We start from the raw sequence: 72,089 nt of genomic DNA on the forward strand, positions 1-72,089 counted from the left end.
GAGCCAATTAGCTCTTTTGGGGAAAAAATTCCTTCCCAACTCCCTAATGGCAATTAGACTATTCCCTGGATCAACCCCTAATAGTTCCTACCTGCCTGTATACCCGGATTAACAAATACCCTAAGATTTATATCCTGTAATATCCTTCCTCTCCAGAAAGACATCAAGTCCCCTTTTAAACTCCTCTATGGATTTTGCCATCACCACATCCTCAGGCAGAGAGTTCCACAGTCTAGCTGCTCTTACAGTAAAGAACCCCTTTCTATGTTGGTGATGAAACCTGCTTTCCTCTAAACGTAGCGGATGCCCTCTCGTTACCGTTGCAGTCCTGGGTATAAACAGATCTTGGGAGAGATCCTTGTATTGTCCCCTCATGTATTTATGTAATCATCTCCGATGCTCCAATCAGCATCCGATAGCATCTGCAGTGACACCATGCCGTGACATCGCGATGTTCTGTGATCTCGCGCATGCGCACTGTGTCCCCAGACCCTGAGATGCCAACCACTGCCAACCAGGAGTATGTCATCACCTGATGATGTGCAAGCGACCCGCTGTCATGGTAACAGTGCGCAGCAACAAGGGGACATATTTCCCAATACACGGTAGGGTTGCGAGAGCATCAGAACTATCAGAGCTATTAAAGCCCAGACTGGAGTTGATGTTACAAATCAATTATAGATGGTATACATTTATGAACATTCACATTCCTCACTACATTATTTTGTAATGTATATCGTATGATATGTTATATACAGTTTCTGTCAATCGACCATGATAATATCCTTTGGTAGAGATTAAGACTGATGTTATTCATCTAATTATTTACCCAATCTCTTATTTATTACCACATAGCTGTTATTTGGTTTCTTATTAATTTAATGATGGCTCAACATATACTCACTATTCTTATGAGATCCAATATTTACAATTGGTGGATAGAAATGTTATCTAAGTGGTGTTTCCTTAGATGTCACATAGGCACCACATCTCAGACCATATCAGATATCATCTCAAGATGTACAGTGTCAGATACTGTATATATCAGATATTATATAAAGAAACCTATTGAGTTAGGAATAAGTCAGGGCGAGGGGACTATGTTGGCAAAACCATTCAGCAACTGCGTAGACGGATATTGGCAACATTAGTCGAGGGGAACATACCAGCCTGGCCACACATGTGAGAGACAAACGTAATAACAACCTTGATGCTATAAAGTTTCAAGTTATAGAGGTGGTCAGAGACAATGGAAGGAGAACAGTAGCAGGTCTCGGCCTAGAATTGGACTTGCAATGTGCAAGCTGCCGCACATCACCTGTACCGCGTGTCCGTGCGCTGAGTGATGCGAATGGTGCCTGATAATGTCTGCTGTCACTTGCTTTTGGCCATGTAAATACGGCCTGAGGCCGCCTTCATACCAGCTAATGGGAATTTGTAAACGGATGAGCGCCGAGTACTTGTGGAATGAAAGTTGTTTTTTTGCATACGCATCAGGGTATATATTTTTGTTTTTTTCCGCACACAAGGCATTTATGCATCCCAAAAAATATGCACTTATGCTCCCGGCCTTCGGAATGGATAATTAGTCTAATGTATTCAAGATGTGTTCTTTTCCTGCACAATTATGCAGCGTATCACTCATTAGCTAATGTATTGCGCACACATTTGCGCATCACCATTGAGTTCTATGGGGAATTATGGTGCCCAAATACATGGGAAGATAGAACAGGTGTATTGTTTTGCGTGACAAACATGTGCAGGAATAAATATACACATGTAAATAGATCGATTGAAATCAATGGGTTCTACTCACTGTGTAATGTGCAGAAACTGTGCATGGACAAATACGCCCGTGTGAGGCCAACCTAGGGCAGGTCAAAAGTAGTCAGAAGTGCTCCAGTCAGATGGTATAAGACTCCACAATGGCTTCATGCCTACAAGCTATCTCCCCACTATAAATGCTGGAGATGTAACTCAGCTGAAGGCTCCTTGAAACATATCTGGTGGGACTGCTCAGTGGGAATACTGGATGTAGGAGATGTGTTCAGAATGCTTAAACCGGGTCTTTCCATCTCCGCTGAGATGGTACTTATATGGAAGCCTTCTGCAGATTTTCATCCACTTAAGGACATACTTCTGGTATCTCTCCTAGATGTGGAAAAGACCCTGAGACCGCTCATGTGGCTCCACAAATCACCACCAACTGTCTCTCAATGGAAAGCTAAAGTCAACCTAATTTTCAACCTTGAAGAGCTTTCTAGCTGGAATAGGGGCACACATGATGGATCTAATGTAATCCGGGGCCCCTGGAGACAAATTGCCCATTCCTCTTCCCTGGGGAAATAGGCCTAATTTCTCATGGTTAATTATGATTTATAGGATAGATTTTTTGAGAGTTCTCAACCTGTTCCTACAGGCAATTATTCAGCACACCTAGGTTCCTGTGCCAGTCACTCAGTGATGAGTACCTCAGACGTGAAAACGGACGTGAGTCAAACATGGACAATAATTTACATTTGGACAGTCCTCAAGAGAAACAATTCTTGATTCTCTTACCCCTCCCCCACCCCTCCCCCTATGCCTTCCCTTTCCCTTTCTTTCCCCTTTCCTTGCCCCCCAATTTCTTTCTTCCTCCCTTGCAGGTCACCTTTTGACTTGTGTGGGTGTTGGTTTCTAAGAGATGCTTGATTATGATATCTTGTTTATAAATGTTTATCCACTTTATCATCTATTGATGATCTCCATAAAGTTATTACTCTAGATATCATTCTCCCCGCTGGAGAATCTGTATGTTCAAAATGGAAAATCTCAATAAAAATTTGATTTGAAAAAAAAAAAGTGAACTTGTAAACCAGATTTCACCAATTATAGTCAACTTGCAATGAAGTCCATGCTCTGAAGAAAAAAAACAAAAAAAATGAGGCTCCAGAAAACTTATCAGTCATTCCTTTCACTAGTCATAAAAATACAAAATGCAGATGCATTTGCAGAATGACAAACCTCCCCAGGTGAGAGGCATGGGCCCTCTTTATGTGTTGCTCCAAATTTTCAGGTTTTTTTTATTTTATAGGTTTTTGTTGTTTTGCAGTTTTTAGACTGTTTACCTGCAGCAGATTGTCCGCAGGGGAAAATCCACTGCAGATTCTAGTGCCAAGTCACATAAAAATTTGCATGAAAAGTTTGATGCAGATTTCACCGCCTCATTTAACCCCTTAGTGACGGAGCTTTTTTGCTTTTTTTCATTTTTGTTTTTTCCTACTCCCTTTTAAAAAATCGTAGTTCCTTTATTTATCCATCGACGTCGCTGTATGAGGGCTTGTTTTTTGCAGGATGAGTTGTATTCTTCAATGGCACTATTAATTGTACCATATAATTTACTGAAAAACTTTTAAAAAATTCTAAGCGGAGAGAAATGGAAAAAAAAACGACATTCCACCATTTTTCGGTGCATGCTGTTTCTATGGAGCACAAACTGCAACAAAAACGACCTGATATTTTTATTCTATGGGGCAGTACGTTTACTATAATACCAAACTTATATAGTATTTTTTTTGCTTTTGTACTTGTATTTTTTTTTTTAAGATATTTAATTTTTTTCAATTATTTTCTGCGGTCATTTTGTGCGCGCAATAACTTATTTTTTTTTGTTGACGTAGTTGAGCAAGGGCTCATTTTTTTCGGGATGTCCTGTAGTTTCCGATAGTATCAATTTGGAATACATACGACTTTTTGATCGCTTTTTATTGCGTTTTTTTCTGGGAGACAGGGTAACTAAAAAAGTGTATTTGTGGCGTTCTTTATTTTTTTTACGGATGCGGCGATACCAAATACATATTTTTATTTTATGATTTAGATTTTTTAATAATAGATATGGCTAAAGGGGAGAGATTTAAACTTTTATAACTTTTTTTTACAATTAAAAAAACTTTATTGATTTTTTTTTTACTTTACTTTGAAGACCCCCTGGGGGACTTCAACATGCGATGCTTTGATCGCTCCTGCAGTATGACGTAATGCTATAGCATTACGTCATACTGCTTTTCACAGGCAGTCTATCAAGCCACCCCACGGGGATGGCTTGATAGGCAGTCTGCTAAGGCAGCCCTGGGGCCTTTCATTAGGCCCCCGGCTGCCATGACTCCTGCATGGCTCCCCAGATCTCACCGCGGGGGGGCCATGCGGGACCCCTGAACAGCTTTCGGGGGATTTAAATGCTGCTGTCAGAACTGACAGCGGCATTTAAAGGGGTTATTAACCGTGAGCAGCCGAGCGCGGCTATTACCTGCAGGTGTCAGCTGTAATAAACAGCTGCCGCCCGCGCTGTATGGAGGGAGATAGCGGCGCTACCTCCCTCCATACACGTCCTGCAACAGCAGGACGTAGTTTTACTATAGCGCCGTCACTAAGGGGTTAAAGAAGTCACCCCCCCACCACCACCACAACTGAAATTCCACAGCATAAATGGGCATGCTGAATATTTGAATTATGCGCTGCGTGTCTATTCTGCAAGGATTTCTTACTGCAGCATGTGAATGAGAAGATTGTTTCTGATCTCGTTCATGTGGCTCGGACTGTAGATGCTGTGGATTTTCTGTGAGGAGCCTAACCTATGGGCATGTTTAGTATCATTGTACGCCACAAAAATCATGTCACGTAATGATTAGAGATGAGCGAGCACACTTGTCCGAGTATCAGGGTGCTGGAGATGCTCGTTACTCGAATCGAACACCACGCGGTACTCGAGTCAATTCCATTTCCTTCCCCGCATGTTTAGCGCCATTTTCTAGCCAATAGACATGCAGGGAAGGCATTACAAATTCCTCCTGTGACGTGCCAGCCGTATCCCACCCCCCTGCAGTGAGTGGCTGGCAAGATCAAGTGGCCGCCGAGTATTTAAAGCGGTCCCGCCCGCGGGTCGCCTCAGACACACACTGGGAGAGATCAGGGAGCTGTTATAGGGAGAGTGTTAGTGTAGGATCCTGTGTACAAGAACCCCAACGGTCCTTCTTAGGGTTACCTCTGACCATGTGCATTTTACTGGGTGGCTGCTGGGAGTTGTAGTGCTTCCACTATACTACTGCGCAGCTAGGCCTGTTTGCAGTCTTCCGTTTTTTGTTTTTTTTTCTGGCTGGAGTTTGCGTTACAATACCGCTCTCAGCGTGAAAGTGCACGCAAATAATTCCATACTTATTTATACCGGTCTGTGTCTGCAGTGAATTAGACCAACAGCGTACTGCCGCAGCCACTTCTACAGGGAAAGTGATATACACTATACAGCCTCTATCCTCTGTGCCAAAAAAAAAACTAAAGCTCCTTTGTTGGGCTACATCTGACCATATGCATTTTACTGGGTGGCTGCTGGGAATTGTAGTGTTTCCATTACACTACTGCGCAGCTAGGCCTGTTTGCAGACTTCCATTATTTTTTTGTATCAGCATGGGGTCTAGCCTGGGCATTGGTGCCACTTCGAGAGCATGGCCGGGCCTGGGCATTGGTACCACTTCCAGCACAGGTCCTGATGTATGCTGGGGCGCTGACTCCAAATCACTATCATCAAAGACCAGGAAGGACCAGATTGGAGGTAGGACCCACTCAGGTAGCAGAGGGAGTGGAGGACATCCAACTAGATGCTCCACCAGGTGAGGAGGGAAGTAGGCAGATCGCAGACTTAAGGAGCTACTCTTGTACACAACAATCCATGGGGGCAATAACTGTCTTGATGGTGGGGCTATGCAGTGGAAGACATCATGGTGGGTTCCGTTTCCTTGGGTGGTTGGGCTGTGGCGGTGGCGGGGACAGCTCTAGGTCCAAATTTCCAGGAGGTACTCCTGGAGCTCTGATTTGAAAAAGCCACTGAGAGTTCACTGGTGGGTAGCCATTATGATGGTATCATAGAGTGGTGCAGCAGGTCCTCTACCCTCAGAGACTTCTTTACTGCTGCCCATTTCCTGTGGAGTTCTGACACCAAGTAACAAAATATCCACCCTTTGGTGGGGCTTGCCTTCTTGCACAGAGCTGTTTTTTGCAGGGGGTTGAAACCTCCCCTGTTTGACTGCAATGAAAGCAGGCTTCTCTACTACTTGCCCACTTCCTGTGCCGTTCTGATACCAAGTAACAAAGTATGCACCCCTGGATGGGGCTTCCCTTTCTGCACAGAGCTAATTTCTTCAAGGGGCTGACACTTCCCCTTTCTAACTATAGTGAAGGTGCAATAAAAATTTGTACATGTGCCAGCGCCATCTTGGGGATCTATGGCACAGTAAAAGTTAGCTAATCATCCTCTGTTGCACCAATAAGGCAGTAGCGTTCTACAAAAACAGCAAACGGTCTTTCAGAATTTCAGCAGGAATAATGTTGGTTCTTCTCTTCAAATAAGTCTTTATTTCCCTCTTCGCAGCGCTGCACACACTGAGCTCCGTCTCACCGGCGTTACAGCAGCGGGTACATAATCTGTAAAACAGAAGGTTCCAATTACAGTTCAGTTTTAATCTTCTCTGCCAGTAACTAAGGCCCATTTTACATGGGTGAGCGTGATATCGGGCTGCAAAACTCTGGCCTGGTATCTGCGTGCTAATGTGCGAATTTCCTGCAGATGTATTAAAAACTCATCATTTCACAGAAATAGCAATCATCCGGGGCGGCTCAGAAGAGGATCGAGAAGTGTTTTGCAACTTTTTCAATGGGCAACATCGCATCGCGTGCGCATCTCATGCTCTACAAGGTGTTTTCCAGCCCCATTGAAAACAATGGCCAAGGTATTCTGAGGGAACGGCAAAGACAGGAAGTGTTGTGATTTTTTTCCCGCACTGCGATGCCCTCAGGGCTTCTCACACAAGTGTCTTTAATGGATTCATTCTCACTTTCGTGTGCGTATTTTGCTCACACGAAGAAAAACTGCACAATAGGAGTCTATGGTGGGGTGCGCAAGCGATACCCACGCATTTAAACTGCACAATCTTCAGGGGAAAACAGCACACCAGGGACTAATAAGGCTGCACAGCCTTTAAAGGGATTGTCCCGCGCCGAAACGTTTTTTTTTTTTATTCAATAGGCCCCCCGTTCGGCGCGAGACAAACCCAATGCATGTGTTAAAAAAACAAACCGTTTAGTACTTATCCGAATCCCCGCGCTGCGGCGACTTCTTCCTTACCTTAGTAAGATGGCCGTCGGGATCTTCACCCACGATGCACCGCGGGTCTTCTCCCATGGTGCACCGTGGGCTCTGTGCGGTCCATTGCTGATTCCAGCCTCCTGATTGGCTGGAATCGGCACACGTGACGGGGCGGAGCTACGAGGACCAGCTCTCCGGCACGAGCGGCCCCATTCACCAGGGAGAAGACCGGACTGCGCAAGCGCGTCTAATCGGGCGATTAGATGCTGAAATTAGACGGCACCATGGAGACGAGGACGCCAGCAACGGAGCAGGTAAGTGAATAACTTCTGTATGGCTCATAATTAATGCACTATGTACATTACAAAGTGCATTAATATGGCCATACAGAAGTATATAACCCCACTTGCTTTCGCGGGACAACCCCTTTAAGTCACAGGATGTGATGTGAAGGGTCCCCAGCAGGGCAAATAGCACAGGAAAATGCACAGATGCACTTGTAATATAGCGACCTTCACTGTACAAAAATGTAAACTATCCCGTGCATTTTTGCTCTTATTCCCATGTGAGGGGCCCTCAGGGATGAGGCTGTATGTAGCTGCCTCTTAACCAACTGTATGCAGGTCTTGCTACACCTAGTCTGCTCTCTTCTCTCCACTTTTATTCACACTGAAGGTTCTGGAACTGAACAGAGATTTTTATAGACTTCTGAGCTCCTTTAGCAACATAAAGCAGAATAAACAGTTTAACACTAGAGATGAGCGAGCATACTCGTCCGAGCTTGATGCTCGTTCGAGTATTAGGGTGCTCGAGATGCTCGTTACTCGAGACAAGCACCACGCGATACTCGTCTCGATTAAACGAGCACTGACCATTGAATTCAATGGAGCCGGCAATACAGCCGACTCCATTGAAAGCAATGGGCTGCCTGCGTACCCGGGATGAATTGTCGGGAAGGACTTAAATATATAAGCCCTTCCCTGCAATTTATCTAGAAATGTGTAAAAATAAAAAATATATATATACTTACCTTGTCCTGGCAGAACGATGTTAGCCCATTGAATTCAATGGAGCCGCAATACAGCCGACTCCATTGAAAGCAATGGGCTGCCGGCGATCGCGGGATGAATTGTCGGGAAAGGGTTAAATATATAAGCCCTTCCCTGCAATTCATCCAGAAATGTGTAAAAATAAAAAAATATATATATACTCACCTGGTGCCGGCAGACGGAGTTCAGCGCCGCAGGCTGCAGTTCTCCTGAACTGCTCTGAACAGCTGTTAGTAGTATTCAGCAGCCGGGGATTTAAAATCCCCGCCTGCTGAATAAGATGCCTCTGATTGGTCACAGCCTGACCAATCAGAGGCCAGCCCTCACTCACACCCATTCATGAATTCATGAATGGCAGAGGAGAACGATCGTTATGCTGACAGTGGGGGGGGGGGGGGGGGTCTCACTCTTGCCGCTATTGTGGCTTAATAGTGGGACCTGGGAACTTGAGATACAGCCCAAAATGTAGCTCCTCGCCTGCCCTATTCGTTTCTGTGTCGTTTCCATCACTTTCTTGTGTTTTGCAGATTTTCCCAAATGAAAACCTTAGCGAGCATCGGCGATATACAAAAATGCTCGAGTCACCCATTGACTTCAATGGGGTTCGTTACTCGAAACGAACTCTCGAGCATCACTGAAAGTTCGACTCGAGTAACGAGCACCCGAGCATTTTGGTGCTCGCTCATCTCTATTTAACACGACTTTCTCAGAATTACATTAAGACTTTTGTAGTGACAAGTCTGGGTCCCCACAAGCTATAGCTGCTGCACCCAACAAATTCTACTCCATTTGATAAACTCCCATCTGCTGCATTCGACAAGCCGAGCCCTGATTAGTAAAATCTCTACCATTTGCATTCTTTGAGTTCATATAATCACCTGCAGTCATTTTGCATCTCCACTTGCTTTGCACATCATAATATCAGTTGTCAGCTCAGCAGTGGCCGGTGTAAGCTGTCATAAGAACGGGATACTAAGTCGGATTACTAATGGATGACCCTTTGACTCTATCCGTAGGATATCACATCCTCATCTTGGCAGTAGGACTTTCCTTTCTGGCCGGATTTCTCATCAATGTATTTATTGTAGCTGTGAACATCTCCGAGTGGAAGAAAGGAAGAATGATATCCACAGCTGACAAAGTTATGACCTCCCTCGGGATTTCCAGGATGGTCTTCCAGGTCACATGCCTGCTGAATGTTTTTTGTGACATTTACTTCTATAGAAGAAGTGTATTATTTTTTGCATCAGTTTTGTTTCTTGAGTTGTCTTCCGTCTACTCCAGCATCTGGTTGTCCACTCTGCTCTCTGTCATCTTCTTCTTGAAGATCTCAACCTTACACAACCCCTTCTTCTTACGACTGAAGATCCTTGTGTTGAATAGAGTCCTCCTTCTGATTGTGGCATCCATTGTGGTGTCCATCAGCTTTGCTTCCGTCCATGGTTGGATGGATACCTTCAAAATCCCTCATAACTCAACCCAGGAGACATATTTCAATGTCTACACTGGCTTGAACGTCCTAACTTTCATATTTGGGTGCAGCGGACCTCTTCTCACCTATTTCATTTCCTCAGTCCTGCTCATTATCTGTCTTTACCATCATGTGAGTCGAATGAGATCCGGAAGGAATAGAACAAGTCATCTGGATACTTACTACAAGACAATCAAGTTCACCGGATTCTCCCTTTTCAGCTCCACTGTCTATATCATCATTGATCTGACTTATACATACTGGTATGATGCATTTGGCTTATTGGGAGTTTACTTTATTTGGCAGATTTTTCCCACCCTCCATTCCATCTATCTGATCTATGTGACGACTAAGCTACGGATTCAGGTCTCCAACATGGTCCACATGCTGAGGAGACAATGTGGTGACCCAGAAGCTCCAGTGGAGACAGTCTTCCAGTAATAAGAAGGAAGTATAAACCTTTTATATCTATACTAAATGAAATTATCAAGGTTTGTAGTTCTGTTAGGTTTTTAGGAATACAAGGATTAGAATTGTATAGTAGTGCGGAGCTTCTTATTCTACGCTGAACACTCTTTACAACATTATTTACCTCCAGAACTCAGAAGAAGTTAGGCTGGATTCTTGTGAGCGCAGCGTTTTTGCAGAATGAGCTATGCTTTTTTGCGTGTGCTTTGGTGTATTGCGTGTGTACATTTTGCATACACAAATATACACGCAAATATGCTCATGTGAATCTGAACTTAGAAAGTCCATTATGTTCTCAGCCTTGCGGTAATTAGCATTAGAGCAGCTTCGGACAGATGTATTTGTGTGCGCTAAACATATGTGTAAAATAGAGAATAGAACCCATCGATATCAATGGGTTCATTCTCATTTCCTGACTTTGTGCGCGCATTTCTCACAGCTTAAAAAAATAAAACATGCTCTATCTTTCTGGATGCTTGAGCAGCAAAGGTCCCCATAGAAGTATATGTGAAGTGCGCAAATGCGCAAAACTCTGCGCAAATCTGTGAAAAAGAGAACATAGCTGGACCTCATAAGGCTAAATCATTTAAATTAGGGCTGTGGTGTGCCCAGCTAGTATGTACAAGTCTCGGAAAGCAGCTGTGGTACTACAGGATAGGCTCAGCAGAAGAAGCAGATAGGCAGTGCTCACTTAAGGCTCGGGGGCGGCAGTAACAGCCAGAGAACTTACCTGTAGTTGCAGTGGAGGAACAAGATGGTGGTTGTGATTGCGGTACTCTTCAGCAGGCCGCAAACATGTCCAGAGTGTGCAAAAGGGTCTTCCCAACACAGCTCAGGACCCTCCAATCTAGAAAAGGCTGTTAAGTGTTCTGACCTCGTGGGCCACATAAAAAAACATGGTGGGCCATGGATGTTGAGTTTGACACATGTAGTACAAAAGTAGAAGGAAAAACTGTGTACAGCTCCGGGACGTCTCATCAAAAATGAAACTTTATTAGAATATATTTGTGCGACCAGAGAAACACATTTTTTGGCAAAAAACTAAAACTTTAGGCTGCCTTCAAATGGGCGAGACAATCGTGTGAGTTTTGTGTGTTGCAAGACCCACATATCCTGCACAAATATGAACCCCATTCTTTTGAATAGGGTCATACACATGAGTGATGTTTTCCTGCTTGGCACTGTGATGTGATGTAGGAAACAAATCATGGCATGTTCTATCTTGTGCGTGCTCTCACATCGCTGTACCCTTTGTTTCCAATGGGGCCGGCGGCACCTCGTGCTGCGTGCATGCAATGCGATGTCTCCCATGAAAACATTGGGAGAAACTCTGCGTTCCATGATGAAAATGCCTTGCATGCTCAGGGGGGAGTGAGATATAGGGTAGGATTCACGGCCCCATATCTCGCTCGCCTCTGTTAAGTTAGCCTTAATCCTCCTTCACACCGGCATATTTTCCATCAGTATTTTGTAAGCCAAAACCAGGAGTTGGTCCAAAAGATGGAAGATAAAAATTAACTTTTATTATAAAAATAGTTTAAAAAATATATATGTGCGTGTATAGATGTGTATAAATACTCAAATGGGTGATCACTGTCACTCACGCTAATCATTTATTAAACATAGTAACATAGTATGTAAGGCTGAATGAAGACAATGTCCATCTAGTCCAGCCTGTCTATCCTCCTGTGTTGATCCAGAGGAAGGCAAAAAAAACCCAAGGGCAGAAGCCAATTAGCCCTTTTGGGGAAAAAATTCCTTCCCGACTCCCTAATGGCAATCAGACTGTTCCCTGGATCAACCCCTAATAGTTCCTACCTGCCTATATACCAGGATTGACACTTAACCTAATATTTTTATCCTGTAATATCCTTCTTCTCCAGAAAGACATCAAGTCCCCTTTTAAACTCCTCTATGGATTTTGCCATCACCACTTCCTCCGATAGAGAGTTCCACAGTCTAACTGCTCTTACAGTAAAGAATCCCCTTCTATGTTGGTGATGAAACCTACTTTCCTCTAATCGTAGCGGATGTCCTCTTGTTACCGTCATGGTCCTGGGTGTAAACAGATCGCGGGAGAGATCCTTGTATTGTCCCCTCATGTACTTATACATAGTTATTTGGTCGCCTCTTAACCTTCTTTTTTCAAGAGTAAATAGTCCCAATTTGAATAGCCTCTCTGGGTATTCCAGTCCAGTCATTCCATGTATTAGTTTAGTTGCCCTTCTTTGAACCCCCTCAAGCACTGTGACATCTTTCCTGAGCACCGGTGACCAGAATTGTACGCAGTATTCCATGTGAGGCCTGACAAGTGCCTTATATAATGGAAGGATAATGTTCTCGTCCTTCGCCCCTATACCTCTTTTAATGCATCCCAAAACGTTATTTGCCTTTGCAGCAGCTGACTGGCATTGGTTACTCCAGTTTAGTCTATTATCCACTAATACCCCCAGATCCTTTTCCATATCACTTTTCCCCAGCGGTACCCCATTAAGTGAATATTGGTGACATCCGTTTCTCCTGCCCATGTGCATAGTCTTACACTTTTCAACATTGAACTTCATTTGCCATTTTTCTGCCCAAGCCCCCAGCTTATCCAGGTCCGTTTGTAGCCGCACATTGTCCTCCGTTGCATTAATTATATTGTATAATTTTGTGTCATCTGCAAATATTGATATTTTGCTGTGCAGCCCCTCTATCAGGTCATTGATAAATATGTTGAACAGAGTGGGGCCTAATACTGAACCCTGTGGCACCCCGCTAGTGACTGTGGCCCAATCAGAGTACGAACCATTTATTACCACCCTCTGCTTTCTTTCGTTGAGCCAATTTTTTACCCACTTACACACGTTTTCGCCCAGTCCGAGCTGCCTCATTTTGTATATTAGCCTATTATGTGGCACGGTGTCAAAGGCTTTAGAGAAGTCCAGATATACGAGATCAATAGACTCTCCCTGGTCCAGCTTAGAGCTTACTTCATCGTAGAAACTGATCAGATTTGTCTGACATGAGCGACCCTTCATGAATCCATGCTGGTGAGGAGTTATTCCCTTAATTTCCTTGAGGTACTCATCGATGGCGTCTCTCAGAATCCCCTCGATGATTTTTCCCGTTACTGAAGTGAGATTTACTGGCCTGTAGTTTCCAGGCTCACTTTTGCTCCCTTTTTTGTAAATTGGAACCAGGTTGGCAATGCGCCAATCCAATGGTACTACACCGGTCTTGATAGTGTCTAGAAATATTAGGTATAGCGGCCTAGCTATCTCGTCGCTTAGTTCCCTTAGTATCCTTGGGTGTAATCCATCTGGGCCCGGCGATTTATCAATTTTAGTTTTCTTTAGACGCTTCCGCACTTCCTCCTGCGTTAGGTATGAGATATCTTGTGAGGGGTTCGTCCCGCGAAACAAAGTGGGGGTATACACTTCTGTATGGCCATATTAATGCATTTTGTAATGTACATTGTGCATTAATTATGAGCCATACAGAAGTTATTCACTTACCTGTTCCGTTGCTGGCGTCCCCGTCTCCATGGTGCCGTCTAATTTTCAGCGTCTAATCGCCTGATTAGACGCGCTTGCGCAGTCCGGTCTTCTCCCTTCTCTTGGGTCTCGGCAGCAGCAGAGTTCTGGCTCCGCCCCCTTCTACGTGTCATCGCGTAGCTCCGCCCCGTCACGTGTGCCGATTCCAGCCAATCAGGAGGCTGGAATCGGCAATGGAACGCACAGAAGACCTGCGGTCCACCGTGGGTGAAGATCCCGGCGGCCATCTTCGCAAGGTAAGTAAGAAGTCACCGGAGCGCGGGGATTCGGGTAAGTACTATCTGTTTGGTTTTTTTTATCTCTGCATCGGGTTTGTCTCGCGCCGAACGGGGGGGCTATTGAAAAAAAAAAACCCGTTTCGGCGCGGGACAACCCCTTTAAGTATGTCCAATATTTGAGACAATTTGAGCTGACCTTTACTCCTATATATATGGGTCTCAGTCAGTGTTAGAAGCTATGTTTGACATTACTCAAATTGTTTGCAATGCACATATTACTGGGAACCAATCTAGAGTTCTTCCCTTCCTTTCCCAGTTTGTCAACAATTCAGCAATATCCACTTTTATTCAGTATAATTGTTGGTATGTGGATAAGGATACAAGGATCACATATGATAATTAAATGTACGATCCTCTGACCTAAATAGTAGAGATGTCAGCATAAAGATCGTTCTCCTCTGCCACAGCTGTAACAGCTGTGGCAGAGAAGAACGATGTTAGCCCATTGAATTCAATGGCGCCAGCAATACAGCCGGCTCCATTGAAAGCAATGGGCTGCCGGCGAGCGCGGGATGAATTTTCGGGAAGGGCTTAAAAATATAAGCCCTTACCTGAAAATCATCCTAAAATGTGTAAAAATAAAAAAAAAATGTATACTCACCTTTCCGCTGAAGCCGGAGTTCAGCCGCGTCTGGCCGGCAGTTCTCCTGAACTGCTCTCTGTAGTATTCAGCAGCCAGGGATTTAAAATCCCCGCCTGCTGAATGAGCTGCCTCTGATTGGTCACAGCCTCACCAATCAGAGGCAGCTCTCACTGACAACTATTCATGAATTCATGAATGGGTGTGAGTGAGAGCTGCCCCTGATTGGTCCCTGCGCTGAGCCAATCAGAGGCAGCACTCACCCATTCATGAATTCATGAATGGGTGTGAGTGAGAGCTGTCTCTGATTCTTGAGGTTGTGACCAATCAGAGGCAGCTCATTCAGCAGGCGGGGATTTTAAATCCCCGGCTGCTGATAGATTAGCAGTTCAGCACCACAGTGCAGGGGACAGCAGGAGAAGACGCAGCTGTGCCCCGCAGCTGAAGGGAGGTGAGTATCTATTTTTTTTTTTTTTTTTTTACTATTTTAAAAGGCTTTTCAGGGAAGGGCTTATGAAGCCCTTCCCTGCAAAGCCATTAACAGCTGCGGGGCTCAGCGGGGACTTCTGCCGCTGTCCCCGGCTCTGTAGCGCTGCTGAGCTATCAGCAGCTGGGGATTTAAAATCCCCTCCTGCTGGTAGCTCTGATTGTGATTGGCTGAAGCAATTTAGCCAACCACAATCAAAGCTACCAGCAGGAGGGGATTTTAAATCCCCAGCTGCTGATAGCTCAGAACTACAGAGCCTGGGACAGCGCTAGAAGTCGCGGCTGAGCCCCGGCAGCTGAAGGGAGGTAAGAATTATTTTTTTTTATTTTTTGCACTATTTTAAATGGCTTTTCAGGGAAGGGCTTATGAAGCCCTTCCCTGAAAAGCCATTGACAGGATGCCGGCAGCAGGATTCTCTACCGCAGCCGTCATGTGTGACAGCTGCAGTTGAGAATTGAAGAATTCCTTTTGCTGCATCTGCCATAGATGTGGCAGATGTAGCAGCAGGGAATTCTTTTAACTAGCGGGGGTGAAGGATACATCTGCCACATGCGGCAGATGTGTTCTTCATGCCCGCGGGGGTCACAGAAGCGGCGGAGAGGTAAGTTTTTTTAAATTCTTTTTTTGTTTTGCACTAAAATGTTTCTTTTTCAGGGAAGGGCATATATGTAAAGCCCTTCCCTGGAATAGAATGCAGGGGACCGGCAGAGCATTGTTTTCAATGGAGCCGCCGGCAGCAGCCGCGGCTCCATTGACAACAAGCACGCAGTGCGAGGGGGGGGGGGTCTCACTCCCGTGCTCGCCGGCAGCCCATTGCTTTCAATGGAGCCGGCTGTATTGCCGGCTTCATTGAATTCAATGGGCTAACATCGTTCTTCTCTGCCACAGCTGTTACAGCTATGGCAGAGGTGAACGATCTTTATGCTGACATATTTTTATTTTTTTATATTTTTACACATTTTCGGATGATTTTCAGGGAAGGGCTTATATTTTTAAGCCCTTCCTGAAAATTCATCCTGAGATCGCCGGCAGCCCATTGCTTTCAATGGAGCCGGCTGTATTGCCGGTTCCATTGAATTTAATGGTCAGTGCTCGTTTAATCGAGACGAGTACCGCGTGGTGCTCGTCTCGAGTAACGAGCATCTCGAGCACCCTAATACTCGAACGAGCATCAAGCTCGGACGAGTATGCTCGCTCATCTCTACTAAATAGTATATAACATGTGTGGAATTAACCACAGTTATCATATATGCGCAAGGTTAGCTATGATAATCCCAAGCATATGTGGGATAAGCTCCCACTTCCCCCGATTGTCTCAATCAGGTCCAATAATATAAAAAACTTTATATTATAAATTAATTATAGCACTGCGGAATAAGTTGGCGCTATACAAATAAAGATTATTATTATTTATTATTAATCCAGCTCCTATTCAGCCAGATACCCTGATAAAGCGCTCCTATATTTTATTCTTTCATTGTCTCATCAAGCCAGCTAACCTGCAGATTGATTACTCTGCTACTGATAGCTGCGGCTAGATGTTCAGGGGGCTAAATTTTAAACTTATATGCGTTCCCTTCCCATCGACGCGTTTCGGTAGCTATGATAGTACGGCTACGTCATCAGGATGGATAGATAGATATTTGGTGTAGACAGATTAAACAGCCAGGCAGGCTGTGATCATTAGAGCATAGATGGTAGGTATTCAACCTTACAGGGCTTATATACCCTAATCATAGTAACATATATAGTTCGTAAGGCCGAATGAAGACAATGTCCATCTAGTCCAGCCTGTCTATCCTCCTGTGTTGATCCAGAGGAAGGCAGAAAACCCCAAGAGCAGAAGCCAATTAGCCCTTTTGGGGAAAAAATTCCTTCCCAACTCCCTAATGGCAATCAGACTATTCCCTGGATAAACCTCTAATAGTTCCTACCTGCCTGTATACCCGGATTAATAATTAACCTAAGATTTATAACCTGTAATATCCTTCCTCTCCAGAAAGACATCAAGTCCCCTTTTAAACTCCTCTATGGATTTTGCCATCACCACTTCCTCCGGCAGAGAGTTCCACAGTCTAACTGCTCTTACAGTAAAGAACCCCTTTCTATGTTGGTGATGTAACCTGCTTTCCTCTAAATGTAGCGGATGTCCTCTTGTTACTGTCACAGTCCTGGGTATAAACAGATCCTGGGAGAGATCCTTGTATTGTCCCCTCATGTATTTATGTAATCATCTCCGATGCTCCAATCAGCATCCGATAGCATCTGCGGTGATACCATGCCGTGACATTGCGATGTTCGGTGATCTCACGCATGCGCACTGTGTCCTCGGACCCCGAGATGCCAACTACTGCCAACCAAGAGTATGTCATCACCTGATGACGTGGAAGCGACCCGCTGTCATGGTAACGGTGCGCAGCAACAAGGGGGCATATTACCCAATACACGGTAGGGTTGCGAGAGCATCAGAACTATCAGAGCTATTAAAGCCCAGACTGGAGTTGATGTTACAAATCAATTATAGATGGTATACATTTATGAACATTCACATTCCCTCACTACATTATTTTGTAATGTATGTCGTATGATATGTTATATACAGTTTCTGTCAATCGACCATGATAATATCCTTTGGTAGAGATTAAGACTGATGTTATTCATCTAATTATTTACCCAATCTCTTATTTATTACCACATAGCTGTTATTTGGTTTCTTATTAATTTAATGATGGCTCAACATATACTCACTATTCTTATGAGATCCAATATTTAAAATTGGTGGATAGAAATGTTATCTAAGTGGTGTTTCCTTAGATGTCATATAGGCACCACATCTCAGACCATATCAGATATCATCTGAAGATATACAGTGTCAGATACTGTATATATCAGATATTATATAAATAAACCTATTGAGTTAGGAATAAGTCAGGGCGAGGGGACTATGTTGGCAAAACCATTCAGCAACTGCGTAGACGGGTATTGGCACATATTGGCAACATTAGTCGAGGGGAACATACCAGCCTGGCCACACATGTGAGAGACAAACATAATAATAACCTTGATGCTATAAAATTTCAAGGTATAGAGGTGGTCAGAGACAATGGAAGGAGAACAATAGCAGGTCTCGGCCTAGAATTGGACTTGCAATGTGCAAGCTGCCGCACATCACCTGCACCGCGTGTCCGTGCGCTGAGTGATGCGAATGGTGCCTGATAATGTCTGCTGTCACTTGCTTTTGGCCATGTAAATACGGCCTGAGGCCGGCTTCATACCAGCTAATGGGAATTTGTAAACGGATGAGCGCCGAGTACTTGTGGAATGAAAGTTGTTTTTTTGCATACGCATCAGGGTATATATTTTTGGTTTTTTCCGCACACAAGGCATTTATGCATCCCAAAAAATATGCACTTATGCTCCCGGCCTTCGGAATGGCTAACTAGTCTAATGTAGTCAAGATGTGTTCTTTTCCTGCGCAATTATGCAGCGTATCACTCATTAGCTAATGTATTGCGTACACATTTGCGCATCACCATTGAGTTCTATGGGGAATTATGGCGCCCAAATACATTGGAAGATAGAACAGGTGTATTGTTTTGTGTGACAAACATGTGCAGGAATAAATATGTGCATGTAAATAGATTGATTGAAACCAATGGGTTCTTCTCACTGTGTAATGTGCAGAAACTGTGCATGCACAAACACGGCCGTGTGAGGCCAACCTAGGGCAGGTCAAAAGTAGTCAGAAGAGCTCCAGTCAGATGGTATAAGACTCCACAATGGCTTCATGCCTACAAGCTATCTCCCCACTATAAATGCTGGAGATGTAACTCAGCTGAAGGCTCCTTTAAACATATATGGTGGGACTGCTCGGTCATAGCTGATTTCGGGAGGGATGTAGGGGACATGGTGAGAAAGCTTAAACCAGGTCTTTCCATCTCCGCTGAGATGGTACTTATATGGAAGCCTTCTGCAGATTTTCATCCACTTAAGGACAGACTTCTGGCATCTCTCCTAGATGTGGAAAAGACTCTGAGACCGCTCATGTGGCTCCACAAATCACCACCAACTGTCTCTCAATGGAAAGCTAAAGTCAACCTAATTTTCAACCTTGAAGAGCTTTCTAGCTGGAATAGGGGCACACATGATGGATTTATTGTAATCCAGGGCCCCTGGAGACAAATCGCCCATTCCTCTTTCCTGTGGAATTAGGCCTAAATTCTCAAGGTTCTCCACCTGTTCCTACAGGCAATTATTCAGCACACCTAGGTTCCTGTGCCAGTCACTCAGTGATGAGTACCTCGGACGTGAAAACGAACGGGAGTCAAAAATGGACAATCATTTACATTTGGACAATCCCCAAGAAAAACATTTCTTGATTCTCTTACCCCTCCCCCACCCCTCCCCCTATGGCTCCCCTTTCCCTTTCTTTCCCCTTTTCTTGCCCCCCAATTTCTTTCTTCCTCCCTCGCAGGTCACCTTTTGACTTGTGTGGGTGTTGGTTTCTAAGAGATGCTTGATTATTATATCTTGTTTATAAATGTTTATCCACTTTATCATCTACTGATGGTCTCCATAAAGTTATTACTCTAGATATCATTCTCCCCGCTGGAGAATCTGTATGTTCAAAATGGAAAATCTCAATAAAAATTTCATTTGAAAAAAAAAAAAAAAAGTGAACTTGTAAACTAGATTTCACCAATTATAGTCTACTTGCAATGAAGTCCATGCTCTGAAAAAAAAACAAACCGAGGTTCCAGAAAACTGTTGTCAGTCATTCCTTCCACTGGTCATCCAAATACAAAATGCAGATGCATTTGCAGAATGACAAACCTCCCCAGGTGAGAGGCATGGGCCCTCTTTATGTGTTGCTCCAAATTTTCATTTTTTTTTATTTTAGAGTTTTTTGTTGTTTTGCAGTTTTTAGACTGTTTACCTGCAGCAGATTGTCCGCAGGGAAAAATCCACTGCAGATTTTAGTGCCAAGTCGCATAAAAATTTGCATGAAAATTTTGATGCAGATTTCACTGCCTCATTTAACCCCTTAGTGACAGAGCTTTTTTGCTTTTTTCCATTTTGTTTTTTCCTACTCCCTTTTAAAAAATCGTAACTCCTTTATTTATCCATCTATGTCGCTGTATGGGGGCTTGTTTTTTGCAGGATGAGTTGTATTTTTCAATGGCGTTATTAATTGTAATATATAATTTACTGAAAAACTTTTAAAAAATTCTAACCGGAGAGAAATGGAAAAAAAAAGGACATTCCACCATTTTTCGGTGCGTCCTGTTTCTACAGAGCACAAACTGCAACAAAAGGGACCTGATATTTTTATTCTATGGGTCAGTACGATTACTACGATACAAAATTTATATAGTATTTTTTTTGCTGTAGTACTTGTATTTTTTTTTTTAAGATATTTAATTTTTTTCAATTATTTTCTGCGGTCATTTTGTGCGCACAATAACTCTTTTATTTTTTTGTTGACGTAGTTGAGCAAGGGCTCATTTTTTGCGGGATGTCTTGTAGTTTACGATAGTATTAATTTGGAATACATACGACTTTTTGATCGCTTTTTATTGCGTTTTTTCTGGGAGACAGGGTAACTAAAAAAGTGTATTTGTGGCGTTCTTTATTTTTTTTTTTGGACGACGTTCACCGTGCAAGAAAAATAATGCATTACTTTGATAGATTTTTTAATAATAGATATGGCTAAAGGGGGGTGATTTAAACTTGTATAACTTTTTTTTTTTTACAATTAAAAAAACTTTATTGATTTTTTTTAAACTTTACTTTGAAGTCCCCCTGGGGGGACTTTAACATGTGATCCTTTGATCGCTCCTGCAGTATGACGTAATGCTACATCATTACGTCATACTGCTTTTCACAGGCAGTCTATCAAGCCAGCCCACGGGGATGGCTTGATAGGCAGTCTGTTAATGCAGCCCTGGGGTCTTTCATTAGGCCCCCGGCTGCCATGACTCCTGCATGGCTCCCCAGATCTCACTGCGGGGGGGCCGTGCGGGACCCCCGAACAGCGTTTGGGGGATTTAAATGCCGTTGTCAGAATTGACAGCGGCATTTAAATGGGTTAATAACCGCGAGCGGCCGAGCGCGGCTATTGCCCACAGGTGTCCACTGTAATAAACAGCTAACACCCGCGCTGTATGGAGGGAGATAGCGGCGATACCTCCCTCCATACACGTCCTGCAACAGCAGGACGTAGTTTTAATATAGCGCCGTCATTAAGGGGTTAAAGAAGTCACCCCCCCACCACCACAACTGAAATTCCACAGCATAAATGGGCATGCTGAATATTTGAATTATGCGCTGTGTGTCAATTCAGCAAAGATTTCTTACTGCAGCATGTGAATGAGAAGATTGGTTCTGATCTCGTTCATGTGGCTCGGACTGTAGATGCTGTGGATTTTCTGTGAAGGGCCTAAACATATGGGCGTGTTTAGTCTCATTATACAACCACAAACATCATGTCACGTAATGAATAGAGATGAGCGAGCACACTTGTCCGAGAATTAGGGTAATCGAGATACTCGTTACTCGAGACGAGCACCACGCGGTACTCAAGTCAATTCCATTTCCTTCCCTGCATGTTTAGCGCCATTTTCTAGCCAATAGACATGCAGGGAAGGCATTACAACGTTCCAGCCCTATCCCACCCCCCTGCAGTGAGTGGCTGGCGAGATCAAGTGACCGCCGAGTATTTAAAGTGGGCCCGCCCGCAGCTCGCCACAGACACAGGCTGGCAGAGATCAGGGAGAGTGCTGCTGCTATAGGGAGAGTGTTAGTGTAGGTCCTGTCTACAAGAACCCCAATGGTCCTTATTAGGGCCACATCTGACCGTGTGCATTACTGTTGTGGCTGGCTGGGAGCAGTTTTGCACAATTCTGTTTTTTCCATCTCGGGCTGTGCAGGCTATTACAGCTATAGCATTCTCAGTCTGCAGTCTATTATACAGAGTATAGGGAAAGTGCTGCTGAGATAGGGAAAGTGTTAGTGTAGGATCCTGTCTACAAGAACCCCAACGGTCCTTCTTAGGGTTACCTCTGACCATGTGCATTTTACTGGGTGGCTGCTGGGAATTGTAGTGCTTCCATTATACTACTGCGCAGCTAGGCCTGTTTGCAGCCTTCCGTTTTTTTGGGTTTTTTTCTGGCAGCAGTTTGCGTTAAAATACCGCTCTCAGCGTGAAAGTGCACGCAAATAGTTCCATACTTATTTATACCGGTCTGTGTCTGCAGTGAATTAGACACACAGCGTCGGGCCAGAGCCACTTCTACAGGTGAAAGTGATATACACTATACAGCCTCTGTCCTCTGTCCAAAAAAAAACACTAAAGCTCCTTTGTTGGGCTACATCTGACCATGTGCATTTTACTGGGTGGCTGCTGGGAGTTGTAGTGTTTCCATTACACTACTGTGCAGCTAGGCCTGTTTGCAGACTTCCGTTATTTTTTTTTATCAGCATGGGGTCTAGCCTGGGCATTGGTGCCACTTCCAGAGCATGTCCTGGCCAGGGCATTGGTACCACTTCCAGCACAGGTCCTGATGTATGCTGGGGCGCTGACTCCAAATCACCATCATCAAAGACCAGGAAGGACCAGATTGGAGGTAGGACCCACTCAGGTAGCAGAGGGAGTGGTGGATATCCCACTAGATGCTCCACCAGGTGAGGAGCGAAGTAGGCAGATTGCAGACTTAAGGAGCTACTCTTGTACACCACAATCCATGGGGGCAATAACTGTCTTGATTGTGGGGCAATGCAGTGGAAGACATCATGGTGGGTTCAATTTCCTTGGGTGGTTGGGCTGTGGCGGTGGCGGGGACAGCCTCAGGTCCACATTTCCAGGAGGTACTCCTGGAGCTCTGATTTGAAAAAGCCACTGAGAGTTCACTGATGGGTAGCCATTATGATGGTATCATAGAGTGGTGCAGCAGCTCCTCTATCCTCAGAGTCTTCTTTACTGCTGCCCATTTCCTGTGGAGTTCTGACACCAAGTAACAAAGTATCCACCCCTTGATGGGTCTTGCCTTCTTGCACACAGCTGTTTTTTGCAGGAGGTTGAAACCTCCCCTTTTTGACTGCAATGAAAGCACAGTAAAAATTTGTACATGTGCCAGCACCATCTTGGGGATCTATGGCACAGTAAAAGTTAGCTAATCATCCTCTGTTGCACCAATAAGGCAGTAGCGTTCTACAAAAACAGCAAACGGTCTTTCAGAATTTCAGCAGGAATAATGTTGGTCCATCTCATCAAATAAGTCTTTATTTCCCTCCCCGCAGCGCTGCACACACTGAGCTCCGTCTCACCGGCGTTACAGCAGCGGGTACATAATCTGTAAAACAGAAGGTTCCAACTACAGTTCAGTTTTAATCTTCTCTGCCAGTAACTAAGGCCCATTTTACACGGGTGAGCGTGATATCGGGCCGCGAAACTCTGGCCTGGTATCTGCATGCTAATGTGCAAATTCCCTGCAGACGTATTAAAAACCCCTCTCATCATTTCACAGAAATAGTAATCATCCGGGGCGGCTCAGAAGAGGATCGAGAAGTGCTTTGCAACTTTTTCAATGGGCAACATCGCATCGTGTGCGCATCTCATGCTCTACAATGTGTTTTCCAGCCCCATTGAAAAGAATGGCCAAGGTATTCCGGGGTAATGCCCAAAGACAGGAAGTGTCGGATTTTTTTCCCGCACTGCAATGCCCTCAGGGCTTCTTTACACAAGTGTTTTCAATGGGTTCATTCTCACTTTCGTGTGCGTATTTTGCTCACATGAAGAAAAACTGCACATTAGGAGTCTATGGTGGAAGGGCAAGCGATACCCATGCATTTGAACTGCACAATCTTCAGGGCAAATAGCACAGTAAAATGCACAGATGCACTTGTGATATAGCGACCTTCACTGTACAAAAATGTAAACTATCCCGTGCATTTTTGCGCTTATTCCCATGTGAGGGGCCCTCAGGGATGAGGCTGTATGTAGCTGCCTCTTAACCAACTGTATGCAGGTCTTGCTACACCTAGTCTGCTCTCTTCGTTCAACTTTTATTCACACTGAAGGTTCTGGAACTGAACAGGGATTTTTATAGACTTCTGAGCTCCTTTAACAACATAAAGCAGAATAAACAGTTTAACACGACTTTCTCAGAATTACATTAGGACTTTTGTAGTGACAAGTCTGGGTCCCCACAAGCTATAGCTGCTGCACCCAACAAATTCTACTACATTCGATAATCTCACACCTGCTGCATTCGACAAGCCCAGCCCTGATTAGTAAAATTTCTACTATTTGCATTCTTTGAGTTCATATAAAGACCTGCAGTCATTTTGCATCTCCACTTGCTTTGCACATCATAATATCAGTTGTCAGTTCAGCAGTGGCCGGTGTAAGCTGTCATAAGAACGGGATACTAATGGATGACCCTTTGACTCTATCCGTAGGATATCACATCCTCATCTTGGCAGTAGGACTTTCCTTTCTGGCCGGATTTCTTATCAATGTATTTATTGTAGCTGTGAACATCTCTGAGTGGAGGAAAGGAAGAATGATATCCACAGCCGACAAAGTCATCACCTCCCTTGGGATTTCCAGGATGGTCTTCCAGGTCACATGCCTGCTGAATGTTTTTTGTGACATTTACTTCTATAGACTAAGTGTATTATTTTTTGCATCAGTTTTGTTTTTTGAGTTGTCTTCCGTCTACTCCAGCATCTGGTTGTCCACTCTGCTCTCTGTCATCTTCTTCTTGAAGATCTCAACCTTACACAACCCCTTCTTCTTGCGACTGAAGATCCTTGTGTTGAATAGAGTCCTCCTTCTGATTGTGGCATCCATTGTGGTGTCCATCAGCTTTGCTTTCGCCTATGATTGGATGAATACCTTCAAAATCCCTCATAACTCAACCCAGGAGACATATCTCAATGGCTACACTGGCTTGAGAGTCCTAACTCTCATATTCTGGTGCACTGGACCTCTTCTCACCTATTTCATTTCCTCGATCCTGCTCATTATCTGTCTTTACAATCATGTGAGCCGAATGAGATCGGGAAGGAATAGAACAAGTCATCTGGATACTTACTACAAGACAATCAAGTTCACCGGATTCTCCCTTTTCAGCTCCACTGTCTATATGATCATTGATCTGACTTATACATACTGGTATGATGCATTTGGCTTACTGGGAGTTTACTTTATTTGGCAGATTTTTCCCACCCTCCATTCCATTTATCTGATCTCTGTGACGACTAAGCTACGGATTCAGGTCTCCAACATGGTCCACATGCTGAGGAGACAAGGTGGTGACCCCAAAGCTCCAGTGGAGACAGTCTTCCAGTAATAAGAAGGAAGAATAAACCTTCTATACCTATACTAAATGAAATGATCAAGGTTTGTAGTTCTGTTAGGTTTGTAGGAAAGGGGAATGGAATACAAGGATTAGAATTGTATAGTAGTGCGGAGCTTCTTATTCTACGCTGAACACTCTTTACAACATTATTTACCTCCAGAACTCAGAAGAAGTTAGGCTGAATTCATGTGAGCGCAGCGTTTTTGCAGAATGAGCTATGCTTTTTTGCGTAGGCTTTGGTGTATTGCGTGTGTACATTTTGCATACACAAATATACACGCAAATATGCTCATGTGAATCTGGACTTAGAAAGTTCATTATGTTCTCAGGCTTGTGGTAATTAGCATTAGAGCAGCTTCAGACAGATGTATTTGTGTGCGCTAAACATATGTGTATAATGTTTCTAAGAGATGCTTTATTGTATCTTGTTTATAAATGTTTATCCACTTTATACTATCTATTGATGATCTCCATAAAGTTATTACTCTAGATATCCTTCTCCCCGCTGGAGAATCTGTATGTTCAAAATGGAAAATCTCAATAAAAATTTGATTTGAAAAAAAAAAAAAAGTGAATTTGTAAACCAGATTTCAACAATTGTAGTCTACTTGCAATGAAGTCCATTCTCCGGAAAAAAAAAAAAAATACAAAATGCAGATGCATTTGCAGAATGACAAACCTCCCCAGGTGAGAGCCATGGGCCCTCTTCTATGTGTTGCTCTAAATTTTCATTTTTTTTAATTTCTGTAGTTTTTTGTTGTTTTGCAGTTTTTAGACTGTTTACCTGAAGCAGATTGTCCGCAGGGGAAAATCTACTGCAGATTTTAGTGCCAAGTCGCATAAAAATTTGCATGAAAATTTTGATGCAGATTTTACAGCCTCATTTAAAGAAGTCCCCCCCCCCACCACCACAACTGAAATTCCACAGCATAAATGGGCATGCTGAATATTTGAATTATGCGCATTGTGTCAATTCTGCAAGGATTTCTTACTGCAGCATGTGAATGAGAAGATTTGTTCCGATCTCGTTCATGTGGCTCGGACTGTGGATGCTGCGGATTTTCTTTGAAGGGCCTAAAACATATGGGCATGTTTAGTATCATTGTACAGCCACAAACATCATGTCACGTAATGAAATGAAACGGTTTAGTTTCACAATGTGGTTTCATTTTCATTATCGGGATGCTCACACATCAATAGCACGGTGATGCAGCATACGGCACCTGAAAGCTGCAGGATTGTTGTCAGCCCAGAAATAAGCCCAGATTCTGTCAAGACCAGCAGGAGGAGAGTACACTGAACCCAAAGTGAACCCCGAGGCTAGGGTAAGTTACAAGCACTATTAGGAGGTTATGCAGGCTTGTGAAAGAGAGTAGCTACGGTCACCAAAATTAAGTCACTCTGATTAAGCTGCTGGCATATTTTCTGATATATAGAAGAGCTCCCTGGACTTGCGTAGAGATACACCATTGGAGATACTGTGAATTCTACAAGGACTGGCCTCTGACTTGCTTGTCCCACACTAAACACCTTGGTCTACCAACACAATACGTGCCAGGGGGTCAGGATAGTGCAAAGGATTGGTATGTCAAACAATAGTTTTTGATACTTTTTTGTAATAAAATATATAGGTTCGGTGAATGGTGAAACATGCTGCAAGCAGCTCCTTATGTGCAGATTAGAGATGAGCGAGTATACTCGCTAAGGTACATTACTCGAGCGAGTAGTGCCTTAGCCGAGTATCTCCCCGCTCGTCTCTAAAGATTCGGGGGCCGGCGCCGGTGACAGGTGAGTTGCGGCGGGGAGCACGGGGGAGTGGGGGGAGAGAGGGAGATCTCCCCTCTGTTCTTTCCGGCTCTCCCCCGCTGCTCCCCGACCCTCACTGGCCCCCGAATCTTTAGAGACGAGCGGGTAGATACTCGGCTAAGGCACTACTCGCTCAAGTAATGTGCCTTAGCGAGTATACTCGCTCATCTCTAGTGCAGATCCTTTCTGCAGCAATGCATTTCTATGTAGTTCTAGATGACACTTATCTGTATGGCTTTAATCTGTTATATTTAGTGGTCCTTTCCATTTACGGTGTTTTACACTGTAATTTGCTTCAGGATCATAACTGACCTGTAAAACCAGTCATCATTGGGCGATAAGAGAATGTAAGTACTGGCTTTAGCATTTAGCAATTGTATATGTTCACATATAGATTTGGAATAATACATCTGCCAGGTCAACTGCAGCTTTTAGAATAATTTTCTGATTGCTGAGTTGGGTAAGATCATCCTATGACAGTCGTTTGGTGTCTGCTCATGATCAGCATATGCTGCAGTGTTTTTGTATACATACCTTTTACATTCCCTTTTCACAACCCCTTCACCCTTTTCTCGCATGAGACACATGTACAGTTCTGAATCCAGCTACGTTCCACAGAATTCAGAAGAGAGGAAATAGAAAATGTGGAAAATCAAATACTGATGCACAACTACTTAGGGCTAATGGAAACTGAAACAGCGAGTCTTGAAAATGTTGCTGAAGTTCCCATTGCTAATGCAGATTTTGAGTTTTTCGTAGATGGCTCCAGATATTGTGAAATGGGCAAGGAAAAACAGGATATGCAGTGGTAACCAACAGCAAGGTAATTGTACAGAAACCACTCCCTCCTGGTGAGTCTGCACAGGTGGCCAAGTCAATGGCACTCACTGGAACTTGTAGACTGGCTGAAAGTAAGATTGTTAACCCCTTAAGGACATGGGCTATTTTGGCATAAGCACATAATGATTTTGGGGGGATTTTCATCTCCACTTTTCAAAAGCCATAACTTTTCCAGTCTACCTGGCTGTAGGAGATCTCTGTTTTTGAGGGGCAAACAATATTTTTTATTAGCACCATTTTTTGTTACATATAATGTGTTGCAAAACTTTTATAAATTTTTGGGGGGCACATAAATTTGGCCTTTTTTTTTTTACAGTTGTAACCATGCAGCATAAATGTGTAAGCACAATGTAGTGCTACAGGTATATTCTTGCTTTCCAAAGAAGGGGGAGGTATTCAAGCTGCTCGGAAAATCACAAGGCACACACATTTTGTGTAATTAACTAATTCTCTCTTTTATTCCTCCAACCACTGGCGTAACTATAAGGGATGTGGTTGTATCTGGGCCCAGGATCCTTAGGGGGCGCATAAGGCCTCTCTTTACTATATAAGGAGCCCAGTACTATGAATAAAGCATTGTAGTTGGGAGCCCTGTTTTAGGCTTTGCATTGGTGCCCAGGAGCTTCAAGTTACACCTCTGCCTCCAGCAACCTGAGAATTTATAGACTTCAAACAAAAGATGAGTTTAGGCGACACCTTACTTATAAATATGTATAACTTATTACAATTCAATTATTATCATTGGTTATTAAACTCAGCAAGAGCAGTGGAGTCAATCTGTAGGAATTACTTCCAGGTCACACCCTGTCTGAATACTGTTATCTGTAGCCTGTTTAAGTATACTTCTCCCTCATTATGATCTGCAATTAGTAGTGTTTGGCAATCAATCAAAGCTTACGTGAAGATTATAAATTCATATGTTTGATATATACACATATTATATGCACATCAAGATGACCCTTATTTTTTAACTTTCCAGTTAAGTTTAGCTCCCATCCCCCTATCTCATTCCAATCAGCAACAAAAAACAATCTGTGCAAAATTTTAGCTCAATTGGAGAACTGTGAGGCCATCCTCATCGACCATGAAGTTTTGAAATTTTCACCTGGAAATTCATTTTTTCAGATACATTTTTTCTTTTTAGTTATTTTATTTATTATCACTTGTAAGCACTAGTAATTTAATGACAATTTTCCAACAGCGGTAAGGCAAATATGGCTCAAGTTATGTGGGAAGCAGACAAAGGTGAAAAAGAGGTAGAACAAGAAAATAAATTGAAGAGGCACATTCTGCACCAAAATGATTTGTCTTACTTTACAAACATCATAGAAATCATAGACTGGCAGAGTTGGAAGAGACCTCCGGAGTCATCGGGTCCAACCCCCTGCTCAGAGCAGGATCACTAAATCATCCTAGACAGATGTCTATCCAGCGTTTCTTTAAACACTTCCTTTGAAGGAGAACTCCCCACCTCCCGTGGAAACCTGTTCCACTCATTGATCCCCCTCACTGTCAGAAAGTTGTGTTTTGTGTTTCCTCCCTTTCAGTTTCATCCCATTGCTTCTAGTCTTTCTTTGTACAGATGAGAATAGGGCTGATCCCTCCGCACTGTGACAGCCCTTCAGATATATGTAGACAGCTATTAAGTCTCCTCTCAGCCTTCTCTTCTGCAAGCTAAACATTCCCAGATCCTTTAACGGTTCTTCATAGGACATGATTTGCAGACCGCTCACGATCTTGGTAACTCTTGATAACTGAACTTGCTCCAGTTTGTCTATGTCTTTTTTAAAGTGGGGTGCCCAGAACTGGACCCAGTATTCCAAATGAGGTCTGACTGAAGAAGAGTAGAGGGGGATAATGACCTCACGTGATCTAGACTCTATACTTCTCTTAATACATCCCAGAATTGTGTTTGCCTTTTTTGCTGCTGCATCACATTGTTGACTCATGTTCAGTCTATGATCTATTAGTATACCCAAGTCTTTTTCACATGTGCTGCTCAGCATAATTCCTCCCATTCTGTATGTGCTTTCTTCATTTTTCTTGCCCAGATGTAGGACTTTGCATTTCTCCTTGTTAAATACCATTCTGTTAGTCACCGCCAACTGTGCAAGCTTTTCTAGATCTCTTTGAATACTCTCTCTCTCGTCCCTAGTGATAGCTATCCCTCCAAGCAAATTTGATCAGTTTTCCATCAATTCTCTCCTCCAGATCATTTATAAAAATGTTAAACAACACTGAGCCTAGGACAAAGCCTTGTGGAACCCCACTTGATACATTCTTCCACTTGGATGTGCATCCATTTATGACCACTCTTTGAGTACGATCACTCAGCCAATTCTGAATCTACCTAACAGTTGCCTTGTCAATCCCAATTACACAACCTTGCTCAGTTATAGTCCCTAACGCTGCTCTGTAAAGGTTTCCGAAGGTAGGTCTGCCAAAGTTATGCAGCAAGTACGATGGTGCTTAGACAATCAGTGTAAGATACGCGGATCGAGCACGGTAGATGCGTAAAGAAAGACTTTTCCCTAAAGTAAGACCTAAGGTCCATTTTTTTGGTAGACAAAATGTAGATCGGGTCTTATGTTCAGGGAACACAACACATAAAACAAAGAAAGAACACAGGGTATTTTTTAAAAAATTATACCCTAGCTAATTTTGAGTAGCAAACAATGAAAAATTCAACTTTGGAAAAAAAAACTCGATTTTTTTATAAAAATAAACTATTAACCAATGTAAATCTTTTTAAAAGATCTTGGTATTTGCTATACCGATCACTGCCAGGAGAGGAAAATAAAAGACTGGAGAAGTTGGAAGTAGAGGGCCGTTCCTCAGCTGCTTCTCCCGACTGCCTGACCAATGTGTTTGCCGGCGTTCACCAACCTGCTCCAGATGGGGGCCCATGCTGTCCATAAGAATAATGGCAAAAAGGTGTGTAGCCCTTCGGTCATTAGTTGGAGACAATGGGGGTGGATGTGGTGGCAGCTGTGGTGCACGCGGTTCAGGCCGTGTACTCATAAACAAGTGCCGCCTGTGCCTCCTTCGCTACTGGTCGTTTTAGTAGAAATACATTATTGGTTACAATGGCACATAGTTACACAATAGTAGTTGTAGCCACAATGTAATAAGATAAAAACTGCAGGAATATAAAGGCAAGACTCCTTTCCTCAGGTAGACAGCTAATCCCACACGTTTGGAAGTGTGCTCCTAGAAACGCCTAGAACTACAGGTCCCAGGAGAAAACCAGACAATTTTCTTGTCTCACAGTTTTGGGTCACACAGACCCATAATAAATGTGCTGCACCAGGCTGTAATCGAGGTAATAAGAGTACCGATGTAGGATATGCTGAATAAAGATTTCATGGTAAGCATGCCGCTGCTATTCTATATAATACGCAACATGGCTTCTTTACATTTTATGTCATCACAATGTCTGGCAATTGCATTTCCTTTCGGCTGCCTTCACATTGGTGAGAAAATCGTGAGAGATTTATGCGTTGCGAGACACACAAATCTTGCACAAATATGAACTCCATTCTTTTGAGTGGGGTCATACACAGGAGCGAGGTTTTTCTGAATTCCATTACAATGCGATGTTCTATTTTTCTGTGGGCTCTCACATCACACCGCTCATTGTTGTCAATGCGGCCGGCGGCAGAATCGCACCACATGCTAGATGCACACGATTCATCGTGAGGTCTCCCACTGAAAACAATAAGAGAAACTCCACCATCCTCTGCTGCGGCTGTGAGCTGCGGAAGAGGATCGCTACATTCCTGAAGTGATGAGAGGCTATTTCAGCATAAAAATGCCTCGCATCCACAGGAAATTCACATGTTGGCGAAAGCGATACGGGGCTATGACTCACGGCCACCTATAGCGCTCTCGCCGTGTGAAGCTAATCTTAGGCCGACTTCACATGAGCTGATTCCAATATTGGAATCCACGATTGGAATCTGTGCAGAGGATACGCAGCAAACTACAGTCATTGCTTTTTTATGTACAATTGTGGATACAAATTGCATATTCTGCGAATGAAGGAAAAATCGCCGCATGCTCTATTTTGCCGTGGACTCTATATGGACTTTAATGTGGGCCCTTCAACCCCCAACCTATGCACAATTGACATTGCGTAACAGCTGTGGCAGAGAAGAACGATGTTAGCCCATTGAATTCAATGAATGGGTGTGAGTGAGAGCTGCCCCTGATTGGTCCCTGCGTTGAGCCAATCAGAGGCAGCACTCACTCACCCATTCACGAATTCATGATTGGGTGTGAGTGAGAGCTGCCTCTGATTGGTGAGGCTGTGACCAATCAGAGGCAGCTCATTCAGCAGGCGGGGATTTTAAATCCCCACCTGCTGAATACTACAGAAAGCAGTTCAGGAGAACTGCCGGCCAGACGCGGCTAAACTCCGGCTTCAGCGGAAAGGTGAGTATACATTTTTTTTTTATTTTTACACATTTTAGGATGATTTTCAGGTAAGGGCTTATACATTTAAGCCCTTCCCGACAATTCATCCCGCGATCGCCGGCAGCCCATTGCTTTCAGTGGATCCTGCTGTATTGCCGACTCCATTGAATTCAATGGACAAACATCGTTCTTCTCTGCCATAGCTGTTACAGCTGTGGCAGAGGAGAACAATCTTTATGCTGACATATTTTTTTATTTTTATTTTTACACATTTTAGGATGATTTTCAGGTAAGGGCTTATATTTTTACGCCCTTCCCGACAATTCATCCTGAGATCGCCGGCAGCCCATTGCTTTCTATGGAGCCGGCTGCATTGAATTCAATGGTCAGTGCTCGTTTAATCGAGACGAGTACCGCGTGGTGCTCGTCTCGAGTAACGAGCATCTCGAGCACCCTAATGCTCGAATGAGTGTGCTCGCTCATCTCTAGTAGTGTTTCATTTATGCTGCATAATTAACGCTCTAAAAAAAAACAACAAAATGGCAGAATTAATGCGTTTTCTCTCCTACGATCATAAAAAAAATAATAAAAGTTTTACAATGTAGTCTATGTACCCAAAAATGGTACCAATAAAAGCTACATTTCGCCATGCAAAAAACAAGCCCTTATAAGGCCGCTTCGACGGAAAAATAAAAAAACATGGCTGTTGAAAAATGGTGATGAAAAAATACCAAAAATCGTTTGGTCCTCAAAGTCAAAATAGGCCATGTCCTATATGGCAACTATTTTTTAACCAAGGGGTTAAAAAATAGTTGCCATACAGATGGTTGCTATGTAGGGATGAGCGAGTATACTCGCTAAGGCACTACTCGCTCGAGTAATGTGCCTTAGCCGAGTATCTCCCTGCTCGTCCCTAAAGATTCGGGGGCCGCCGCAGCTGACAGGTGAGTTGTGGCGGGGAGCGGGGCACAGTGGGAGAGAGGGAGAGAGAGATCTCCCCTCCGTTCCTCCCTGCTCTCCCCCGCAGCTCCCCGCCCCGCGGCGGCATCCGAATCTTTCGGGACGAGCGGGGAGATACTCGGCTAAGGCACATTACTCGAGCGAGTAGTGCCTTAGCGAGTATACTCGCTCATCCCTATTGCTACCTTTCGACCTTTCAGTCAGGTCTTTTTCAAGCATTATGCTTTCTTTTCACATGATGGTATCATAGAATAATGCAGCAGGTCCTTTCTCATAGGCTTCTCTACTACTTGCCCACTTCCTGTGCAGTTCTGACACCAAGTAACAAAGTATGCACCCCTGGATGGGGCTTCCCTTTCTGCATAGAGCTAATTTCTTCAAGGGGCTGACACTTCCCCTTTCTAACTATAGTGAAGGTGCAATACAAATTTGTACATGTGCCAGCGCCATCTTGGGGATCTATGGCACAGTAAAAGTTAGCAAATCATCCTCTGTTGCACCAATAAGGCAGTAGTGTTCAACAAAAACAGCAAACGGTCTTTCAGAATTTCAGCAGGAATAAAGTTGGTTCTCCATTTCCCTCCTCGCAGCGCTGCACACACTGAGCTCCGTCTCAACGGCGTTACAGCAGCGGGTACATAATCTGTAAAACAGAAGGCTCCAACTACAGTTCAGTTTTCATCTTCTATGCCAGTAACTAAGGCCCATTTCACATGGGCAAGCGTGATATCGGGCCGCGAAACTCGTGCCAATATCGTGCTCGCCATCGTGCGATTTCCCCGTGGATGTGAGATATTTTTGGATCAAAAACGCCTCGCCTCATTTCAGGGAGGGAGGATCAGCAACTGTTGACCATTGTTTTCATTGGGAAGCATCGCATCGCGTGCGCATCTCGTGCTGGTTGATGTGTTTTCCGGCCCCATTGAAAACAATTCATGAGGTGTTCCGCGGGAACGCCCAAGGATATGGCATTAGGTGACTTTATCCCGCCCCGCTATGTGGGGGGAAAAAAAAGAAAAAAAGGAACGGGGCTCATATTTGTGCAAGACTTGTGTGTCACACAAAGCACAAATCTCACGTGATTTAATTGGCCAAGAGAAGGCATCCTTATACCGCTGGCGTCTCACAATATACAAAACACAGAGGTACAATTCTTAGCAGGCAAATCTATTATGATATTAACCCTTAAAGGGCTGCAGTAAACACCATTTCTACACAAGGCACAAAGGTTTTGATCCTGTTCGTGATACCAGGGCAGGAGGGCTTGTGTCATGGTTGTCAATGACTCCGACTTGGCTGCACTAGAGTGAGAATGATAGGAAACTGGCTGTTAGTTGCTGGTTTCCATACATCGGGTGCAGATTTTGGTGGCTGGAGATACCGCTGTTCCTACAAAAATTCCTGTATTGCTTGTCCAGGATTTCACACTGGGTCGTGGGAAGAATATCTCTGCATTGTATCTAGCGCTGAGCTGATTCCTCAAGCTGAGGGCTTCTTCACAGGAGCGTTTTCAATGGGTTCTCACTTTCACTTTTGTGTATGCAAGAAAAACTGGAGCACGTCCTATTTTGGTGTGCATCAAAGGCACCGTAGGAGCCGATAGGGGAGATGTGCACCCAATAGCACAATGAGCTACACAATTTTGTGGGGAACACAACGGGGACTAAAAAAGGTTGCACAGCCTTTTAAGTCATGGCACACAATATGAAGCCCCCTGGCAGTGCAAAAAATACAGTAAAATGCTTAGATGCATGCACTATATAGCGATCTTCACTGTATAAAAAGTCACGCTATCGCATGCATTCTTGCACTTACACCCGTGTGAAGGATCCCCCAGGAATGAGGCTGTATGTAGCTGCCTCTTGATCAGCTGTGTGCACTTCTTACTACACCTAGTCTACTCTCTTCTCATCTCTTTTTACACTGAAGGTTCTGGAACTGAAAAGGGATTTTTATAGACTTCTGGACTCCTCCAGCAACATAAAGCAGAATTACATTAGGACTTTTGTAGTGACAAGTGACAAGTCTGGGTCCCCACAAGCTATAGCTGCTGCACCCAACAAATTCTACTACATTTGATAAACTTACACCTGCTGCATTCGACAAGCCCAGCCCTGATTAGTAAAATTTCTACCATTTGCATTCTTTGAGTATACAAAGCACTGCAGTCATTTTGCATCTCCACTTGCTTTGCACATCATAATATCAGTCATCGGCTCAGCGTTGGCCGGTGTAAGCTTTCATGAGAACGGGATAATAAGCTGAAATATCAATGGATGACCCTTCAGTTGTAACCATAGGATATCAAATCCTCTTCTTGGCAGTAGGACTTTCCGTTCTGACTGGATTTCTGATCAATGTATTTATTGTAGCTGTTAACATCTCCGAGTGGAAGAAAGGAAGAATGATATCCACAGCTGACAAAGTTATCACCTCCCTCGGGATTTCCAGGATGGTCTTCCAGGTCTCATGTCTGCTGAATATCATCTGGGATATTTACATCTATAGACGGAGCTTCTTATCCTTTGTGTCACTTATGTTTCTTGAGTTGTCTTCCGTCTACTCCAGCAACTGGTTGTCCACTCTGCTTTCCGTCATCTTCTGCTTGAAGATCTCCACCTTGCATAATGCCTTCTTCTTACGACTGAAGATCCTTGTGTTGAACAGAGTCCTCCCTCTGATTGTGGCATCCGTGGTGGTGTCCATCAGCTTTGCTTTGGTCTGTTGTTTGATTGCTACCATCAAAATCCACAACAACTTAACCAGGGAAACATATCTCAATGCCTTGATTGGCTGGAACATCTCAACTCTCATATTCTGGTGCACCGGACCTTTTCTCATCTATTTAATTTCCTCGGTCCTGCTCATTATCCATCTTTACCATCACATGAGTCGACTGAGATCTGGAAGCAACAGAACAAATCATCTGGATATTTACCACAAGACAATCAAGTTCACTGGATTCTCCCTTTTCTGCTCCACTGTCTTTATCATCATTGACCAGACTTTCCCATTCTGTTACTATGCATTTGGCTTTATGGGATCTTACTTTTTATGGCAGCTTTTTCCCACCCTCCATTCCATTTATCTGATCTATGTGACAACTAAGCTACGGATTCAGGTCTCCAACATGGTCCACATGCTGAGAAGACGATGTGGTGACCACAAAGCTCAGGTGGAAACAGTCTTCTAGCAATGAGGAAGGGAATATAAACCTACTATATGTTTTGAAGGCAAATGAGGAGAAACTTAAAATCAAAGTTAAGTACTCAAAGTTTATAGTTCTGTTAGGCCTGTAAGACAGGAGGGGAATAGGATCATATCAGGATTAGAATTGTATAGTAGTGCAGAGGTAGTTATTCTACACTGACCACCCTTTACAACATTATTTACCTACAGAGATTGGAAGAAGTTAGGCAGGATTCACACGTTTTTGTGCAACAAACTATGCTGTTTTGCGGATGCATTGGTGTATTTTGCTGCGTTCTGCAAAAAATACACCAATTGAAATGTCTATATGTCTAATGAGTTCAAAATGTGTTCTTTTTACTGCGCAATTCTGCAGTGTTTCATGCATCTCCTTTGTGCCTCCCTATTGACTTGTATGAGGACTTACATAAATGTACAACAAAATAGAGGGTTTTTTTGCGCAACCGAAATGCACAGGAAACATATGTGCATGTCAGCGAACCAGTGAAATCAATGGGCTCTATTCTCTGCGTATTGTGAGTGTAAATTTTGCATGCACGTATACGCATGCAGATGCACTGATGTGAATCTGGCCTTAGAAAGTGCATTACATCCTCAGCCTTTGCGGGAATTAGTGTTATAGTTGCTTGAGATAGACGTATTTGTGCGCGGTTTTGGATGCGTCAAATATACGAGCACAATATGCATGGAATAGATACCAATGGGTTTGTTCTAATTTCCTGACTTGCTGCATGCATTTCTCACATGTCCAAAAAAATAGGACATGGCCTATCTTTCTGCATATATGGGCAGCAAAGGTCTCCATAGAAGTCTATAGGAAGTGAACAAATGCACAAATACTGCACAAGTCAGTGAAAAAAGAACACATCTGAAGCTCATTAGGCTAAATAGCCATTTAAATCAGGGCTGGGGTGTGTCCATCTGGTATGAACAAATTGCCTCACAGTCTGAGGGCTCTTTTACATGGGCACTGCGATTTTTGGCCACCCGCATCGCGGATGAAAATCGCATAAACAAGAGGCATCCACGACCAAGTTATGGTTGCATCTTCCGTTTTCTGCCCATTCAGACAGCTGGGCTGGGGTGTATGTACACCTCAACCCGGAATACCGTCTGCCAGCAGGAGAGAGTTCAGCTCTGTTAAACTCCCCATCTACGAAACTTGACAGCTGCTGGTAAAGGGAGGAGTTGGGAGCTTAGCAGAGCTAGTGCACTAACTCCCCCATCCACGCCTTGCCATGGTGGGCCAGATTCGAATAAATTGAAGAGGTGGGCCGGATTCGGATAAAATGAAGAGGTGGGCCGGATTTGGCTTGTAAGCCTTGAGTTCAGCACATGTGGTACAGAAGTAGCATCGAAAATAATATGTACAGCTCCTGAACCTCTCATAAAAAATGCATCCATATTAGATTATATCTAGAGATGAGCGAGCATACTCGTCCCAGCTTGATGCTCGTTCGAGTATTAGGGTGCTCGAGATGTTCGTTACTCGAGACGAGCACCACGCGGTACTCGTCTCGATTAAACGAGCACTGACCATTGAATTCAATGGAGCCGGCAATACAGCCGGCTCCATTGAAAGCAATGGGCTGCCGGCGATCTCGGGATAAATTTTCGGGAAGGGCTTAAAAATATAAGCCCTTACCTGAAAATCATCCTAAAATGTGTAAAAAAAAAATAAAAAAAAAAAAATGTCAGCATAAAGATCGTTCTCCTCTGCCATAGCTGTAACAGCTATGGCAGAGAAGAACAATGTTAGCCCATTGAATTCAATGGAGCCGGCAATACAGCCGGCTCCATTGAAAGCAATGGGCTGCCGGCGAGCGCGGGATGAATTTTCGGGAAGGGCTTAAAAATATAAGCCCTTCCCTGAAATTCATCCAGAAATGTGTAAAAAGTAAAAAAAAAAAAAAATGCTCACCTTGTCCCGGCAGACGGAGTTCAGACGCGGCCGGCCGGCAGTTCTCCTAAACTGCTCTGAGTAGTATTCAGCAGCCGGGGATTTAAAATCCCCGCCTGCTGAGTGAGCTGCCTCTGATTGGTCACAGCGTCACCAATCAGAGGCAGCTCTCACTCACCCATTCATGTCATTCAGCTGAGAGCTGCCTCTGATTGGTCCCTGCGCTGAGCCAATCAGAGGCAGCACTCACTCACCCATTCATGAATTCATGAATGGGTGAGTGAGAGCTGCCTCTGATTGGCTCAGCGCAGGGACCAATCAGAGGCAGCTCATTCAGCAGGCAGGGATTTTAAATACAGAGAGCAGTTCAGGAGAACTGCCGGCCAGACGCGGCTGAACTCCGTCTGCAGCGGAAAGGTGAGTATACATTTTTTTTTATGTTTACACATTTTAGGATGATTTTCAGGTAAGGGCTTATATTTTTAAGCCTTTCCTGAAAATTCATCCCGCGCTCGCCGGCAGCCCATTACTTTCAATGGTCTAACATCGTTCTTCTCTGCCACAGCTGTTACAGCTGTGGCAGAGGAGAACGATCTTTATGCTGACAGTGCGGGGGGGGGGGGTGTCTCACTCTTGCCACTATTGTGGCTTAATAGTGAGACCTCGGAGCCCGAAATGCAGCCCTGCATGTTGCTCCTCGCCTGCCCTATCCATTTCTGTGTTTTTTACATGACTTTGGTGATTTGCTAAGATTTTCACAAATGAAAACCTTAGCGGAGCACCAGTCATATACAAAAATGCTCGAGTCGCCCATTGACTTCACTGGGGTTCGTTACTCGAAGCGAACTCTCGAGCATCACTGAAAGTTCGACTCGAGTAACGAGCACTCGAGCACTTTGGTGCTCGCTCATCTCTAATTATATCCATAAAAAGGTAACAATGCTCACATGTGCTATATGGCTTAATATTCTGTAGAGTCACATAGGTCCATGTTCGCACAGATGACCATTTTTACCTTTCTATTCATAATATTCTAATATGAATTCATGTTTTATGAGAGGTGGAGGAGCTATACATATCATTGTTTCCACATTGCATTCCTCAGAAATTGGCTTGGCATTGTTCTCTGTGCGCCTGCATCATCGATGGTTGGCTGTTTGGTATAACACTGTGGAACAAGAGTTTTGGTGAGCTGTGTTACCTTTTTACTGTTTATATATAGATGTAGTAGAGCTAATGGGCTCATCTGGAAAAGCCCATAGAAGTGCAAAGTTGAGAGGTGCTATATAGTTCAACTCAGCATCCCAACACATCGCTAGCGCAGCGCTTCCTCACTTCTGGCTCATGCTCTAACACGGGTTATCTTACAATATCACAAGTGAGTTATAATGTAGAATTTTTTTTAGCAATCATGCAGATGAGGAAGAGGATAAAACTATTCCAAAGCGCAGAGCTGAATAAACACGGGCAGCCACCTGACTCTGAGCAGACCAGACCACGAGATGCGATGTAAGGGCTTCTTCAGACGACTGTGACTTTGTCCCGTGAAAATCATGGCTGCAAAATGGGCCAAAGTGAAGCCATTGATTTCAGTGGTTTTGTTTTCACTAGCGGCATTGCTGCATATTAATACTATGCACGGGAAAAGATCGGACCCGCCCTATCATTCTTGCATATAGTTTTCCTATGTGTGAGAAATACAGGGCGGGAACTATCTTCCCTCTTTTTTTTTCAAACTTGCGTACAAAAAGCCAGAGTTAGGATAGTCCAAATTTTCTTTTTTAAACCCATTGATTCGTGCACTGATATGCGCCGTAGCGGCAAGCGTATTAGCGCACACGCCTGTCTGTTTAAACCCTAAGAGCTAAAATCATGCTGACTTTGGGGCTGCTCAAATCCCGTTTTTAATGTTATGTTTACTGTATAAGTGAAATCTATGTGAAAAAAGATGTAATTTTAGGTCTTCGACAGATGAACGCACACACACATACGCTTGCCACTACGAGGCCTGTTTCTGCATGAACATGTCCAAAGTCTTTTTTTTGCTAAACAGATCAAACCCTGCGCTATTGCGCACAAAATAAAAATAAAAACCCACAAAGATAGGACAGGATCTTGTCTCGTGTGTAGGAATAACAAGAGAGAAACACACTTGTGAGGATAAATCCGTGGGAATCATCGTCAACGTCATGATTTGCAGACATGATTCTTATGCTTACAAGACGTTCCACAAACAGGTTCGTCTGTCAAAGCCCTTAAACATATTTTCTTTGTCCTGCATACATGAACCGTATCGTCATGTGTTTCCATAAATGTGCAGCTTTGTTTGCATGAAAAATGTTTTTTGCTGAAAAGTCTTCCTTTTAATAAAGTTTTGTCACTTAGGCATTAGAGAAATAAAAATGAAAATGATAAAAGTGCGAAAACCTTCTGCTTTATGTTTCTGTTTGCTATTGGCTGTAAAGTTTACAACAAGCATACATCTTTTTAAAAGGGCTACACATTTCACTCAATGAAAGGCCATATTTTCACCCCCCAGAATAATGTGCCCGCTCTGTGGGATTGTGAGGCACACAGAACTTGTGTTTTTTTAATTATTCTTAATGGATTTATTGGTTGGATTGATAGCGTACAAAAAATCGTAGAAGGTCCCACCCTAGAGTAGGACTTGCAATGTGCGATCTCCCTTAGATCACATGTACCAGGCGTTCGTGCGCTGAGCGAGTTGTGCTTGAGAATTTTTGGTGTCACTTGCTCTTGGCCACAAGTAAATACCACCTAAGGGCTGTTTCAGATGACCGCATATCAACCGGGTATTCACGCCGGCTGATATACGGCGTCTCTGTCGGCAGGGGGAGAAGGCTGGAAGAGTCGGGAGCAGTGCTCTGAGCTCCTGCCCCCTCTCTGCCTCCTCTCCACCCCCTCTCCGCCCTTCTGCACTATTTTCAATGAGGGGAGCCCGGACGGGGGCGGAGCTAATTCCCTATAACTTAGACCCACCCGCGTCCCTTTGTTGTTGTTTTTTCACTTTTGTCCCTAGAGCTATTAGGAGGCCTCTTGTATAGGCCTTGTGGGCTTCCCAATTTATTGGCATTTCTGTTTCGTCTACAGTGTTTAGTTTGAAAAATTCTTCTATAGATTCGGATAGTCGTGACTTTTCTTCGACTGAGTCTAATAGCGACTCATTGAGTCGCCATCTCCACTCTCTTGGCTCTATTTTATGGGGTCTGATGTCGATATGTACTGGGGCGTGGTCCGAGATGGTCATAATATCTATATGGGCTTTTTCCACTTGTTGAAGTAGGGAATAAGATACAAATAGATAATCAAGCCTCTGGTAAGAGGAGTGTACGGCTGAAAAGAACGTGTAGTCCTTTGTAGACGGGTGTAAAATGAAGAGGTGGGCCGGATTTGGATAAAATGAAGAGGTGGGCCGGATTTGGCTTGTAAGCCTTGAGTTCAGCACATGTGGTACAGAAGTAGCATCGAAAATAATGTGTACAGCTCCTGCACCTCTCATAAAAAATGCATTCATATTAGATTATATCTAGAGATGAGCGAGCATACTCGTCCGAGCTTGATGTTCGTTCGAGTATTAGGGTGCTCGAGATGCTCGTTACTCGAGATGAGCACCACGCGGTACTCGTCTCGATTAAACGAGCACTGACCATTGAATTCAATGGAGCCGGCAATACAGCCGGCTCCATTGAAAGCAATGGGCTGCCGGCGATCTCAGGATGAATTTTCGGGAAGGGCTTAAAAATATAAGCCCTTACCTGAAAATCATCCTAAAATGTGTAAAAAAAAAATTAAAAAAAAATGTCAGCATAAAGATCGTTCTCCTCTGCCATAGCTGTAACAGCTATGGAAGAGAAGAACAATGTTATTCCATTGAATTCAATGGAGCCGGCAATACAGCCGGCTCCATTGAAAGCAATGGGCTGCCGGCAAGCGCGGGATGAATTTTCGGGAAGGGCTTAAAAATATAAGCCCTTCCCTGAAATTCATCCAGAAATGTGTAAAAAGTAAAAAAAAATAAATACTCAGCTTGTCCCGGCAGACGGAGTTCAGCCACGGGTGGCCGGCAGTTCTCCTGAACTGCTCTGAGTAGTATTCAGCAGCCGGGGATTTAAAATCCCCGCCTGCTGAGTGAGCTGCCTCTGATTGGTCACAGCGTCACCAATCAGAGGCAGCTCTCACTCACCCATTCATGAATTCATGAATGGGTGAGTGAGTGCTGCCTCTGATTGGCTCAGCGCAGGGACCAATCAGAGGCAGCTCATTCAGCAGGCAGGGATTTTAAATACAGAGAGCAGTTCAGGAGAACTGCCGGCCAGACGCGGCTGAACTCCGGCTTCAGCGGAAAGGTGAGTATACATTTTTTTTTTTTTTACACATTTTAGGATGATTTTCAGGTAAGGGCTTATATTTTTAAGCCTTTCCCAAAAATTCATCCCGCGCTCACCGGCAGCCCATTGCTTACTGTTACAGCTGTGGCAGAGGAGAGCGATCTTTATGATGACAGTGCGGGGGGGGGGGGGGTGTCTCACTCTTGCCACTATTGTGGCTTAATAGTGAGACCTCGGAGCCCGAAATGCAGCCCTGCATGTTGCTCCTCGCCTGCCCTATCCATTTCTGTGTTTTTTACATGACTTTTGTGATTTGCTAAGATTTTCACAAATGAAAACCTTAGCGGAGCACCAGTCATATACAAAAATGCACAAGTCGCCCATTGACTTCACTGGGGTTCGTTACTCGAAGCGAACTCTCGAGCATCACTGAAAGTTCGACTCGAGTAACGAGCACTCGAGCACTTTGGTGCTCGCTCATCTCTAATTATATCCATAAAAAGGTAACAATGCTCACATGTGCTATATGGCTTAATATTCTGTAGAGTCACATAGGTCCATGTTCGCACAGATGACCATTTTTACCTTTCTATTCATAATATTCTAATATGAATTCATGTTTTATGAGAGGTGGAGGAGCTATACATATCATTGTTTCCACATTGCATTCCTCAGAAATTGGCTTGGCATTGTTCTCTGTGCGCCTGCATCATCGATGGTTGGCTGTTTGGTATAACACTGTGGAACAAGAGTTTTGGTGAGCTGTGTTACCTTTTTACTGTTTATATATAGATGTAGTAGAGCTAATGGGCTCATCTGGAAAAGCCCATAGAAGTGCAAAGTTGAGCGGTGCTATATAGTTCAACTCAGCATCCCAACACATCGCTAGCGCAGCGCTTCCTCACTTCTGGCTCATGCTCTAACACGGGTTATCTTACAATATCACAAGTGAGTTATAATGTAGAATTTTTTTTAGCAATCATGCAGATGAGGAAGAGGATAAAACTATTCCAAAGCGCAGAGCTGAATAAACACGGGCAGCCACCTGACTCTGAGCAGACCAGACCACGAGATGCGATGTAAGGGCTTCTTCAGACGACTGTGACTTTGTCCCGTGAAAATCATGGCTGCAAAATGGGCCAAAGTGAAGCCATTGATTTCAGTGGTTTTGTTTTCACTAGCGGCATTGCTGCATATTAATACTATGCACGGGAAAAGATCGGACCCGCCCTATCATTCTTGCATATAGTTTTCCTATGTGTGAGAAATACAGGGCGGGAACTATCTTCCCTCTTTTTTTTTCAAACTTGCGTACAAAAAGCCAGAGTTAGGATAGTCCAAATTTTCTTTTTTAAACCCATTGATTCGTGCACTGATATGCGCCGTAGCGGCAAGCGTATTAGCGCACACGCCTGTCTGTTTAAACCCTAAGAGCTAAAATCATGCTGACTTTGGGGCTGCTCAAATCCCGTTTTTAATGTTATGTTTACTGTATAAGTGAAATCTATGTGAAAAAAGATGTAATTTTAGGTCTTCGACAGATGAACGCACACACACATACGCTTGCCACTACGAGGCCTGTTTCTGCATGAACATGTCCAAAGTCTTTTTTTTTGCTAAACAGATCAAACCCTGCGCTATTGCGCACAAAATAAAAATAAAAACCCACAAAGATAGGACAGGATCTTGTCTCGTGTGTAGGAATAACAAGAGAGAAACACACTTGTGAGGATAAATCCGTGGGAATCATCGTCAACGTCATGATTTGCAGACATGATTCTTATGCTTACAAGACGTTCCACAAACAGGTTCGTCTGTCAAAGCCCTTAAACATATTTTCTTTGTCCTGCATACATGAACCGTATCGTCATGTGTTTCCATAAATGTGCAGCTTTGTTTGCATGAAAAATGTTTTTTGCTGAAAAGTCTTCCTTTTAATAAAGTTTTGTCTCTTAGGCATTAGAGAAATAAAAATGAAAATGATAAAAGTGCGAAAACCTTCTGCTTTATGTTTCTGTTTGCTATTGGCTGTAAAGTTTACAACAAGCATACATCTTTTTAAAAGGGCTACACATTTCACTCAATGAAAGGCCATATTTTCACCCCCCAGAATAATGTGCCCGCTCTGTGGGATTGTGAGGCACACAGAACTTGTGTTTTTTAAATTATTCTTAATGGATTTATTGGTTGAATTGATAGCGTACAAAAAATCGTAGAAGGTCCCACCCTAGAGTAGGACTTGCAATGTGCGATCTCCCTTAGATCACATGTACCAGGCGTTCGTGCGCTGAGCGAGTTGTGCTTGAGAATTTTTGGTGTCACTTGCTCTTGGCCACAAGTAAATACCACCTAAGGGCTGTTTCAGATGACCGCATATCAACCGGGTATTCACGCCGGCTGATATACGGCGTCTCTGTCGGCAGGGGGAGAAGGCTGGAAGAGTCGGGAGCAGTGCTCTGAGCTCCTGCCCCCTCTCTGCCTCCTCTCCACCCCCTCTCCGCCCTTCTGCACTATTTTCAATGAGGGGAGCCCGGACGGGGGCGGAGCTAATTCCCTATAACTTAGACCCACCCGCGTCCCTTTGTTGTTGTTTTTTCACTTTTGTCCCTAGAGCTATTAGGAGGCCTCTTGTATAGGCCTTGTGGGCTTCCCAATTTATTGGCATTTCTGTTTCGTCTACAGTGTTTAGTTTGAAAAATTCTTCTATAGATTCGGATAGTCGTGACTTTTCTTCGACTGAGTCTAATAGCGACTCATTGAGTCGCCATCTCCACTCTCTTGGCTCTATTTTATGGGGTCTGATGTCGATATGTACTGGGGCGTGGTCCGAGATGGTCATAATATCTATATGGGCTTTTTCCACTTGTTGAAGTAGGGAAAAAGATACAAATAGATAATCAAGCCTCTGGTAAGAGGAGTGTACGGCTGAAAAGAACGTGTAGTCCTTTGTAGACGGGTGTAGGCATCTCCATGCATCTGTAACTTCTAAGTTCTGGAGGGCTCGGAGCAATGCTCCAAGTTTCCTCTTTGGGACCTGAGAGCGACCCGTCGATGCGTCTAACGCTGGATTCAGAGTTAAATTCCAGTCCCCTCCCACAAAGACCTGGCCCACTGCAAATTGTTTGAGGATTTCTAATTGTTTTATTAACCATGGGACCTGATCGGAATTGGGGGCATATAAATTTGCGAAGGTTAACTTCACGTTATTAATTGTGCCTTTTATAAAGAGAGCTCTCCCTTCACCGTCTGCATATTGGGCTTCATATTTGAATGGGATGGACCTGTGGATAAAAATGGAGACCCCCTTTGAGGCTGATGTAGGATGTGTGTTGTGGAACTCCTGTGAAAAAGAATTTCCCAGGGAGTGTCACGTGTTTGTTGCCCTTAAAATGAGTCTCCTGGAGGAAGAGTATCTTGGTGCCATACCTCTTTAGCAGGTGAGAAAGGTTGTGTCTCTTGAGAGGCGAATTCAGGCCCCGGGCATTGAACGTGGTGATGCGGGTGGCTTCCATTTAGTGTCCTGATGAACGACTTCCGGCAGGATCCTCGACCTTCTCTCGAAGTACTGAAAGCAGAGTTTACAATGAGATTTTGCTATATTCAGGGTTCACCTTCGGTTTACCCAAGGGAGTCCTTCCGGTGTGATCAGCAAGGGCAGGAGGGTGCGAGGGAAGTCAAGGGGGGGGTGGGGAGACACAAATAGGAAAGTGGCGTAAAGGAAGGGAAACGGAACAGGAAAGAAAGAAAAGAAGAAAGAAATATGTAACCTTCAATCAATCAATATATAGAACTACGGCACCCTCTTTAGTTCTTCTTTAGGGTGTAGCTAAAATGTGGGGGGAAAAACTTCCTCCGGTTCCTCTAAAGATTCGTGGGGGTGTGTAACCGTATATAGGTGGGTGTGAGGGGGGTAAGAGGAGTACAATACTCCGAACTGTGTGTGTGCTCTTAGGGAGCGTAGCCTGATCGGTACAGGCACTGTGGGGACCCAATTTAACTGTGTTTACTCCGTTAGAGAGTAAGTCTACTATAATCATGTGGGAAACTAACATGGTACATGTGTGGTCCTAGTAAATTTCTAATATGAAAAACCTGTTAGCAAACATGACTGTCTATACAACCTTAAGAAGTTAGCTTCCTCTTTGGAGTGTAGTTGGTTATAATGTACAGTTCATTTGTAATGGTCAAGCTTGGTACAGCAGGGCAATTGGTGGTTTGAGTTCAAGTGTCACTCGTCGTTACTTCTTCTCTGCTCTTCTTCTTTTTGCTTCTGGGAGACTTTTGGTTTCTGACCAGCTGCCAGGTCTCTTGTGTGGAGAGATGTGTAAAGGTTGGTAAGTCCGGTAAAGGCAGCCAGCCCGGTAAGTCTATCGGCTCGATTTCTAGATGCTGCCAGCAGTTCTGTAATTCCTCTGGCGAACGGATGTTGAAACGTTTGCCTTTGTGGCTAAAGCCTAAGCCAAAGGGAAATAGCCACGCATATTTTATGTTTTTCAGTCTTAGAGCGTCCAGTAAGGGGCGTAGTGCCCATCTTTTTATCAGTGTGGATGGAGCCAGATCTTGGTAAATTTGAATAGGAGCTCCTCCGTATTGTAAGTCCTGGTTGTTTCTTGCTGCTCTTAGAACCGCCAGAGCATCCGGAAAAGACAATAGTTTGCAAATTATGTCCCTGGGGGGTTCTGTATTTGTTGGAGTCGGTCTCAACGCTCTATGGATGCGTTCCACAATAATGGTAGTCGCTCTTTCAGGGCCCAGGAGAGAAGCAAAGATTTCTGATGCGACTTTGTTCAGAGCTTCTGCGGCCCAGGACTCTGGTAGACCTTTTATACGTACATTGTTGCGTCTATTACGATTCTCTAAGTCCTCTTGTAAAATAAGAACTTTGTTCAGGTGATTATGTTGGTCTTTAATTACTTGAGTTAGTTCCAATGAGTGAGTTGTGATGGACGATGTCGATGATTCGAGATCATCTATCCTCCTCCCCATGCTTTTGACTTCCTCCTTGATTTCATTAAGATCCGCCATTACCGGGCGAAGGGCTGATGACATTAGCTCTTTCATGAAGCCCCTTGAGACTCTCCCCTCATCCTCCCCTTCTGAGGAGTCTTCAGCTTCTCTATCTACTGCCATTGCTGCTGTTGTCTGTTGAGATGAAGCCGTCTTGTTTATTGCATGAGGAGAGCGGGCGGTCCTGTCTTTTAAGAACCTTTGTAGGTCCGATTGCCCTCTGACTGGACGGGGGGTTACCTGGAGGTCTCCCCCTTTCTCTTTGCTTGTCTTGACCATATTTTGTTCAGGATCGCTGCTGATATGGGTCCCGGGTTGTGCCGTTGTAACGAGGCTCTGGATTCAAAGAGCCATTACTCTTCGCGGTCAGGCGCCCCCTCCGAGAATTAACTTTTTAGTTAGGTAGTCTTTATATTATCTAGAATTGTTCAAGTTCGGAACTCATTTCTGCAAGTTCCATAAAAATTGAAAAATCAGAGAAACCGGAAAAAAATTGAGACAGTAAGTTTATACACTCCTTTAAAAGAGTTGAAAAAATTGTAATGTAAATATTCGGGTAGCAGTCCCCTTTTGTTCGGGAAAAATTGTTGCAGAGTAGAGCTGGATTTACCAGTTCAGAAAAAATTAAAGCAGAGCTTTTCTTCGATTTACAACCTCTCAGTAGTGCAAGACAGATCGGATCTGGGAGTTTAATGTGTAGGTTTACGCGGGAGATGAGACTGCTGCAATGTATTTTGAAAGAGGAATAAGCAGGAGTTCCGAGCCTGCTATTGCCCGTTTTGGCCACTAGATGGTGCTGTGGTGCAATAGAGGATGAATTGCAGTGACTGTTAAGGAGCCTGCTGTGGTCTGAGAGTCCCGGAGAATCTCCGCTGTGCTGCTGGGCTCCTGCAATCGTAAGTACTGCTTTGGGGATGGGGATTTCTCTCCAGCTTCCTTTTATTTTATTTTTATTTATGTACTGGGCAGCCTGATTGCTTCGGGGAGGGGGGCAAGGTGGCTGCTGCCACGTGGAGGGACAGGAGCTGAGCACCGGTCTCCAGACGTGCCCGCCTGTAGTATCCTGCAGACTGTCACTTCCACAGAGCAGGAGGGACCAGACCAGCGGGAGATTAATTATATGCGCAGTCGGGTTGCAGGTTGGCAGTGGGGCGGTGTGGCTTCAGGGGAGTCGCAATAGGAGCACGGGCTCTGAGGATGAAGAAGCCTCCTCTCTGTGTGCAGGGTGAAAGTACCTTATGCCGCTCTCCCTTGTCTGGGGCTCTGCAGGTGCTCCCCGCCAAGTGTCTCTGAGCGCGGGTCCCGTCGGGTGGGGGCTGCTGTGCTGGGCCGCGGTTCTCCGGCTCCTTCCCGGCGGCAGAGATTTTCTGGGTGAGCTATCGCCTCGGGGCGAGTTCTGGTGGGTCCCCAGGTGCTGTGTCACAGTCTGATCCTGTTTGGGTCTCTGCTTTGGGCCAAAAAAGGGCTGAAAACAGAGGTTTTGTGGAGGAGCGAAGCACCGTGCGTCCTCACTCCTTGCTTGCTAGGCCACGCCCCCGATGTGTTCTATTTTTGTGCAATTCTGCAGCATATCATGCTTCTGCTAACATATTGCGTACACACATTTGTGCATCCACATTGAATTCAATCAGGACTTTTGGTGTACTAAAGCACAGGAAAATCTAGAGAGTGCTGTGTATTTTTTTGCGCAACCTAAATGTGCAGGAAAAAACGGACATGTGAACGAACCGATTGAAGTCAATGGGTTCTTTTCACTGTGTATTGCGTTCATAAACTTTATTAGCATTATTTTCCTGTATGTTTGTACACCAAGGGTCCCCTAAGGCTGGGGTCACATGGGGTGGATTTTTAGCGGAATAGCTGAAAAGAAAAACCACAAGAATTCCACTGGAAAAGCACAGCTTCAAAACCCACAGCCTTTAGCCGCGGGTTTTGAAGCGGTTTTGCCACCGGCATTCCATTGCGGCTTTCTCTCACCACAGAGATGAGAGAGGCTGCAGAGGAAACGTACAAAGAATTGGCATTTAGCGGAATTGAAGCCCGTGCCGCATGTCCATTTCCACCCAGCTTTGTCCCAACGGATTGGCCACAGCCCTGTAAATTCTCATCCACTCTGCTGGCCAATCATGGAATCAAGAGCCGTGGATGGAATTGCCACATGGAAATTCCGCACATAAAATCCGCGACAATTCCGCTCCGTGTGAACCCAGCCTTAGAAGTCTATACAATGTGTACAAATGTGTGCGTAACACGCTGTGCTAGTCAATAAAACAAAGAACACATCTGGACCTCATTAGGCTAAATAGTGTGTTAAATCAGGGTGGAGGGGGTGGTGCCTGCCAAAGTGAACAGGACCTGTGTGCGCAAAAAAGTACAGTACAAATCAACCCCGTTAACCTCGTGAACTGTGCAAATACCCTGTGCTGAGGCGAGCGCACATATGTTTGTCTGAAGCTGCCCTAATGGTGCTTATAGTTTAGGTGACATGGAGCCCCAGAGCCTCTTTACACATTCACCCAGTCCCTGGTAAACAGACAAGCGCTTGCACAAATACGCTCGCCGCCATGGAGGGTAATATCGCGTGAACCACTCAAAATTCTTCCCATTTTGTACTGTTCAAATTTCACACTATCGCACGGGGGAAAAAACTATGTGCAAGAAGGATAGGGCGAGTCCTCTCTGTCCTCGCATGTAGTATTAATGCCAAGAATCCCGCCAGTTGAAATGAACTTGACATTATCATTCCGGATCATCGCTCATCATATAGGCTGCATAAAATCCGGAATGATGATCTTCAGTGTAAGGGCTTATTCAGACGGGCGTATATAGCTTGGGTTTTCCCACCCGGCTGATATACACTTCCATCTAAGCAGTTCCCCCCTTCCCACCCCTCACCAGCTCTCTACCTCTTTCCTCCCCTCCGGCATTTGCAATGGGAGGGGGCGAAGCTAAGCTCGATTCTGTCCCCTCCACTCCCATTGCTGGCTATGGACAAGGGGTGGTAGCTAAGCTCTGCACCCGTCCTGCCCACTCCCATTGCAAAGCGCTCAAAGGAGAGGAGAGAGCCGGTGAGTGTGGGGGAAGTGGGGGACTGCCTAGATGGAAGCGTGTATTGGCCGGCTGTGAAAACGCTGGCCGATATACGCTCGTGTAAATAAGCCCTAAGCCTGGGGTCTCACGGGGCGGAATCTCGCCAGAAATCTCACAGTTTTGCTGCAGCAAAAACTGCAAGATTTCCGCCAGGAAAGCGCAGCCTTAAAAACCTGCGGCACTTAGCCATGGGTTTTGGAGTGGCTCGGCTGCATGCATTTCTTTTGCGTCCAGCGCTCCCATAGAGAGGAGCACGGCTGCAACAGGAATAAAAAAAAGACATGCTGCGACGGATTGGCCGTCCTGTGTAAATTAAATTTTTGACAAATCTCATCCACATGGCTGGCTAAACATGGGATTAGCGGTCGCTAGCGAATTTGCCGCAGCAAAATTCTGTATTGAATTTCCGCCGCAATTCCGCCTGTGTGAGCCCAGCCTAAATAGCAGCCATTCAGTACTGAACGGCCACTGAGTTAAGTGAATGGAGAGGGGCGGGGGAGAGCCTATGGGCCGCTCTGTCAGAGAGCCAGTGATACTAACTGCTGTCCCTATGGGCCGCTCTGTCAGAGAGCCAGTGATACTAGCTGCTGTGCAACAACACGGGAGCTAGTATGTGCGGGGACCAGTGTCGGTATCATTTGTCCGACATTCATCCCGTGTAAATGGCCCTTAACACATTGATTTTAGTAATGATAAAGACTCCTGCAGATAAGTGTAGTAACTTGGATTCTTCCTTTTCGCCTTTACTAGAAGCCCACATGATAGGTTTACAGGACATTACCAGACCTTCTCAGCCAGTGACGTCATCTGTGAGATGCTGCGCTGCCAGACCGCTGACATTGTGAGGGGTATATTTATCTTATATGGTTTTAGGCATTGGGGGGCCCAAAACTATATAAAACAAATAATTTGGAAAATCGCTTTAAGAAAGCTATTGGGGTGGGGGGAGGAGCTGTGAAATACAAGACTCACTTTTTTTTAGCAAGATTTCATCTAATAGTCCACAAAATATAAGCTGTGAATTATTTCCTCAGTATATAAATATATATGTGAGATAAATTCTTCTCCGTAAACATACATATACTGCATATGACGTATATTCGTCTTATTGTACACATCTATATGTGAGGTATGTTCTCCTCAATATATGCACATATATGTGATTCTACACAAAATATATACATATACATGAGGCATATTCTCCCTAGTATATATACATACATACAGTATATGTGAGGTTTATTCTCTTCAATATAAATACATATATATGAGCTATATACTCCTCAGTGTATACATATATAGGTGAGGTAGATTATTCTCCATGTAAGGACTTATAAGTGAGGGATATTCTCCTTAGCATATACATATATAGGTGAGACGTATGCTGAGTATAAACAGAAAGCACAGTTGGCAGCACAAACAGAATGACAGTGGCATCGCACAACGTACTGATGGCGCTCCATGCCAACTCTAGAATATGACAGAAATGTAAAATCGCTCATATTTTTTGAATTTGCAGGAAGGTTTAACAGATACTTTATTACGGTGCCTTAGAGGTGTAATGTTCACAACGCACTGTGAAGGTATTCCCAGTATATATACTTGTATATATTATATATTCTTCTCCATATGTGCACATACATACAAGATAGATTACGTATACATGAGGCACAATTTCACTATATACATTTTGATCAAAATGTCAACTAATACCTGGTATTTATATTCAGCTTATCCCCTGTTACTCGTGGTTGCATTTTGGCTGTTGCATGCTGTGTTTTCTGGCTTTGTGTGTCCTGTTGTTCTCTCCATGTCATGTGGCATGTGTATGTATCCTGTTTTGGTGGTGTGGTTCCTAGGCGCAGCTAGGGCCCAGTTCCAAAGAGTGCTGTGCGGCCCTTTATCAAGGCGATGTTCCGCTCAGGTAGGGCCATGTCATTCTTCCTTGTAGCACAGGGTCAGTTGTCCGAAACCCGTGTGTGTATCCATTCTTTGGTCACGACCATGTGGGCCCCGTACTTAGTTTGCCCACACGATCGTAACACCCCACAGCTTTGCTGTTGCAGGGGGCATCGGATAGTCGTGTGATCACCAGGTCAAATAGTGGATGTAATACTTCTAGTGGTGGTTGTAAGCATTGCATTGCATGCATGTAAAATTACATAAATGTACCTTTACACGGGACAACATTATGTGAGGTATTGCATAAGGATATCACCAGGAGACAAATCAAGCAATAAACTGTTGAATCAACATCTACTATATTAACTGCCCAACCCAGCCCGCTCACTCCGAACCGCTAACACACTCAGACTAAACACCCCTGTAGAACAAACCTCACATGCTCACCTCCAGGACTTCACCAGAGCAGCACCCATTCTCTGGAAAGCTCTACCCCAAGGCATCAGGACAATTCCCAAAGCATGAAATTTCCGCCTTAAAAATGTACCTCTTCAGGGAAGCATACCAAATCCCCTGACCTAGTCCCCCGCCCCTCCCTATGGCTCTCCACACCTTCCACCCTGCCTATCACATACAACCTCTACCCCTGCACCTCCTTACCGCCCCACCCCGTTTGCTTTCGAATAACTGATTTCCACATGAAATCCCCTACTGTCTGTGTTCCCCATGCCTCACCCCCCCCTTGCACCTCCTGTACCACCCACACCCCATTTGTTTCAAACTGATTGTACCTCACATTGTAATTATTGTATTGTTTTGCATTTATCCCTTGCTTGAAAGCGCTGCGGAATAAGTTGGCGCTATACAAATAAAGATTATTATCTATATATATATAAAGATGAAGGCCCTCACTGACTCACTGAATGGCTGACTCGCCACTAATTCTCCAACTTCCCGATGTCGTAGAAACATGAAATTTGGCACGAGCATAGATTATATTAGGAAAAGTTAATGGCTCCCAACTCGATTATTCAATTCTAACGCAAAAGAATTAGCGTCCAAATTTTATGTACGTAATCTAATTCTCTCACTTCCTGATGTCATTTTATATGAAGGAATCGTCGCATGGTTACCTCCACGTGGTGTTTCCTGGGTAACGCAAAGAACCATGCAAAATGGTGAACATATTTTTTTCCTCAGTATCTCTAAAGAAACCACGACTTCATAAGATTTTCCGTGTGAACACCAGATAAACACCAGTACCAAATTAACTCGGGCGAAGCCGGGTATATCAGCTAGTATAATTATAACTGCATCTTCCAAATTCATCTCCTTTACATGTGAGAAACTCACATCTGCTGCATTTGAATTTCTACAATCTGAATTGTTTGCATACATATAATTAGCTGCAGTCGTTTTGCATCTCCACTTGTTTTCCACATTATATTATCAGCTGTCGGTCGCTAGCTCAGCAGTGGCCGGCGTAAGCTTTCATGAGAACGGGATACTAAATAGAGAGGTCAATGGCTGCCCCTTTCGAAACCATAGAAAATCATATCCTTGTCTTGGCAGTAGGACTTTTGTTCCTGGCCGGATTTCTCATTAATGTATTTATTGTAGCTGTGAACATCTCCGAGTGGAAGAAAGGAAGACCGGTGTCCACAACAGACAAAATTATCACCTCCCTTGGAATTTCCAGGATGGTCTTCCAGGTCGTATGTTTGCTGGATGTCATTTGGTATACTTACCTCTATACACCAAGATCCTTGTTCTTTATGCTAGATATTTTTCTTCAGTTTACTTCCATCTACTCTGAAATCTGGTTGTCCACTTTACTCTCTGCCGTCTTCTTCTTCAAGATCTCCACCTTTCAGAATGCCTTCTTCTTATGGCTGAAGATCCTTGTGTTGAACAGAGTTTTCCACCTCATTGTGGTGTCTGTGATGGTGTCTGTCAGCTACTCTTTGGTCTATTGCTTGATGTTTACTCTTAGAAGCTCTCACAACTCAACCCAGGATGCATATGATAATCTCCTCATGGGGGTCTCAGAGATTATATTTTTGAAAACTGGACCCTTCATTATTTACTTAATTTTCTCAGTCCTGCTCCTTATCTATCTTTACCATCACGTGAGTCGAATGAGATCCAGAAGGAATGAAACAAGTCATCTGGATACTTATTACAAGACAATGAAGTTTACTGGATTTTCCATTTTCTATGCCGCTGCCTATATCTTTACTGACCAGACTACATTCTGGTCTGATATACTCAGCCATCTGGTACATGAATTCCTTTGGCAGGTTTTTCCCACCCTACATTCCATTTATCTCATCTATATGACAGCTAAGCTACGGATTCAGGTCTCCAATATGATCCACTTCTTGAGGAGAAGATGTGGTGACCCCAAAGCTCCGGTGGACACAGCCTTTTAATAATTAGGAATGGGATACTAGCCTTGTATATGTACTGTAGAGGAATATAAACTCAAATCGAAGTTAGTAAAATTTGCAGTTCTGTGAGTGTTTGTGGGTTTGATAGAAATAGGGTGCTATTAGGATAAAATTATACTGTAGTGCACAGCTGGATATCCTGCACTTATTGTGCTTTAGAATACTTTATCAATAAAGCTGACATATAGAAACTTGTTTCATCCATTTTTATGGACAAAGGAAGAAGAGTACCACAAGACCCAGGACTGCGACTTTGTTTTTTTTGTTTTAATTTATTATGGACTGAACTATTTGTGATCAAGGTTATTTTGGACTGAGTAAATTCATGAACTGAGTTATATCCGGCAGGAGATTGGAACTTTGCAAGTGTAATTTTAATTTTTATCTTCTCTGTGCAAGCTGTATCTCTCCATACGTTGTGACTAGAGATGAGCGAGCACCAAAATACTCGGGTGCTCATTACTCGGGACGAAATTTTCGCAATGCTCGAAGGTTCGTTTCGAGTAACGAACCCCATTGAAGTCAATGGGCGACCCGAGCATTTTTGTATATCGCCGATGCTCGCTAAGGTTTTCGTTTGTGAAAATCTGGGCAATTCAAGAAAGTGATGGGAACGACACAGCAACGGATAGGGCAGGCGAGGGGCTACATGTTGGGCTGCATCTCAAGTTCACAGGTCCCACTATTAAGCCACAATAGCAGCAAGAGTGCCCCCCCCCCCGCACCATCAGCGTAAAGATCGTTCTCCTCTGCCATAGCTGTAACAGCTGTGGCAGAGAAGAACGATGTTTGCCCATTGAATTCAATGGAGCCAGCAATACAGCAGGTTCCACTGAAAGCAATGGGCTGCCGGCGATCGCAGGATGAATTGTCGGGAAGGGCTTAAATATATAAGCCCTTCCCTGCAATTCATCCAGAAATGTGTTACAATAAAAATATATACCGGCGTATATTCATCCAGAAATGTGTTACAATAAAAATATATACCGGCGTATAAGGCGACGGGGCGTATAAGACGACCCCCCAACTGTCACCTTATACGCCGGCAATACAGTGGAGCAAAGAATAAAAATCATTACTCACTTCTTCTGACGTTCTGCGGCGCTCCTGCAGGCTGTCGCTCCCTCCTGGTTCCCGGCAGAGCATTGCTTTCTGGACGCAGGGCTTGAAATCCCCGCCTCCAGAAACACAGCCAATCACAGCCATTCAATGACATCATTGTCATTGGCTGAAGGCACGTGTGTTTCTGGAGGCGGGGATTTAAAGCCCTTCGTAGAGAAAGCAATGCTCTGCCGGGAACCAGGAGGGAGCGACAGCCTGCAGCAGCAGCGCAGAACACCAGAAGAAGTGAGTAATGATTTTTATTCTTTGCTCCACTGTATTGCCGGCGTATAAGGTGACAGTTGGGGGGTCGTCTTATACGCCCCGTCGCCTTATACGCCGGTATATATTTTTATTGTAACACATTTCTGGATGAATTGCAGGGAAGGGCTTCTATATTTAAGCCCTTCCCGACAATTCATTCCCGCGCACGCCGGCAGCCCATTGCTTTCAGTGGAACCTGCTGTATTGCTGGCTCCATTGAATTCAATGGGCAAACATCGTTCTTCTCTGCCACAGCTGTTACAGCTGTGGCAGAGAAGAATGATTTGTCTTCTATATGTTCTCAATGGGGTCAGTGCTGCTGCCGCCGGCCCCATTGAGCGCATATAGAGAAGAGAACAGAAATCGCAGATCGCACATAGGTGCAATCTGCGATTTCTATGGCCCTAAGAAGGACCATTGGGGTTCTTGAAACCTAAAATACTCCTAACACTCTCCCTATAGCAGCTCCACCAAGATACCACTTTCCCTGAACTAATGTCAGAATGCATCTGTGGCGAGCCGCGGGAGGGGCAGATTTTAATACTCGGGTGACACCTAATCTCGCCAGCCACTCACTGCAGGGGGGTGGTATAGGGCTTGAACGTTGCAGGGGGAAGTTGTAATGCCTTCCCTGTCTTTCTATTGGCCAGAAAAGCGCGCAAATTTCTCAGGGAAGAAAATGAAAGTAACCCAAACACCGCGTGGTGCTCGTTACGAGTAACGAGCATCTCGAACACCCTAATACTCGAACGAGTATCAAGCTCGGACGAGTATGCTCGCTCATCTCTAGTTGTGGCTATTCAACTGAGCCTGAAGAACTGACAAGTGTTTAAAACAGTGCCTAACTGCCAGTTGGCGACTAGTCAAAGGAGGGCTAAGCATTATAGCTCCTCCCTGGAGAACTGAGGCGACTAGAGATGAGCGAACGTACTCGTCCGAGCTTGATACTCGTTCGAGTATTAGCGTGTTCGAGATGCTCGTTACTCGATGCTCGTTACTCGTAACGAGCACCACGCGATGTTCGAGTTACTTTCACTTTCCTCTCTGAGACGTTAGCGCGCTTTTCTGGCCAATTGAAAGACAGGGAAGGCATTACAACTCCCCCCTGCGACGTTTAAGCCCTATACCACCCCCCTGCAGTGAGTGGCTGGGGAGATCAGATGTCACCCGAGTATAAAAATCGGCCCCTCCCGCGGCTCGCCTCAGATGGGTTGTGACTTAGCTGAAGGAAAGTGCTATCGTGCTGGAGCTGCTGTAGGGAGAGTGTTAGGAGTTAGTGTAGGCTTCAAGAACCCCAACGGTCCTTCTTAGGGCCACATCTAACAGTGTGCAGTAGTGTGGAGGCTGCTGTTAGCAGTGTTGCACTTTTTTTTTTTTTGGTATATCGGCCGTGTAGAGCATTGCGCCCTGCAGTAATACTACAGGGACAGAAGTGGTGGTTAGGCAGGGAGAGTGTTAGTAGTTAGTGTAGGCTTCAAGAACCCCAACGGTCCTTCTTAGGGCCACATCTAACCGTGTGCAGTACTGTGGAGGCTGCTGTTAGCAGTGTTGCACATTTTTTTTTTTTGGGTATATCGGCCGTGCAGAGCATTGCGCCCTGCAGTAATACTACAGGGACAGAATTGTGTAGGCAGGGCCAGAAGACATCTTATAGATTGAATATACGCAGTGGTCCTTCCTTTTGCAAAAAAAGATTTGAAAAAAATCTATTTGGCCTGCCTGTCACTCTGCTCAGTGTTCTGGGTCCGTGTCTGCTGGGGGTAAAATTGCTCCAAATAAATACGCAGCCAGCTAAGTGTTACAGCAGTATTGCGCCAAATTATTTCCTGGCGTTCCGTAAGCGAACTCAGCCTCAAACCACAGGCCAATAAGCGGCATATTTAATTACAGTGTTGTGTTTCTGCATTCCTGGTAATACAGCATGCTGAGGGGTAGGGGTAGGCCTAGAGGACGTGGGCGCGGCCGAGGACGCGGAGGCCCTAGTCCGGGTGTGGGAACAGGCCGAGCTTCTGATGCAGGTGTATCGCAGCCGACTGCTGCGGGATTAGGAGAGAGGCACGTTTCTGGCGTCCCCAAATTCATCTCACAATTAATGGGTCCACGCGGTAGACCTTTATTACAAAATGAGCAGTGTGAGCAGGTCCTGTCGTGGATGGCAGAAAGTGCTTCCAGCAACCTATCGTCCAGCCAGAGTTCTGCGCTGTCCACTGCTGCAACTCAGAATCCTCTGGCTGCTGCTCCTCCTTCCTCCCAGCCTCCTCACTCCATGAAAATGAGACATTCTGAGGAGCGGGCAGACTCCCAGGAACTGTTCTCGGGCCCCTGCTCAGATTGGGCAGCAGTGGTTCCTCTCCCACCAGAGGAGTTTATCGTCACTGATGCCCAACCATTGGAAAGTTCCCGGGGTCTGGGGGATGAGGATGGGGACTTCCGGCAACTGTCTCAAGACCTTTCAGTGGGTGAGGAGGCCGATGACGATGAGACACAGTTGTCTATCAGTGAGGTAGCAGTAAGGGCATTAAGTCCGAGGGAGGAGCGCACCGAGGATTCTGAGGAAGAGCAGCAGGAGGGCGATGAGGTGACTGACCCCACCTGGTTTGCTACGCCTACTGAGGACAGGTCTTCAGAGGGGGAGGCAAGTGCAGCAGCAGGGCAGGTTGGAAGAGGCAGTGCGGTGGCCAGGGGTAGAGGCAGGGCCAGACCGAATAATCCACCAACTGTTTCCCAAAAAACGCCCCCTTGCGCCATGCCACCCTGCAGAGGCCAAGGTGCTCAAAGGTCTGGCAGTTTTTCATTGAGAGTGCAGACGACCGACGAACAGTGGTGTGCAAACTTTGTCGCGCCAAGATCAGCCGGGGAGCCACCACCAGCAGCCTCACCACCACCAGCATGCGCAGGCATATGATGGCCAAGCACCCCACAAGGTGGGAAGAAGGCCGTTCACCGCCTCCGGTTTGCACCGCTGCCTCTCCCCCTGTGCCCCAACCTGCCACTGAGATCCAACCCCGCTCTGAGGACACAGGCACTACCGTCTCCTGGCCTGCACCCACACCCTCACCTCCGCTGTCCTCGGCCCCATTCAGCAATGTCTGTCAGCGCAGCGTCCAGCCGTCGCTAGCGCAAGTGTTTGAGCGCAAGCGCAAGTACGCCACCACGCACCCGCACGCTCAAGCGTTAAATGTGCACATAGCCAAATTTATCAGCCTTGAGATGCTGCCGTATAGGGTTGTGGAAACGAAGTCCTTCAAAAGTATGATGGCGGCGGCGGCCCCGCGCTACTCAGTTCCCAGTCGCCACTACTTTTCCCGATGTGCCGTCCCAGCCCTGCACGACCACGTCTCCCGCAACATTGTATGCGCCCTCACCAACGCGGTTACTGCCAAGGTCCACTTAACAACGGACACGTGGACAAGCACAGGCGGGCAGGGCCCCTATATCTCCCTGACGGCACATTGGGTGAATTTAGTGGAGGCTGGGACTGAGTCAGAGCCTGGGACCGCTCACGTCCTACCCACCCCCAGAATTGCGGGCCACAGCTCGGTGGTGGTATCTGCGGCGGTGTATGCTTCCTCCACTAAACCACACTCCTCCTCCTCCTCCTCCTCCAACGCAACCTCTGTCTCGCAATCAAGATGTGTCAGCAGCAGCAGCACGTCGGCAGCAGTCGGTGTCGCGCGTTGTGGCAGCACAGCGGTGGGCAAGCGTCAGCAGGCCATGCTGAAACTACTCAGCTTAGGAGATAGGAGGCACACGGCCCACGAACTGCTGCAGGGTCTGACAGAGCAGAACGACCGCTGGCTTGCGCCGCTGAGCCTCCAACCGGGCATGGTCGTATGTGACAACGGCCGTAACCTGGTGGCAGCTCTGCAGCTCGGCAGCCTCACGCACGTGCCATGCCTGGCCCACGTCTTTAATTTGGTGGTTCAGCGCTTTCTGAAAAGCTACCCACGCTTGTCAGACCTGCTGGGAAAGGTGCGCCGGCTCTGCGCACATTTCCGCAAGTCCCACACGGACGCTGCCACGCTGCGCACCCTGCAACATCGGTTTAATCTGCCAGTGCACCGACTGCTGTGCGACGTGCCCACACGGTGGAACTCTACGCTCCACATGTTGGCCAGGCTCTATGAGCAGCGTAGAGCTATAGTGGAATACCAACTCCAAAATGGGCAGCGCAGTGGCAGTCAGCCTCCTCAATTATTTTCAGAAGAGTGGGCCTGGTTGGCAGACATCTGCCAGGTCCTTCGAAACTTTGAGGAGTCTACCCAGGTGGTGAGCGGCGATGCTGCAATCATTAGCGTCACTATTCCTCTTTTATGCCTCTTGAGAAGTTCCCTGCAAAGCATAAAGGCAGACACTTTGCACTCGGAAACAGAGCCTGGGGAAGACAGTATGTCGCTGGATAGTCAGAGCACCCTCCTGTCTATATCTCAGCACGGTGAGGAGGAGGAGGAGGAGGAGGAAGATGAGGAGGAGGGGGAAAACACAGCTTGGCCCACTGCTGAGGGTACACATGCTGCTGGGCTGTCATCCTTTCAGCGTGTATGGCCTGAGGAGGAGGAGGAGGAGGAGGATCCTGAAAGTGATCTTCCTAGTGAGGACAGCCATGTGTTGCGTACAGGTACCCTGGCACACATGGCTGACTTCATGTTAGGATGCCTTTCTCGTGACCCTCGCGTTACACGCATTCTGGCCACTACGGATTACTGGGTGTACACACTGCTCGACCCACGGTATAAGGAGAACCTTTCCACTCTCATACCCGAAGAGGAAAGGGGTTCGAGAGTGTTGCTATACCACAGGACCCTGGCAGACAAACTGATGGTAAAATTCCCATATGACAGCGCTAGTGGCCGAAGGCGCAGTTCCGAGGGCCAGGTAGCAGGGGAGGCGCGGAGATCAGGTAGCATGTACAGCACAGGCAGGCCAACACTCTTTAAGGCCCTTGACAGCTTTATGGCTCCCCAGCAAGACTGTGTCACCGCTCCCCAGTCACGGCTGAGTCGGCGGGAGCACTGTAAAAGGATGGTGAGGGAGTACGTAGCGGATCGCACGACCGTCCTCCGTGACGCCTCTGCCCCCTACAACTACTGGGTGTCGAAGCTGGACACGTGGCCTGAACTCGCGCTCTATGCCCTGGAGGAAGCATCGTTCTGTATCCCCATCAAAAACGGGGACCTTTTCGCTTCATCAATCTGTGTATAATATTCCTCCTCCTCCTCCTGCTCCTCCTCCTGAAACCTCACATAATCACGCCGAACGGGCAATTTTTCTTAGGCCCACAAGGCTCAGTCATATAATTTTTCTAAACAATTTTTATACGTTTCAATGCTCATTAAAGCGTTGAAACTTTCACCTCCACCAATTTTTATTTTAACTGGGCTGCCTCCTGGCCTAGTTAGAAATTAAGCCACATTAACCAAAGCGATTAATGGGTTTCACCTGCCCTCTTGGTTGGGCATGGGCAATTTTTCTGATGTACATTAGTACTGTTGATACAGCAATTTTTGTGGGCCCTCGCCTACAGTGTAATCAAAGGAATTTTTAGCCCACCTGCATTACAGCTGACGTTACATCAGCTGTGTTGGGCACTGCAATGGGATATTTTTATGTACCGCCGGTGGCTTCCTGGCACCCACCCATGCTGTGGGTCCACAGGGAGTTGTAAATACATGTGTCCACTTCTAAAGAACCCCAGTCTGACTGGGGCATGCAGTGTGGGCCGAAGCCCACCTGCATTAAACATGACATTACTACCTCAGCTGTGTTGGGCAATGCAATGGGATATGTTTATGTACCGCCGGTGGGTTCCAGGGAGCCACCCATGCTGTGGGTGCACAGGGAGTTGTAACTACATGTGTCCACTTCTAAAGAACCCCAGTCTGACTGGGGCATGCAGTGTGGGCCGAAGCCCACCTGCATTAAACATGACATTACTACCTCAGCTGTGTTGGGCAATGCAATGGGATATATTTATGTAGCGCCGGTGGCTTCCTGGCACCCACCCATGCTGTGGGTCCACAGGGAGTTGTAACTACATGTGTCCACTTCTAAAGAACCCCAGTCTGACTGGGGCATGCAGTGTGGGCCGAAGCCCACCTGCATTAAACATGACATTACTACCTCAGTTGTGTTGGGCAATGCAATGGGATATTTTTATATACCGCCGGTGGGTTCCAGGGAGCCACCCATGCTGTGGGTGCACAGGGAGTTGTAACTACATGTGTCCACTTCTAAAGAACCCCAGTCTGACTGGGGCATGCAGTGTGGGCCGAAGCCCACCTGCATTAAACATGACATTACTACCTCAGCTGTGTTGGGCAATGCAATGGGATATATTTATGTAGCGCCGGTGGCTTCCTGGCACCCACCCATGCTGTGGGTCCACAGGGAGTTGTAGCTACATGTGTCCACTTCTAAAGAACCCCAGTCTGACTGGGGCATGCAGTGTGGGCCGAAGCCCACCTGCATTAAACATGACATTACTACCTCAGCTGTGTTGGGCAATGCAATGGGATATTTTTATGTACCGCCGGTGGGTTCCAGGGAGCCACCCATGCTGTGGGTCCACAGGGAGTTGTAAATGCAACTGTTTCCACTTCTAAAGAACCCCAGTCTGACTGGGGCATGCAGTGTGGGCCGAAGCCCACCTGCATTAAACATGACATTACTACCTCAGCTGTGTTGGGCAATGCAATGGGATATTTTTATGTACCGCCGGTGGGTTCCAGGGAGTCACCCATGCTGTGGGTGCACAGGGAGTTGTAACTACATGTGTCCACTTCTAAAGAACCCCAGTCTGACTGGGGCATGCAGTGTGGGCCGAAGCCCACCTGCATTAAACATGACATTACTACCTCAGCTGTGTTGGGCAATGCAATGGGATATATTTATGTAGCGCCGGTGGCTTCCTGGCACCCACCCATGCTGTGGGTCCACAGGGAGTTGTAGCTACATGTGTCCACTTCTAAAGAACCCCAGTCTGACTGGGGCATGCAGTGTGGGCCGAAGCCCACCTGCATTAAACATGACATTACTACCTCAGCTGTGTTGGGCAATGCAATGGGATATTTTTATGTACCGCCGGTGGGTTCCAGGGAGCCACCCATGCTGTGGGTCCACAGGGAGTTGTAAATGCAACTGTTTCCACTTCTAAAGAACCCCAGTCTGACTGGGGCATGCAGTGTGGGCCGAAGCCCACCTGCATTAAACATGACATTACTACCTCAGCTGTGTTGGGCAATGCAATGGGATATTTTTATGTACCGCCGGTGGGTTCCAGGGAGCCACCCATGCTGTGGGTGCACAGGGAGTTGTAACTACATGTGTCCACTTCTAAAGAACCCCAGTCTGACTGGGGCATGCAGTGTGGGCCGAAGCCCACCTGCATTAAACATGACATTACTACCTCAGCTGTGTTGGGCAATGCAATGGGATATTTTTATGTACCGCCGGTGGGTTCCAGGGAGCCACCCATGCTGTGGGTGCACAGGGAGTTGTAACTACATGTGTCCACTTCTAAAGAACCCCAGTCTGACTGGGGCATGCAGTGTGGGCCGAAGCCCACCTGCATTAAACATGACATTACTACCTCAGCTGTATTGGGCAATGCAATGGAATATATTTATGTAGCGCCGGTGGCTTCCTGGCACCCACCCATGCTGTGGGTCCACAGAGAGTTGTAGCTACATGTGTCCACTTCTAAAGAACCCCAGTCTGACTGGGGCATGCAGTGTGGGCCGAAGCCCACCTGCATTAAACATGACATTACTACCTCAGCTGTGTTGGGCAATGCAATGGGATATTTTTATGTACCGCCGGTGGGTTCCAGGGAGCCACCCATGCTGTGGGTGCACAGGGAGTTGTAACTACATGTGTCCACTTCTAAAGAACCCCAGTCTGACTGGGGCATGCAGTGTGGGCCGAAGCCCACCTGCATTAAACATGACATTACTACCTCAGCTGTGTTGGGCAATGCAATAGGATATTTTTATGTACCGCCGGTGGGTCCCAGGGAGCCACCCATGCTGTGGGTGCACAGGGAGTTGTAACTACATGTGTCCACTTCTAAAGAACCCCAGTCTGACTGGGGCATGCAGTGTGGGCCGAAGCCCACCTGCATTAAACATGACATTACTACCTCAGCTGTGTTGGGCAATGCAATGGGATATTTTTATGTACCGCCAGTGGGTTCCAGGGAGCCACCCATGCTGTGGGTGCACACGGAATTCCCATTGCGGAGTTGTACCTGCCTGTGGCTATATATAAAAAAACGCAGTCTGACTGGGGCATGCAGACACCTTGACAGAATGAATAGTGTGTGGCACATAGGTTCCCCATTGCTATGCCCACGTGTGCAGCTCCAGATGGAGGTGGCACAGGATTGGATTTCTCATTGCTTCTGTACAGCATTGTGGGCTATCGCCCCGCCCCTTTTAAAGAAGGTTGCTGCCTAGCCATGCCAACCCTCTGCAGTGTGTGCCTGCTTTTCCTGTGGCAGACGCACTTATAAATAGACATGAGGGTGGCGTGGCATGAGGGCAGCTGAAGGCTGGGCAGGGACAGTTTGGTGTGCGCTGTGGACACTGGGTCGTGGGTGGGGGGGGGGATTTGGCAGCATGTAACCACGGAGAAGTGGCAGCGGAGTGTCATGCAGGCAGTGATTGTGCTTTGTTGGAGGTAGTGTGGTGCTTAGCTAAGGTATGCATTGCTAATGAGGGCTTTTCAGATGTTATAGTTGTTGGGGGGGGCACTCTTGCTGCTATTGTGGCTTAATAGTGGGACCTGTGAACTTGAGATGCAGCCCAACATGTAGCCCCTCGCCTGCCCTATCCGTTGCTGTGTCGTTCCCATCACTTTCTTGAATTGCCCAGATTTTCACAAACGAAAACCTTAGCGAGCATCGGCGATATACAAAAATGCTCGGGTCGCCCATTGACTTCAATGGGGTTCGTTACTCGAAACGAACCCTCGAGCATCGCGAAACGTTCGTCTCGAGTAACGAGCACCCGAGCATTTTGGTGCTCGCTCATCTCTAGAGGCGACCAATGGTGTGTAAAGGGCATCTGGAAGAGTGGAATCTACAAGGACCAAGGGGCTCTATAGTCACCTGTGAATACCTTACATCCATGGATATGAAGAATAAAGGAGACTGACTGACACCAGACTAACCAGGGAAAGTAGTAAGGACACAATAATTGATCTGCTTCCCTGCATTAGAGATCCTGTATATTTGGGATGTAATGAAAAACAAGGGAAGGAAGACCTCAAGATAAAGAGACATTTGTATTCCACATATGACTGTTTTGTTGTTTAGTTTTATATATTTATTTTTCATTTTTGCTTTTTTTTTTCTCTTGAGCCCAGATTTGACAGGATTGGTTTTGTGTTGCTAGCAAATGAAATGCTAGGGTGTAATAAATTTGATATTAGATTATCTGATTGTTTATGCAATATATCATTGTTATGAAAAACATGGAGCATTTGAGAGAAACATTTAGAAGTTACTAATCATTTAATAACAGAACTATAAAATGTCAAAAGGTATGTTCAAACTTTTAGTTGGAAGGTGATTTTATGTATTATAGTCACATTCGTGATTACATTATGTAATCCTGTTTTAGTTATAAAAGCTAAAGTTAGTCAAGGGTTGGGTTCAGACACCCTGTTACCTGTGCCATCTCACAAGGACCTACATATCAGTTCGAAGAGGCAATGGTGAGTCTGGTAAACAGCATTGGGTAACATCAGTATGCCATCACGCTATTGCTAGGTTTGTGCAAGGATTGTGCCATTTGCACCTGCCAGAACGTTGGAAAAACTGTTAAGGTTCCACTTAAATTTTTCTCTAAAACCCTTATACCTGTTTCAGTGGCCAATAGATGCTGTTTTGACATTTTATGTAGAAAATATTGCAGCAGATTCATAAACATGTTTTCAGTTCTATTCCAGATCTATTATCATTACAAAGTACTCATAACCTGCAACCAGGAGATGGAAGGCCTTTACCAACTTTAATGAACTACTCCAATTTGTAAAGGAACAAAAGGAAATATTTTACTTCCTTTCCTGTATTATTGGCAAGATTTCAATTGTGTCTCGTGAGCATGTATTAGATAAAGAATGTGGTAACAAAATCATTATGTATTATGAGATCAGATCTAGAGTGAGAAATCTGTTAGAAGTAGGGTATGCTCTCATGCCCCCTTGGTAGCTAAAGTTTTCTATAAGGAATTTATTAATGTTGAAGCTTATTCTTAATATTTATTTCCTAATACTGTGTTATTAGTTTATATTGCAGATGTGTTCATACATGGGATAGAGATTAAGCTTCCAGGTGGCATCTATGCAGTATGTGGCAGTAATGACATATACTTTAGCCAAATTGGAAACAGTAACTTAGGTTTGGGTGGTATGAACTCAGGAGTTGTAAATATGTTTTGACAAGGAGTTCTGCCGATTCTGGTGATTGCCATCATCGTTAAGATTGTCATTATGATATGTAAGAGAATCATGAGTACTAATTGCAAATGTTTTCCAGGACAATCTGTCAAGAAATTTTCGAATGCATTGAGTATTGAAACACACCTTATGACTGTTCTGACAACTAATAAAGCACCTTGTACCTTATGAGGAAAGCACACGCTGCAGAAATTCGACAATTGCATGTATTGTGGATACAAAAGCATATTCTAAAGGATTTCATACTCTTTGGGAGATGCTCAAAAGTAATGGACTATGATATACATACCATGGACAAATTATTATAATGGACTATTATTGGACTCATTTATCCATACATATATTGATATTGATGAAGTTACTTTGACATTTGTGTAGCTCCTCCACGTATTGAATTAACTAAGTTGATAAAGAACATAGGGATAGCAGAGACCTGAACCAGTTGGGTGATGGGCAGAGGAGTAGGAGAAAGATCTCCTGACTTTCCTCGGGGCAGGTCTCTACAGGTAGGGCTAGTGAGTGTAGCAAATATAGCAGGTCTACTTTGTTTTAAGTTTACTAGACAGGGAACATCCTTTGAAAGCCATTTTAAGATATTTTAGGAGGGAGTTGTGAAAGAAAATTTAGTTTGGTTCATAGAAGCTTGGTTCAGTCTGATGATGCCTTTAAGGCCTTCAGAAAAGAACACAATGCCCTGTTCATGAACCATGTACAGGCTCCAGAACTTACGTACTTTCCCAGAAGTGTTGAGGCCGAAATATCTTGAAAATGGTATCAGGTTGTTGCAATAGGTCAATGGCCTGTAGAGGAGTTGTTCTTTTATTGTGAGGTTTCTATGACATTTATTCCACATCTGCGAATTCCAATGTGTTTACGCCAAAAATGGATTTTTAGAGTCTGGGAAAATCATCTTGTAGCCAAAAATGTATCTTGCATATGTGACATTTGTATAATCCTTCCCATATCTATATGTTAGTTACACCTTTCCTCTCAATAAAAGTACGGTGTTGGGTGGCTGGACTTCCAGAACTCCATTACCATTAACTTGATTCAGGTCTCTGTACTGAGTCACTTGTGACTATTATATCTATTTTACCTGATTTAGGTGTACTTTTTAAAAAATTCTTTAACACTCACTTGCTGTGGATTTCATCCTATTCATTGCAAATGATAGATAGATATGCTGCGGATATTTTGGGGGATTTTAATTTTCAGTCACAATCAATATTTTAAAAAATTCCTAAAATTCTGCATTTGTCACACTGACTACAGAGCCTAATACTAGTCTGACACTTCCTGATCTGTAGAGAAAGCTATGCAGCAGTCATTGAACTAACATCACAGGGGAGGTAACACCTATATGTGGATAACACAGGATCCACTATTCACAATAGATGATAAGCTGTGACTATCTCCTCCCCCTCCCTGCACAATGACCTCTGCAGGTCACAGAGCATGTCTATAACAGTTTCCATACAAATCAATGTGTCCCCTCCTGTGCATTGTGGGAATGGCCCATGAAGCTGCTGTAAGCATATCTCTAAATGCTGTTAAATGCAGCTCAGGAAAGATATTCACCTCCATAGTCATATATACACCACTGAATAAAAAAAACTACAATCAGGATATAAAAACAGATTCAAAAAATAGAAATTCTCTAACTGCTTGGAATTAATTAAAAAAGGATGATATATTTATCCTTAAAATCTGCACAGTAGGTCAATTTCCATATGGATTTGCTAGTATTTTAATGCGTTGTGGATTTTGAACCGGCAATTACGGATGTGATATTAAACAGACAAATGTTGTGAGGTCAGAAAATAACATGACTTGCAGAAATGTATGATGTTTAACTCATTAGAAAAACAAAGAAATGAGTGTTTAAGACAGAAACTATGGAAAAAAGCAGCAAATCACTGCAATTTTACTATGTTTGCTGTATTTTGGGTATCGGGCCATGAACACCAGGTATGGGTCCAAAACTGCAGTGTATCTGATAGAAATCTATAGAGCCCAAACGGTGCAGATTTTGTTGTGGAAATGCTGCTGATTTCCCACTTTGCTCTGTGAATGTCATTAGAGCTGTGGATGTTCCCAGTGGATTACACCCTTCACTTTAGAAATTAGCATGCTGCCGATTTAAAATCTGCACCACAAGTTAATTCTGTTGTGGATCCCGTGCAAATTTTGAGATTTGCTTAAGTTTCATCTGCTGTGCTGCAACCGTAAATACTGTGGATTTTCCAGTGAGGACATACCCATCATTGCAGACATGCCCTTCCTTAATACAATTAGATTTCCATTTGACATAACATCATGGCCCAATGTAATTAATGTAAAGTGAATTGTATTACTGTTCTGCAATGAAAATGTACACAACCAAGTTTTGTGCAAGAATTTTATATATAAAAAATGAAATAAGGAGAACAAAAACTGCCTTCTTTGGCCATAATTTTTTTTTTTTAGTTAAGACAAAACATAAAGCCTAACAGAAATAGAAATCACCTATATACAAATTAATTACTCCAGCCGCCAGATCTGTCTGGCTGAAGCCTTGGATGGGCCTTGTGAAGGCCCCCTTTTTCTTGGCCGCCCACGTGGCCTTCTGGGAGGAGGGCTACCCTGCCCAGACACCTCCTGGGATTGGCCTTCACCACCAGGACTCTGATGTTCTGGCACCTGTGGTGGACATGCTTCCCTGGCTGGCCCTCGGACAAGATTCTGGGGGGGCAGGTGGGGGCACAACCCCTGAAGGACCAGGAATGGGGGAAGGGCTTTCCACTGGAGGAGGAGGGAGAGCAGAGTCCTCTGTTGGAGGTGCTGCCCCAGCAGGTGGCTCTTGAGAGGGGAGTGTGTGCATATCACTCTCCTCACTCAAAGAGCCAGGACCCTGACCTATGGGCCTCGTGGGGGCAGATTCGGTGGGACTAGAAAAAAAGGGTGGTGGGGTATATGCATCCTCCTCCGAATCTGGAGCATATAGGTCAGGCGAAAAATCTGCCCTTCTAGCCAGTGCATTACGGAGCCAGCGTGCATAGGCCCGCCTCTGGCGGTGCCTTCCCCTGCCATTGAGGCACCGCAGGTCCAGCATCCAGAACACTTCGTGTACTGGTTCTGGCTGCAGGGCTGCCTCAAGGACGCTTTCAATGGACCTTCTCACTGTCCCCTGTAGCACTTGTGCGACCTGTCGACAGCGAGCGGCAAGCCCCCGGCAGAACTGGTCCGCCCAATCCTCATCCATCCGAAGGCGCAGGTATTGTAAAACCCCCATCTCAACCTGTAGCCTGGACGAAGGAGGATTGGGTGGAGCTGCCGGGGGAGGCTGAGGGAGAACGCTGCCTCCGGGATGCAATGCACCCCGCTGAGGTGGCCTGTCCAACACAGGGCTCTGCTCCTGCCGCCTACTCTCCTGTCTTGCCTCTGATCCTGAGGGCAACTCTTGTCTTCTCTGGCTGTCTGGCAGCTCCTCCTGGATCTCCTCCAGATTACTGGAACGTCTGTTTCAAGAGATAGAAAATATCAAACATTACGTTCAAATATACATTGTGTACAAAACAATTAAACTATAAGGTGACTACCCACTACTGTAGTTTTTTCACTGCGAATATCGAAATTTTTTTTTTCCTGCAGGGGTCTATGGGACTTGTAATGCTCAAATTGCAATGGGGAGAGGTGGGACGGGACGGGGCTAATTCTCGGAACTTAGCCCCGCCCCGCCTCCTTTCACTGCAAATAGTGCAGTAGGGCGGAGAGGAAGCAAAGAGGGGGCAGGAGCTCAGTTCCTGTTCCTGGCTCTTCCATCCCCCCCCCCCCCTGCACACGAGGACAATGTATATCGGCTCGGCGTGAAAACCGAGCTGATATACGTTCGTGGGAATGCACCCTGAAGCACATTCACATCTCGTTAAGGACTGACGAGCTGCACATGAGTCAAACACAGGTGTGATGTTCTTGCCTGTGATGGGCGCATTGGACCAGGCTACTTGCTTCTTTCATTTCACTTCTATCCATTGTGGGTGGGGTTGTATATTGCTCTGGTTATACCGGCATCTCAGAGCTATTTTCTGCCTAGAGAAATATGTCATCTGCGGATGATCTTCTTTTTGGCTTGTTGCTCTTGCTTGCTACAGATGACTTGCCTGAAACTTCAGAGGATATACCAAGTGACCTTGCAAGTAGTGAGCCTACTAATAGCAATAGTGGTGGCCCGCTGAGGAGAAGTAGGAGGACTAGGAGGTTCTGGGTGCATCCCATTTTGGCTCAGCGTGCTAGTGTCGGCCAGTTCCACACACTTTATGCGGATTTGTGGCAATATCCTGAAAAAATGGTTTCTTTCTGCCGGTTAACTATGCCTATATTTGACGAACTTCTTGAGCTGGTGCGTGATGGTATTACACACAGAGATACCAACATGCGGGAGAGTGTCTGTGTGCAGAAGAAAGACTTCTGTTAACTCTGCAGTAAGTGTATGATTTGCCGACAATACACCATACTGTATATGTGATAACGTTAGTGTAGCCCTATATTCGTCTCATGTTATAGAACTATCCAGTTGCAGTGATGTTCTTGTTGCACTGCATGTTCCTGAGATCATGTTAGCGCTGTTTTCCATAAGGCTGTTTGGGAGCTTGCATTTCATAAAGGACACAACGTTTTCCCTGTTTGTTAGTTAGCTCAAAGTTTTAATGGAGTTAGAGCACCCGTGTTGACCCTGGTGCGCTTTGAGGTAGTGTTGCTATGTGCACTTTAATACAGACCTCATACAGCCTTTTAACATGCATGCAGGGTCATCAGAGGGAAAAGGTGGAATGTCTGTCAGAGAGCTGGATGCACCAAGGCAGATGTCCATGTTACTTTATTAAAACACATGTAATATTTGGGGGGGGGGGGGGCAGTTGCCTAAAGCTCTGACCCTTTTTTGCGTGAAACTTGAAAACCCTGGACGTTTGTATTGAGTGTTAGCTTAAGGGCTTATTCAGACTACCG

General features: G+C 45.1%; 4 protein-coding genes across 4 annotated transcripts; all 4 read left to right on the forward strand.

The window, feature by feature from the left end:
• The first annotated feature begins 5,439 nt into the window (after positions 1–5,439).
• On the forward strand, positions 5,440–10,075 carry LOC136606799 (taste receptor type 2 member 40-like). Its single transcript, XM_066589017.1, has 2 exons — positions 5,440–5,584; positions 9,180–10,075. The coding sequence occupies exons 1-2, from the start codon at positions 5,440–5,442 to the stop codon at positions 10,073–10,075; spliced, it is 1,041 nt and encodes a 346-aa protein (XP_066445114.1).
• Positions 10,076–22,466: 12,391 nt separating this feature from the next.
• Positions 22,467–25,341, forward strand: LOC136606953 (taste receptor type 2 member 13-like). The gene is made up of 2 exons (XM_066589019.1): positions 22,467–22,611; positions 24,446–25,341. The coding sequence occupies exons 1-2, from the start codon at positions 22,467–22,469 to the stop codon at positions 25,339–25,341; spliced, it is 1,041 nt and encodes a 346-aa protein (XP_066445116.1).
• Positions 25,342–35,644: 10,303 nt separating this feature from the next.
• LOC136607109 (taste receptor type 2 member 4-like) lies at positions 35,645–36,565 on the forward strand. The gene has a single exon (XM_066589025.1). The coding sequence runs from the start codon at positions 35,645–35,647 to the stop codon at positions 36,563–36,565; it is 921 nt and encodes a 306-aa protein (XP_066445122.1).
• Positions 36,566–54,353: 17,788 nt separating this feature from the next.
• Positions 54,354–55,262, forward strand: LOC136607268 (taste receptor type 2 member 7-like). The gene has a single exon (XM_066589035.1). The coding sequence runs from the start codon at positions 54,354–54,356 to the stop codon at positions 55,260–55,262; it is 909 nt and encodes a 302-aa protein (XP_066445132.1).
• The last annotated feature ends 16,827 nt before the right edge of the window (positions 55,263–72,089 follow it).

This window comes from Eleutherodactylus coqui, chromosome 1 (genome assembly GCF_035609145.1).
Source record: "Eleutherodactylus coqui strain aEleCoq1 chromosome 1, aEleCoq1.hap1, whole genome shotgun sequence".
Classification (NCBI taxonomy): domain Eukaryota; kingdom Metazoa; phylum Chordata; class Amphibia; order Anura; family Eleutherodactylidae; genus Eleutherodactylus; species Eleutherodactylus coqui.

Bases quoted from the DNA above. Each gene is read 5' to 3' on its own strand.
- LOC136606799 (XM_066589017.1), top strand. From the start codon at position 5,440: ATGGGGTCTAGCCTGGGCATTGGTGCCACTTCGAGAGCATGGCCGGGC. The intron at 5,585-9,179 runs GTAGGACCCACT...CTCTATCCGTAG, and splicing joins CAGGAAGGACCAGATTGGAG to GATATCACATCCTCATCTTG.
- LOC136606953 (XM_066589019.1), top strand. From the start codon at position 22,467: ATGGGGTCTAGCCTGGGCATTGGTGCCACTTCCAGAGCATGTCCTGGC. The intron at 22,612-24,445 runs GTAGGACCCACT...CTCTATCCGTAG, and splicing joins CAGGAAGGACCAGATTGGAG to GATATCACATCCTCATCTTG.
- LOC136607109 (XM_066589025.1), top strand. From the start codon at position 35,645: ATGGATGACCCTTCAGTTGTAACCATAGGATATCAAATCCTCTTCTTG.
- LOC136607268 (XM_066589035.1), top strand. From the start codon at position 54,354: ATGGCTGCCCCTTTCGAAACCATAGAAAATCATATCCTTGTCTTGGCA.